General features: G+C 39.5%; 2 protein-coding genes and 1 long non-coding RNA gene across 5 annotated transcripts in view; 1 reads left to right on the top strand and 2 right to left on the bottom strand.

Moving 5' to 3' along the window:
* Positions 1–6,742, top strand: part of FAM114A1 (family with sequence similarity 114 member A1) — a 56,942-nt gene extending 50,200 nt beyond the window's left edge. For 2 of the 3 annotated variants that reach the window (XM_044912751.1, XM_021701609.2), the window contains 2 exons: positions 4,209–4,262; positions 6,018–6,350. In XM_044912751.1, coding sequence (XP_044768686.1) covers positions 4,209–4,262; positions 6,018–6,143 — 180 coding nt within the window. In that variant the 3' untranslated portion in view covers positions 6,144–6,350. Of the gene's footprint in view, positions 1–4,208; positions 4,263–6,017 lie in introns of all 3 variants that reach the window. The other variant, XM_021701608.1, reaches the window with a different exon arrangement.
* Positions 6,743–25,044: 18,302 nt separating this feature from the next.
* LOC110590848 lies at positions 25,045–41,001 on the bottom strand. Its single transcript, XR_002480979.1, has 3 exons — positions 40,866–41,001; positions 27,763–27,865; positions 25,045–25,083 (listed from the first exon to the last, which is right to left on the bottom strand). It is a non-coding gene; the product is annotated as an uncharacterized LOC110590848 (long non-coding RNA).
* Positions 41,002–41,476: 475 nt separating this feature from the next.
* Positions 41,477–70,818, bottom strand: TMEM156 (transmembrane protein 156). The gene is made up of 5 exons (XM_021701635.1): positions 70,626–70,818; positions 48,090–48,359; positions 46,353–46,613; positions 43,299–43,418; positions 41,477–41,643 (listed from the first exon to the last, which is right to left on the bottom strand). The coding sequence occupies exons 1-5, from the start codon at positions 70,711–70,713 to the stop codon at positions 41,477–41,479; spliced, it is 906 nt and encodes a 301-aa protein (XP_021557310.1). The 5' UTR covers positions 70,714–70,818.
* Positions 70,819–72,089: the final 1,271 nt, after the last annotated feature.

Genomic DNA, 72,089 nt, shown 5'->3' with positions numbered 1-72,089 from the left:
GATGGGTCTGTGAGGAAGTGTGAGGAGAAGTGCAGGTTGCAGTGCCTTCTCTGGTAGCTCGGTAAATGGAAGCTGTGCCATGATGTCTGCTGAAACCAGACCAGGAGCACCTTGTCAGGACAGGCAGCCTCGGGCTCTCACCCGACTGGGTTCTAGTCCTGACCCTGCCATCTCCGACTTACAACGTAATAGGTGGGTTTTGAAACATCTCTGGGCCTCATTTTCTTTATTTGTTTAAAAAGAAGTCAAAGACGCCTGGGTGGCTCAGTTGGTTGAGCATCTACCTTGGGCTCAGGTCATGATCCCGGGGTCCTGGGATCAAGTCTCGAGTCAGGCTCCCTGCTTAGCGGAAAGTCTGCTTCTCTGTCTCCCTCTGCCCCTCCCCGCCGCCCAGCTCTTGCTCTCTCTCTCTCTCTCTCTCTCTCTCTCAAATAAATAAATAGAAGTCAAATGGAAGTTCCTTTCATTAATTAATATCTGTGACCTATAATTCAAGAATCTCTATTAAAATAATTTTGAATGCTCGCATTCACTGTTGCCCTCAGAACCTGTCGTATATACACCACCCAAGGTGAGAGGTTTCTTTACTTTATGATTACACTTCAACTGTAACCAAAAGAAAAAAAATTGTACCGATTCGCATAAGTGTTTCTGTTCTCAAGGGAACAACTTTGAAAGGTTCGGCATCTGTTAGGAGGTGCGGCTTCTGGTTATTTTCTTCAGAGGCCAGTCACATTATGTAACCCCACCTTAGTGGCATCAGGAAGACAAGTGGAAACTATTCCTTTTTAACCTTTCTACTGTTTCTCTTAAGGCCCTGAACTCAAGGGCAGATCTTGCCGTGAGGAAGAGCACGTTCGATTTCCTGTGTCCGTCTGGGCCTGTTTCTCGGGTACCGCGAGCTGTGTCACGTCCGGGTTCTGGAGGTGGGCAGGCTGAAGGCAGGGTGTCGGAGGCACCCTCTCAAGGAGCCTCTGCCAACTGCCGTGGCTCCAGGCATGCTTTGCCTAACTGCAAGCTCTTTCTCTGTCTTCACATCATCCTCCCTCTGTGCCTGTGTCCAGATTTCTCTCTCTGATAAGGACACCATCTGTATGGGATTCGGGTATGACCGGTGTGACGTCATCTTGACTCAGGACATCTGCGATGACCCTGCCTCCCAGTAAGGGCACATTCCCATGTCCTGGAGGTTAGGACTGCACTATATCTTTTCTGCGAGGACTCAATTCAGCCTTTAACAGGAAGGACCAGAAACAAGCTCTACATAATCGACCCAGAGAAGGGACTTTATTAAAGGAGGTAGAGCAATGTGAGCAGCTGTGGGGACCCAGCACCAGGATACGAATACCCTCTCTCTCCAAAGTGTTGCCATTCATGTGACCGAGTTGTAGCACTTCCCAACCCCATGTCTTTCCATTCGGATTCGGGGTTCATGAGTGAGAAGCCTGCAAGGCTCATCAGTGCAGGTCACATGTCCACCTGGTATCACCTGTAGCAACTGGGGCAGGATCATATCATGCAGACCTGCCCGGCTGTTGGGGCGCACTTTCCCCACCCCCCTCCCCACCAAGGCCAAGGGCAGTTCTCAAAAGAAGTGGAAATGATTATAGACCAGTCAGCAGAGAAGTGACTCGACTAATTAGGGCTGAACTACCTACCACCTATTCATTCTGTTGTCAAGGCATCTGGTTTGCTTCTCCTATTTTGCAAAGCATGAGCTTTCACACTTGTATAATTTGGGGGCTTCCACAGTAAGAGCTTCACTGTATGTAGGAAGAGTGAAGGGAGAGAGAGAAGTTCATTGATACGATAGGCTTGATAAAACGCATTTGTGTGCTCATTGTTGTCTGAGTAACCGACACCTGTGGACTGTGGTGTAACTGCCAGGCTTACAGAGATGTGCGAGGTCTTAATCAGGATGAGATGGCCTCAGCCACCCAGCTTCCCAAGGCTCTCTGTACCCTCTTCTCACTCTTTCCCCGGTTCACTAGGTGGGAAATTGAGGCCCGAAGGGGTGACCAATGCCCCCAGGCCTCTCAATTGATCTCTCACCTCCAGGTGGCTGCCCGCCAGACAGATGGCCAACTGTTTGTTTCTCTGTGGCTATCTAGGGATGAGGATGTATATGTCTTCAGGTGTGTGTGTTATATGTTATCTATGGTTTATGTTGGACATCCATTTATTTACATTCGTGGGTAATATTCACGGTATTGCTTCCCATTTTTTTTGACCTATTGTCTTCCAGCACAGTGCTTCTCACACCTGAAGGTGAAGGCACATCACCTGAAGAACTTGTTAAAATGCAGGTTCTGAGCCCGTAGGCCGGGAGTGAGGACTGAGATTCTGCACATCTAATAAGTTCTCAGATAGTAACAGTGTTGCTGATCCACAGTGTACATTCTGAGTAGCAAGGCTCTAGCAACTGGGTGTGCACCTGCACTTACACCTGTGTGCACACCTAGGTATATCGTACATGCGTACCAATGTTTGTGTGCACAAAACCCAGAAGACACGGGTTACCACTTTGGAGAAGGAAAAAGCTAAAGCTAAACAGAATTTACTGAAATGCCGTCCCGTCACAACAATCCCCCTGATCTTGTGCTAAGATGAATCATTTACATCGAGTTTCTGTTCTCTGAAATAGCCATTATTCATAACTTGAAGTTAATGAGTGCATATCACTCTCCAGACTCCATTTAAGTTGCATGCATATCTCATTGATTCTGAAAACCAGTGTCATTTTATTGCCCTCATTTTGATTGTATTTTAGAGGTTTATTGATAATCAAATAAACATGAAAGCAAATACCATAATGGATTTTCTGGTTAGTTACTAAAATGACTGGGTTTTTAAAGAGTTTTTCCCCAAGACTCCATTGTGGTTTCCCCAGTAAGACATTACTTTGCCCTCAGTAGAGTAGTGTCAGTGAAAATGCGTTGCTCTGGAAAGATATGATTCCATCTATATACTTTTGTTTACCATAAAGTCGTCTGGGTACAATAAGGAACACCAGCCTATTAAACTTGCCCTCTCTCTTTCCAGGCCCTTTAACTATTTATTGTCTAAGAGTAAAGTGAACACTTAGAGAAGACTGTTGATTGATAGACTTATAGTGGAAATAATAATAATGATACTAACACTAGCTCTCACTTTTTGAACACCTACTTAATTCAGGCTCTGTATCTCTGTGCTTTACGTATATTCATGTTTTGCAAACTGGAATCTTCAGATCTGTCTGGAAGTGATATTAAATTTAATTTGGGGGTGCCTGGGTGGCCCATTCATTTAAGCGTCAGACTCTTGATTTCAGCTCAGGTCATGATCTCAGGGTCCTGGGATGGAGCCCCATGTTGGGCTCTGTGCTCAGCAGGGAGTCGGCTTTCAGATTTTCTGTCTTCTCCCTCTACCCCTCCCTGCTGCCAGCATGAAAGAGAGAGTGCGCTCTCTCCCTTTCCCCCTCTCTCTAAAATAAATAATCTTTTTATAAAAAAAAGAATTAAGACAAAGATCTTTTAAAAAAATGTGTTATTTTTGCTACTGATCTGGAAGACATGCCCTGGGACCAAGTACCCATGTTTGCATTTAAAACAAGAAAGAAAATAAGGCTACTGACTGGGGCTGGGACTAGGGTGGGCCAGTAAAGTACTTAACTCACCCGCAAAATTTAAGAGCTTACCCTGCCCCCAGCCCCCCCCCAAAAAAACAAAGAAACAACATCAGTCAGCTAGATAGATATTTTAATGTAAAATTTTAAAAATGAAAATGAATGCGAAAAGATCATGATGAACAAAATATCAACATTTTCAGTAGAGACAGGACCCAACCCTGTATTTGTACAACTCAGCCTCACTCACCCCTCCGTAATCCCAGACGTGCTACAAGCTTTCAATACTTAAAAACATCTGTGTTTAAATTTCTAGCTATGTGACCTTAAACAAGTTGCTCAACCTTCCTGATTCTAGTTTCTCATCTCTAAATTAAGGTTATCGTATCATGGTACTTCCCTACCTACTAGGATTTCGGTCAAAATTAAATGAGATTATATAGAAGAAGCACCAAATGTGAAGCCTGGTCTATAATGAGCATTCCATTTCTCCTCTCCTTCCTCTTTAAGAGATCCCTCAACAAAGCCAGCATATGACATTTGACGTGGCAAGCCTTGCAGTATGAGCACCTAATCTGTCAATTTCATCCTTTTGATTCCACAGAGTGACAAGAAGGCTGAGGTCCTTAACCCCATGATCAATAGTGTCTTGTTAGAGGTAAGTGGCCCCCAGAGAGAAAGTGCTTCTGAATCAAAGCAAATGTTAGAGCTACTTTTTTTTTTTTTTTTGGTCTTTTTCCCAGGCAGCAAGTGTTATAGCAATTCTAAATCTTAACCATCAACAGTCTTTTTTGAGTACATGTGTATAGCCCAACCAGCTGTTAAACCCTTGGGTGAAACAACAATCCCTAATTTTCAAGAATTCCTGATTATAAAGAGAAATGCTAAGCTTGCACGTTATTTCTGTTGCTGTTTCCTCCGGCAGAAGCACATTTCTGCTGCCAAGTTTGACACCAGATTTAACACTGTGATTAGCGGCTGCAACGAGGGCTTCTTGCTCAGTGGTGATTTTTGTAAAAATGGGCACTTTTCTCCATTCAAGAGAACCTTTGGTTTAGCTGGGTCTAAGCTTCAGACTAGCAGTGTCGACCAGTTGACTGTTTAGCCTCTGCCTGTTCATAGCCTCTGCCTGTTCAGTGACCAGAGGCTCTGTCCTCAGAGACCACTCAGTCCATGGCCTGCCGGCTTGCCTGGACTCGGTAACACTGCTTTGAAGCTGTCCCCAGACCACTGTGGTCTTGCCAGACGTAGTAACCTAAGAGAGAAGAAAATAGGCCTGGGAGGCCTCCTTCTTGCTGTGTTCCGCCTGTGACTAGTGGAGGAAGACCTTCCAGGAGGGGCCTCACTATAAGGAATTGGCACATCTATAGCCCCAGGGCGCCCAGCTGCAACCACAGGTGTTCACAGGTGAAGTTTGAACACGGGCAATGCATATCCAGCAGTTTTTGACATACACTGAAGTAGCTGTCAATTGCCAAGTTTGGACATTACCAAATGCAAGTCAGGGAAGGCTACTTATATACTTACAGTGATGTCTGTGCGAATTGTGCCTTACTGTTAAGGAAAACAACCAAGGTACAAAAGTAACAAAGCGGTGGCACCAGGTGTCACCATTTAGGACACCGCCACGCAGGGGGGTGAGGTCAACCATCAGGGACAAGGAGGCAAGCTCTGGAGGACCCAGCTAAGAGGAAAGCCAGGCAGTCAGAGGCAGACTGTGGAACAAGAAAGTGTCTCTCCCGGCCACCCAGAAGGCATCCACAGATTCACTTACTATGTTGATCGTGAAGAATATGTAGTCAGATGTTGATTCATTTCCCCAGTGGGAGTTTTCTTATGACTTGGTGACCTGAAACATTAAATGGCCCCTTTGTGCACTGCTGTACGTTAGGGTACCACAGAACACGAATGGCAACATCGAATACCCAAACCAAGGAGAAGGTACCAACATGCACAGGAGGAGGACAGCCCTCAAGGATTGGCTGTGAATAATTGCACAATAATATCTCCAGTTCCCTTTATGGATCCCATGCTTGTTTATTCACCTCTAGGTTAAGACACGCTAGAGCTCCCTGCACACTGTGCTTTTGTGTTAGTTCAGGACAGTGGGGTTGGTCTGGGAGAAGGATGGGTACGACCAGACATGTTGGGTCATGCATGCACACATATCGATGTACCCTCCAAGTCTATGGAAATGACTTGCCCCGTGGGGAGAGAAGTCTTCTCTCTGTTGAAGAGCTGAATGCATTCCACCCGAAGGAATGTGTTTACATTTGCTTTAAGCACCAACATTAAGGGGAACGTATTATAAAATACTGTGAGGTTTGAAGAGAGGGACCGTTATCAGATGGGAAGAATTGTCAGGCCTGAACCCTGAAGGCAGCCCTCCAAGCATGTGTCTCCCTCCTCCCAGGGCTGCAACAGCACCACGTACATCCAGGACGCCCTCCAGCTGCTGCTGCCTGTGCTGCAGGTTTCACGTATCCGGACGGGTTGTTCAGAAGCTCAGCCGGAACCTGGCCAGACTCCGTCTGGTTAAAGAGGAGGGCAGGCCACATTGCTTTGATAATACCATTTCCGGGGATGTTTTCTACACATCTGGCCCCAGACGCCCCTTGGAGGACTCTACAGGCAATTTTGCATGGACAGTCTGGAGAATGCAAGTTGAGAGAGAGTATCCTGTCTCTTAATGTATATGGTGGTTTTACAAATAGTTGTGTTTTCTTTATGTTAATTTAAATTTACATGGCTTTATACTGATAATTGCCTTTCATTTGAAGTTCATTCACCAATATTCATTTCCATTTTCCTGGCCAAGCATGCTATATTTAGAAATTCATGGGCAGATCCAAGACTTTTTTTTAATCCTTTAATTTCCCACCTTTAAGTCCCCATTCTTTATAGTATTACTTTAAGTCAATTCTTATACTGAACTTGGTTTTGTTATATAAATATCATAGGCAAAGATAACACTACTTATAGATAGTACCTATTATGGTAAAAGAGAAACGTAAGTATTTCTTTATAGTAACTCATTCTGAAAAGAAGCTTTCATCGAGCTTCTACTGTGTGCTCACAATAAAGGAACATGATCTCAACCCAGTAAAGACAGTCATTCTAAGTAATCTCTACACCCAACGGGGGGCTCAAACTCACAACCCTGCTATCAAGAGTTGTACGCTCTACCAACTGAGCCAGCCAGGTGCCCCTAGACAAATACTCCAGAAGATGGTTTAGAATAATTCTTAAAATGCTTAAAAATACTAATAAGTTTTCTAAACCTTAAAAAATTTGAAGAGCAAGGTAAACTAGTGGTTTTTTTTTTTTTTTAATGTTCTGCCCTTCAATGTATTATTGTATTTTTCAACACGCCCTGGACTTTTTGACCCCAAACTTTATATATGGGGTGAAAATATATATGAAAAAGGGGTACTGAAGAGAATCCAGTTTAAACTTGACTCATTATGACCATAAGTACATGATCGCATAATTACAAAGCTTGGAGACATTCAAATAGAAAATTAAAGGGATCTTAACACAGCAGACCCCCCGACTACATCTTTCAATCTGAGGCAAGATATTCTATAAATTCACAGATCACACTCACTAATGGTAAATACCATCATTAATTCTAAAGGGCAGAAAATACTGATGTGTGGGTTGACTGACTGGTATATTGATCCATGAGAGGCTGTCGAGGAGCCTCTGAAACCAAGAGAGGCACTGACAATGGGTGCTTCTCGTGAGCTCACTAAGTTCATTCGTTCATTCCGGGTGGGGGTTCATATCCAGCTCCTATTTCAGAGCCCCTTCTGCATCCCTACAAGCCTCATCACAAGATGTCTTGCCCCATGGCTCTCTCCAAGGCAAATGAAGCATGTACTTTAGTAAGGGTAAAAATCCTTCCTTGACATTTGCTTTTATTCCTCTGATGGAGTAGACTGTCGTTATCCGATCCAGGTAAAGTGGGACCATTTTAATATTGCCCTGTATCTTGTTAGCATTTTATTCATCTGCATCCTGTATTTCATTTGTGTAGCTCCTGAAACAACCAAATAGAAAACATAAGAACAATGATTTACAATCTGGAAAAGAACTCTCTGAGGAATCAGTTAAAGATGCTCTTTTTTCCTCTCCTTGATTGCCTGAAATATTCCTGATATTAAGTCTAGAGAACAATTAACTGATGAAAATGTTGCATTTACCTCTTTGTAAATTTTGGACGTATTATGTCTAGAGCAGAGGAAAGGACTTAGATTTACAATTTCTTCACATCAGATTTTTTAGCGTCAGATGGATTTATAGATATTAACTGGAAATGTAACAGGAATGAGTAGTTTCAAGAGCTGGATTCCCAGAAATAGACTTTAAGCCCAACTGCACCCATTTAGTTTATAGCAACATTTTTAATCATAAAATGAAATAGGAATTTTTAGAAGAATAAGAGATAATTATCCTTTAAAAATGTAGTTGACACTATTTACGTTGCATTTACATATGTTTTAATGATAGAATATCAAAGGTTGCCAAGTAGAAACAGGCTGAGAGATGATTACTGGGGCCGAGCCCAATGGTCTGTGAATTACATTATTTAAGAGAGAATAATCACTTAAAATATATCCACCCTCCAGGATCGCTCTCTTTCAATGCTGGTTTTCATGTTCACTTCTAAATAATTGCTTCTTTGCTTTCCTTTAAAACCAAGCAAAGCCCACGATCCCAATCTGGGCAAATGTCAATCACTTACTGAATGAATGATTTAGCAGGCTTACTATGGAAGTTTTGTATTCCTTCAATAATCCTTTACATAAATTGGTTTCATTTCACTCTATGCAATTACCCTGAACAAGTGTAGCAGCTTTTCTTCTTACATCAAGTGCAAAATAAGTTCTAGTCTAAATAATGAATGTAGTCCTGGGCCTGTGCCTTATTAAATAAAAAAACATCAAAAGCATATTTCCAATTCAAAGCAAAATGCATCCCAGAAAAAAATTGCCTTGGGGTATTGATACATACGGCTCTAAAGGGTAAAATTGAGTCCCAAATCTTAAAGCAGAGGCCTAAGCTTAAATATTCTATCCCACTGAGAACAGAATCCTGTCTTCTCTCTGGGTCTCACAATGGGCTGCACTGCAAGCTCATGATTAAATGAGTAGTGTGACCAGCTGAGCTGAGGCGGTGGCAGGAGCCTCAGCAACACCAGCTAAGGAACCAGGGACCTTAGCAGCAGAACTCGGAGGCGATGGAGAAGCATCGGCTTTGGGTGGGCTAAAGCAAAGTGCTAAATATAGGGTAGAAGTCTGAATGCAGAAAGGAGAGCTTTTCTGTGCTTTGTAGACGTCAGCTGACCCAGGAGCTCACCTATCGGGGTAAGTCATCTTCTACACAGGCTGGCCACGCTGCACTTAAGTTAGAAACAAAAACAGGTGGATTTCAATCAAAGGCATCCCAGAGGTCTTGGAATTACGTCTTAGGAAAGTAATTTAGCAAAAATGTAAAATAAACATATTTCTCTTCTTTCCTAAAAAATATATATGTAATATATATATATAGAGAGAGATGATAGATGATAGATGGATAGAGATGATAGATAGATATAGATAGATGATAGATAGATAGATAAAGTGTATGCTAAACAAGGGGAGGGGGGTTGGAGGATGGGTTAGCCTGGTGGTGGGTATTGAGGAGGGCACATTCTGCATGGAGCACTGGGTGTTATGCACAAACAATGAATCATGGAACACTTCATCTAAAACTAATGATGTAATGTATGGGGATTAACATAAGAATAAAAATAAATAAATAAATTTTTAAAAAAGTGTATGCTAAACAGATGGGGTGGATCATAATACATGATTTCAATCCATGTTTAATTTTACAAGAGCAATTATTCTTCAGCATTAAGCTAATTTTTGTAATGTGAAAATTGCCCTTTGATCTTCCTCTTAAGCATGGCCTACATTCTAATAACTCAGATCCAGACTTCAACTGGTTTCTTAAATGACTGTTTGTGAAGGCACATCAGAAGAGGACATACTGACAATCTGTTTTAGAACTGCAATTTTGCCTTGTTTTTATAGTTGATTAGAATTCAAAAAGCCATAGGAGTGGATCCAGACCAGCCACCCTTCATTCACATAAGAGAAAAAAAAAAAAACCATGTGGTCCACCATGTGTTTTGTTCTTCTAGATAGCTCATAACTTATTCAGGTTTGTGCTCATTTTCTGTATGTTCCCCCGTAATAGTCTGTGCTACGATACTCGCTATTAAACAAATCTGAGGAAACACATCACTCTGTTCTTTTTTTCTTTTTTTTTTGCTTAGATCTGAAAATAATGAGTTATCCTACCCTTTGAGAATCTTACCTTTAGCAATGACTAAATTATTACAACCCAACAGTAAGAAATGCAGAGATGGTGTTTCTGATATTTTTGGCATCTGGGGTCATCATCAACTGGGGATAGAAGAGAATTACGGTTAGAATTTTGTGTGGGGATTTAAGCCACATTTACCTTTGTCTGGATCAGAGAATATTTCCCTCTGCCTGAGCTGTCAGCCAAAAAGCAATGGGATTATGTCTGCCTGTGGTCACTGCTGACTCACTTGACAGGCCTGTCTCTTCTATTAGTCTCAGGGGAATTCTATACTGCAAAAGAATAATATGTACATTTTTTATATGCCTCCCCTGAGTGCAGAATTTGGGGTGATTCAGAGATGATCTATCTCCCTGCCCTGGGTTGCACCGCTGGGCTTCTGGAGCTATCATTTGGAGGAAAAAGCCAGCAGAGAAGCCAAGACCAGATGGATGGAACCCTGGCAAAAAGCAAAGCTAAGCCTCTCTCTGCCTTTGAGTCCCTGCCATGTTATCCTTTTTCTTTCTCAGGATTTTTTTTTTTTTTTTTTGACAGCTCATAAGTGCCTCTCTTCCTGGATCAGCCTTTACAGTCCTGCTTCTTTTTTCTACAGCTTTTCTTCCCTTCCCCTTTCTTTCTGATGATACTACCCTTTCCCCGTTGATCTCCTCAGAAAACAATCCATCCAAAAGATTTCAATAATAATAATTAATATGTATTTACTATGTGCCGGACACTGTGCTGAGTATTTTATGAGCATTGTCTCATTTCATCTCCATAATTACACTACTGGGTAGATATTATTACAATCTCCACGGCCCGAATGAGAACGCTGTGACCCAGAGAAATTCTAGAATTCATCCAACGTTACACAACTAGTGAAACAGAGCCAGGATTCAAACCCAGGGCAGTTGGACCTGACTAGCCAGCGTATTTTAAAGTACTACACACAGCCTCCAAACAAAAAAGAAACGTCATGTGTTATTTTTAGAGACATCCGAACACTTACATGTTTAGCTCTCTACGCGGTGAGGTGGATTTGTAGCTGAAAGATTTGGTTGTCAGCTTTGGTTGTTTCCATGCAACTGAGAACAAAGTGGGACTAAAGAGACACAGAATGAAGCCATGCAAGGTCACCCCTGGATGATTCTTACCCCAGGCTGGCCACATCACCTCTTCACAGACATTTACATCAAGCAGCTTCCTGGCCATCAACCCAGCCTCCTGTCTCACAGGTGCCTTTGATACGCCTAAAATGGCTCCATTTCCTCCTCCTCCCCCGCCCCCTTCCCTGGTGCCAGGGAAACCCATTTGTAAATCACCACCCTTCCTGAAAATCCTTAACCTTCTACCACCTGCCTGGAGCATAGGGATTTTTTTTTTTATGTTCTCCCTGTCTTGAAGATTACCGACTTATCTAGGCAGCCGTTTAGCTGAATCTTCAGTACCAGGTGCTGTGAGATACTAATAAATATCTTAAAGATGTACTAAATGCCTTCTTGCCTCTGACCTTGATGCTGTTCCCTATGAAACCCAAATAATGATGACGGTGATGGTAGTGGCATTCTTATTTACTGAGTACTTACTATGTTCCAGACACTCTACCTCTGTGATCTCATTTAATCCCCAGTGTCAATCTTATGAGATAGCTACTATTATTATACCCATTTTACAGGTGAAAAAATGAAGCTCAGAGAGGTTCAATAATCTCTATGTTTATCCACCGAATAATTGGAAGAGCTAGGATTTATGTCCAGGCAGTATATAAAATACTGGACAGAGCCCACGGACAAGCAGATACCTGGTCATAAAAAGGACATTTTCCCTTGGGTTGAGTCCTTCTCCAGCTAATACCTGGGCTCTCCTCTTCCTATCCTGTGGCTTCAGGCAGAGATAAATTGTTCCACAAATCTCCCTGTCAGAAGCCTAACCACATTTTTCCTGCTGATGCCTCTGATCCCAAGAGAAGGTGGCCACCTATACATCCCATTCTCCCTCATGTTATAAACCTCATGTTGAATGATCCGTTTCTCATTGAAAACGATTGCCTTTTTTGACACTTCTGCAGGAAAGCTCTAGCCTGCTATCTTTGCAAAAAAAAAAAAAAGTCCCACAGCTAAGAAATGTGATAAAGGACAAGAAACCAAATGATGGACTGCCGGATAGAAAGACTTTGGCCATTTCCGTCAGAAAGAATTATTTGGTCCTGGAGGGCATCTCCGTCACAGATGTGTGGGATACTTTTGTTTCCGGCAGACTCACAGCTCCCTCCCTCACTTCTTCCAGGTCTTTATTCAAAAGCCACCTTCTTGGTGAGGTCTCTCCAGTTCAAATTGCAACCTTCCCAATATTTCATATTCCCTTTCCCTGCAGTTTTTTTCTCCTCAGGATGTATCATAGCTAACATCCTTTGTATCTTACTTGTTTATTATCTATCTCTTGCACTAGAATGTAAATTCCACAAGACAGATTTTTTGGTCTGTTACCATATTGCCAGGACCCAATGCTGTTGCTTGGCACCTAGTAGGTGCTCAGTAATTATTTGCTGAATGAACAAATACATCAAAGTCTTAAGTGTATGATCTGTGAATACTGAATGAGAGGATGGAAACAGCCATATTATAGGGCAGTTAATGAGAAAATGTCTGGTTGAGTTATGTTACGAGATGTTAACTATAGAAATAATTGTGTCCATTTTAATGGTATTTGATGTTGTAGGACAAATGGATATGATTTGGAGGCTTAGAAAAATATAAACATTTTTTCCATTAAGGTGAATGGAATTGCATTTTTTACTTAGAAGAATTCACTCTATGAAAGATTTTTCAAGACTCTTCATCAAGCAGGGGTTGATTATGGTGAAAAATTAAAACCACCTAAATAAGTAACTATAGGTATACTGATACTGTGGAATAGTATGCAACAGCTAAAAAGAATAAAAAGAAAGTTTCTTAGTCATTTTGGGTTGCTGTAACAAATACACCACAGACTGGGTGGCTTGAAGAACAAACATTTATTTCTGCAGTTCTGGAGGCTGGTAAGTCCAAGGTCAAGGTGCTGGCAGATCCAGTGTCTGGTGAGAGCTGGTGTCCTGGTTTGCAGATGACTGTCTTCTCAGTATATCCTCACATGACAGAGAGCAGAGAGAGACAGGAAGCAAGCTCTCTTGTGTCTCTTCTTATAAGGGCAGTAATCCCATTCATGAGGGTTCTCCTCTTATGACCCAATTACCTCCCAAAGGCCCTATCTCCAAATATCATCACACTGGAGATTAGGCTGAATTCTGGGGGATGCAAATATTCAGTCCATAGCAGGATGGAATAGATCTCTGGACTAACAGATCTCCAAGATGTATTATTGAATGAAAAAAAGAAATTCACAGTATGGTGGTACTTGTAGAATATTTATCTAAAATGACACATGCACACACACTCAAAGATATACTACACACACACACACACACACACACACACACACACCCCTAGAAGAAGATCTAGAAAGATACACATATAACCACCAACAATGCTGTGACCAGGGGTGGAAAGTGTTGTGATAAGGTAGAGGATTTGGCATAGTAATCACAGGGAACTCCAGTGTTATTTGTAATAATTAAATATTTTTATAATGAAATTGTATTAATGGATGACTTATGAAACAAAATTTTTAAAAATCAAAACAAGAAGCGAGGTTCCTGGGTGGCTCAGTCAGTTAAACATCCTTCTCTTGATTTTGGCTCAGGTCATGATCTCAGGGTTGTGAGATCGAGCCCTGCATCGGGCTCTAAGCTGAGTGTGGAGCCTGCTTGAGATTCTCTCTCTCCCTCTCCCTCTGCCCCTCCCCACTTAAAAAAAATCAAAACAAGAAGCAAAAGAAAATTCCTTCTGATCAGGGAGCTAAGAGGATAGGGCCCTACCAGTGACTTAAAGCATAAAACACACAAATTATTTTTCAGTAGAAGAGTCAGAAGTATGAGTGAGGACCTCTTCATGATTTGGATTTCTTCATCATCAATATTCCTAGAAGGTTCTAAGACAAGTTGGATGACTATACAAATCTCTTTTTGCTTTCCTCAGAGAAGCCCAAGCCAAGTATTCCAAATGCATAGTTTGTAAAGACTGTGATTACGTAAACAGAAAAATTTGTCATTTCCATCTCATTGGAGATGGACTCCAACTTTCTTAGCCAGATAGTCTCTGTAATCTTCCTACTAAACCCAAACAGCTCTGAGATACATAATGGCAACAGAAGCAATTTCAGAAACTTCTGGAGGGAAACACCGCACAAATAAATGAGTCTGTGATTCAGAGTTATTAGCTTGATGCCCAAATGCATATCATATTTGCGAGAAGCAGTTTACAATCTGCTCTTCTTGACAAATGTAGCACAAGGGGATTTAAATCCCTGCATTTGCAATTTCTGTCTTTCCTCCAAATTTATGGCAAAACTGTAGACACAAATAATGTGTCAGGGTTGAATGAATTGAGGTCTCTGCTCTCCTCCTACAGCTCCATTTCACTCAAAGGAGAGTAATAAATGAAAAGCAAAGGAAAGTCTCAGTAGATAATGAATCTGAGTCCTAATAACCTTCCTGAACTACAAAATGGATTTGTAATTTATTTGGCATTGCCCAAACTATTTGGTGCCAGTAGTGAGGTGTGAAAACATTTTGGCCACTTTGGGCCACAACTGTACATTTTAAGCATTTCCTCAACAATTCATGAAGGGTCAGAACTACCCTTCCCTGGCAAGAATAAAAATTATCCCTCAGTGGTAATGAAAGACTTGTTTCCATCCTGCCCTAGACATTTGTTGCCTTCTTGGGGTTGTGATTGATTATTAAGGAGTCTTGATTGTCCTGCAGCCCCTGGGACCATAGTATGACCATTTATATAAGATATGGGTGTTACAAGCCAATGCCTTGTATCCCACATCTCTCTTTCTTTTAAAACCACTCGGTCTTTGGCAAGGAATGTGAAGACTCACATTTACTCAAGTGAAGTCCTGTGCAAAATAGCATGTTTGCTTGCTGAGCAGTACCTAGTCTGTTACTTAGTTGGTCATCTCCTTCTGGATTTGCTGCAAAGGCAGCAGTTGGTCAGTCACTGCTAGGTCATTGATACCTAATGAGAATAATATACATAAATGGGCTGAAATTAGTTAGCTTAAAAAATGAAAGGCTTGTTGATTTTTAAAGGCGGGAATAAAGTCCTCCATGTTTTGCATCCAAATGTTGCCCTTTTGCCTCTTTGAGGTAGACGTTTGTTTTATTTTTTTTCTTAACCAGAGCTAAAACTGAAACAAATCATGAGATAAAGAGAACATCTATTGGTTTTCATGAACCTATACCCGTCGTTCATTCAATCATCCATCCATTCATCTATCTATCCAGTAGGTCCACAACATTTATTATGTGGCCCAAGTAAAATAAAATCGGGTTCAATTTGAAATTCACTCTGCCCTTCTCCCATCCCAAATTAGGTAAATCAGTTTGAGCCAAAAAATCCAGTAGGTATATCCATGGTTTTTGCAAACACCCACCTGTATGCTAATGCCACCCAAATTTCTACCTGGAACCCTGACATCACTCCTAAATTCTAACCAGAGTTGCCTACCTGCCAGACATCTGTACAACAGTATTTGAATATCCCACTAAACATAATCTGAACACATCCAAATTGAATTCATCATCTCTCCTTCTCCTCCTACATTCTCTGTTGGATGCACAGTGTTACTTCTGCCAGAAGCCTAGCTGTCACCCTAGGCTGCTTCTTCTCTTCATCCTCAACATCTGGTCAGTTGCCAAGTGCTATTGCTTACTTCTTTGTGTATCTTCCTCTATCTCATTGCCTCAGTCTTGTTTCACTATCTTCTTATCCATTCTATGAACTAGTGTGATAGATATTGAAGGGTAGCAGAATATGACACCCCAGTATATGACTGTAGGAGCTCAGGATGTGCCACCCCAAAATATGCTGCTTTGGTATGTTGATTATTTTGAGCTGTTGGCACTTGAAAAACAGCAAATGCAGGGAAAGGCTTTCTCTGCACTCCCCTTATCTGCCTAAAGACAGAACCCCAAAAAGGAATTCACTTGTCATAAATCCCTTCCCCCGGAGTTTCATCAACCGGAGAAGATTGATTCTTATTACAGGAGAGGAGACTGGAAGTGACAGGCAGACTTCGTCACAACCTACCATACCTCCCATCTGTTCTCAGGGCCCACTCATCTTTCCTAAAAATCATTTACTTTCCCCAAAGAGGCCTATATCTCCTTCCCCTTTCCCTATTAAGTTGGTATATAAGCCTGAATTCTAAGCCACCTCTTTGAGTTACTCATTTTCCCCTGGTTATCTCTAATGTTACACGAGGTTACAATAAACTTCCTTTTGTTTTTCTCTTGTTATTCTGACTTTTATTACAAAAGTCTCAGCTAAGAACTCAGAAAAGTAGAGGGGAGGTTATTTCTCTTCCCCCATAACACCAACCTGATGTCAGCACAGGTCCCAGTCCCTCTCCATGAAGGTGGTATCAGCATGGACTCTCTGAGAGTGCAAATCTGGTTATTCCCCTGATTAAAACCTTCACTGGCTGGCCTCAGCATTCTGGAAAATACCCAAACAAAAACCTTTACAGTCTGATCCTACATTTTCCAGCACTTTCATCAATTCCTCACCAACTCAAGGGTCAAACTCACAGAGACTCTTGCAGGCTGCTCCTGGCACCATGCTCCCCTCACCTCTCTGTAGTGGCAATTGAATACATGCAACTGCCACCATGCATTGACTGGAGCCTATGAAGGACCTTCATGGATTAAAGTATTAAACAATACTTCATAGAACAATGCATTCCAAAATCAATATAGCATCATTAGACAAATGAAAGCGTGCTTTAATGGAATTGATTTTTGTCTGAACTTTTTAAATTTGGCTGTAGTATAACATCAAAAGTGGGATGAAATTCCATATATCCTCCAGTGTCTCAGTCTTCTCTTACCACAATGATTCAAAAACTGGTATTTAGGGATAACTGAGAAGGGAAAAAAAAAGATTTTCCTGAGAAGGGTGTTCAACCATTAATAAGCTCCCCCCACACACACACACCTTTTTTAAGCTATAGGGACTTCCCAAACCTTTTAGTTAGTTATTGTGTACTGGAACTCGCTAAAATGAGGATTTATGGTGCAACTTTTCTCCAAGTTGAACAGGGAAGCCTCGTTCCAGAGCACCGGTTAACAGCACCTTGCAGTGGTGCTCCTCTGATTGCAATCTGCCTTCCCTCTATTCCAATATCCTTTGCTGTAGTAAATCATTCTTTCAGTTGTGCGGTAGCATTTAAGGCCTGCATGCTTAATCTTTAATTGGTTAAGCAGTTACAAGCTCAAATTATATAGTGTGAAAAATATCACAATAGATCACAGTATTGTCAATTTCCCCTGCAGAACTCTGATATTCTCAAGTTTAACAAAGCCCATCTCTTTCACACATTAATTACTGCAATGTCCTTGAAATAGAGAATAGCATAGTTATTACTATTTGCAAAGAGAGCATACTTCTGTCTCCCTCATGTCAGCCCACGTGTGGGTGTATGCATATGTATGTGTGTTTGAAAGACACATAGATCTTGAAGTAGGGCCCCCTTTTCTGTACATCTTTGTCCAAGTGCCTTTATATGTGTTCCTTCTACCCTAGCCAACTTATCCTTTAAGACTCAGATTGCGTCCCCTCCTCCAGGATGTCTTCCCTCACTTTTGTCTTCCTCCTTCATTTAGGTGTCCCTTGTCTGGGTTCCCATAGCACTCTATTCATTAAGTCCACAAACACTTATTGGGTAATTTCTGGTAATTTCCAGGCATCTGGCTTGGTACTGGATTTTCAAAGATGGATGAAACCAGTTCCTTAAGGAGTTAAGCCCCAGCCCAGCCCTTTCCAGGCTCCATTATAATTGTCTCCATTACCTGTCTCAGCTATGGGACTGTGCCTGGAATAAGGTAGCTGTTATATTAACAAATGGATGAATAACTAAAAGACCTCCACGTCAGCAATATGTTAATAATCAAAAGGGAGCCCATCCAAAGCTTTAATGGGTAATGTACTCCAAGTAAATTCCATTGAAAAAACTAATAAAAATTAAGTCTGAGTGCTGAGATGGTGGGGGAAGTTCCACGCTGCTCAAATATTGTGGTGGTATTAATTAAACAGGAAGGAAAGATGGAGTCTCAAACACTGGTTTGTTTGGGACACCAGTAGGCCAACCTGGGTCCCAGAGCTCGTACAACTGGTTCCCAAGAGAGGCAGGATACTGTCCTCTCACCTCCTTGTCTGACCTCCCTATTGCTCCTCCACCACTACCCATCCCATTTAAATGAGCACATTGTCTAGAATATGGCCTATGTGATTTCTGTCTCTGATGGAATTTCTGGCACTAAAACATGCCATTGAAAAAGATTCTTATTGCTCACATTAATCTAATTGTTCTGTAAAAAAAGCAACAATTACTGAATAATGGAGAACTTTTCTTCTAGTATTAGTCTGTTATTTAAATAGCTAGAATAAAATAGAAAGTTTATAAAATAACTTTTTTTCCTACTGAATTTTTCCCTCTGAATAAAGAATAAAATAAGAAAAAAAATCTCACTATGATGTAATTATTAAGCACCGTTGGTTTGTTTTGACATAGTGGAACTTTGTTATGACACACTGTTTAAAAATAAAACTTATATTGTCCGTTTGCCAAAATAGGGAGGGGAATAGAGATGATGATTTCCTGTGTCTGTGTAGCAAATTTCAAGTCGAAAAATGTGCTTTGAATCCAGTAAGCAGAAAGGGACATTCCAGGAACTCGATTCACAGCTTTTCTTCATCAATATTTGGGTGTTTTTGCATTGTCATTACTATCTCTCACCATAGGTGATCGTGAAATGAGTGAAAAGATTTTAACTCTTTTTAAGTAATTGATGAGACAATTATTTGTTGAGCCTATTTTATGAGCATCTGGAGCCAAAAGCTTCTTTCTGTGCAGTTCCTCTCACAACCACCAAATAATACAGTTCTGTGGAGGTACTTTGATACATAGGTAGACACAAGAGAAGCATTTGCACCAGAGCAGTTCTTGTGGTGGAGTATTGTGTGTAGTGTACCCTGCAAGCATTGTCGAAACACAGAGATTCATGATACAGAACCCCTCTTAGAAGTGTTTATGAGGAGTGCCTGGGTGGCTCAGATGGTTAAGCGTCTGCCTTCGGCTCAGGTCATGATCCCAGGGTCCTGGGATCGAGCCCCTCATAGGACTCCCTGCTCAGTGGGAAGCCTGCTTTTCCCTCTCCCACTCCCCCTGCTTGTGTTCCCTCTCTCGCTGTGTCTCTCTCGTCAGATAAATAAATAAAATCTTAAAAAAAAAAAAGTGTTTATGAAAGGCATTGGTCTGTATTGGACAACTTTTTTTCCTAAGGAAAAGAAACTACTCTTCCCTACGTAAAGAGATGATTAAGATGCAACAGAGTAGAGGGTTAAGAGCATGGAGTTTGAAACCTAGACTACCTGGGTTCAAATCTCAACTCTGCCACTTTTTTTTAAAGATTTATTTATTTATTTATTTATTTGAGAGAGTGAGAGCACGAGTGGGAGGGAGAGGGAGAGAGACTCTCTAGCAGATTCCACGCTGAGTGTGAAGCCTGAGGCAAGGCTCAATCCCAAGACCCTGAGATCACGACCTGAGCCTAAAAGAGTCAGAGACTTAACCCACTGCAGGTCCCCTCAACTCTGCCACTTAATAGCTGCATGATCTTGAGTAAGTTACTTAACCTCTCTTTGCCTTAATTTTTTCACCTGTAAATTGGGGTGATGGATAATAGTCCTTACCTTTTGATTCAATACTGGTCTTTAGGGATAATTGGGAAGGAAAAAGGAAAAGATTTTCCTGAGAACTGTATTTAACCGTCAGTAAACCTTTTTCTTTACGTTTTTTTGAACTACAGGGACATGGAAAACGTTTTAGTCTGTTACTCTGCATTGGAACTCTCCAAAAGGGGGCTAGAATGTACAGCTGTGAGTTATGAGACAGCTAGTGATGAGACAAAACCCATCAACTAATCCCTGCTAGGTGCTTACAATAGCGGCGGGCACATAATTACTGCTACAGCCGTTCCCCCTTATCCAGGGTTTCACTTGCCTTGGGATCAGTTACCGGTGGTCTGGAGACAGATGATCCTCCCAATGAATCGGCCCAAGGCCAAAGGTAACCTAAGGCTCCATCACAAGGCCTAAGTCGTTCACATCACTTCATCTCATCAAGGAGGCATTTTATCATCTTACACCATTACAAGAAGAAAGGTGAGTACCATACGGTGAGTTTTTTCAAGAGAGACACCATGTTCTCAGAACTTTTGTTATAGTATATTGTTAATAATTGTTTTCAGTGATTAGTTATTGTTGTTAATCTCCTACTGTGCCTCGTTTAGAAATTAAACTTGAGGTATATATGTGTAGGAAAGAACATAATATACCTAGGGGTTGGTATTATCCACCGTTTCAGGCAGCCACTGAGGGTCTTGGAACATATCCCCACAGATAAGGGGAGACTACTGTATTATTATTAATCCCCTCCCCAACTCCTACCCCAACATTTGGCCCTTTCGGCAGTGATTGTATGAGCTATGACTGCCCTAAACAACTGAAAAAGATAGAGCGGATATATATCTTTTAATGTGCAGGTAGGAAGGCTCTCCCCAAATGCACACAGCTAGAAGTCAGACTTGTTAGTGGTAAGTAATCACTTTGAGAACCCCAGCCCATACACTTCCCCAGAGCAACCACCTCCTTTCCCAACATTATTTTCATGTAAGGGGAAAATAAACATTTAAAGATAGCTGGGAAGAATCAGGGCTCCGTATAAGGATATAAACTGATGCCTGTCGTTACCAGATGCCAAATCCCAGAAAGGACTATCTCTGAAACACGTTTTTAAACAGTACAAAGCAAATTGTCAGTTGGGGGAGGGGAGAATGAAGATTTTTAGGCCACTATTTTCTATTAAGCATTGCAGAGAGAGAGAGAGAAAAGACAGAGAAGGAGGCTGTGGTTTGTACTAAAAAGGAATTAAAATAAAAAGCAGACTCCAGGATCCTGGGCAAAGAAGACCTTGTCTTAATCTCAGTTCTGTCACGGACAGTCTGCGAAATGAACTTGGCTGAAACCCTCAACCTCCAGGGCTTTGGTTTCCTCACCTGGAAAATGAGGGCATGAACCAGATGATCTCTAAGATTTCTTACAGCTCAGACATCCTGACTTTACGAAATAAAGTAGATGTTAGATGTTATATTCAGCAGGCAACAGAAGCCAAGTCTGGAAAGTTAAGCAGGAAAAGGATCTTTGCAAAGATATTATTGGTAGCTCACAGAATCAAAGGGAAGGCTGGAGAACCAGTCTCAGAACCAAGGCAGTTTGGTGGGAGTTCGGGGTGTACTGGGGCGTCTAAAAGCTGGAATGACTCAACTCTGCTGCTGGAATGAATAAGCCCAAGTCGGTTTTTTTCCACCCATACGTCATTGTACCTGTAAATCAAAGTCCTGACATGGAGGGTCAAATTGGTTTAGCTCTGGCCACATGTCACCCCTTGGCTGATGGGCAAGAAACTTTGATTTACAGTCCCATCAAGACATCATTCCATGGGTGAGAGGTAATTTCCCTAAGAGGAAATTGACATAAGGTATGAAAGAAAGATCATGACTACTATGTGGCTCTTCACTACGGATGTTGTGCCTGCTCTTGTAATATCACACACTGATATCACTCTTCCGTGTGAAAACAGATGGGCTATTTTTACAGTCCATCTGAAAATAAATAAAACTTTGCAGGGAGATTATGACACCATGACAACTTTGCGTACACTCTTCGCGAAAGTTTGGGCAACAACACATGCTTGAAGAATAGCCTTAGCACGTTACAGGAGATTGTTCTGGGGGAGAAACCAAGCCTTGGTTTTATTTTCAGCCAGTTTCTCTCTGCACATTTCCTTGGAATTGAGGAGGCACGTGCCCAGAGGCACCTGCCAGTCTTCCTCCTCTTCCATATTTGCAGAGCCCTGTTTTGATTCTGATGGTCACTTCCTCTCCGCTCCTTAAGAACCAGGCAAATCTGGATACTTCTAAATTTGTCACGATGGTCCCATACCCCCCTGTCATTGGTTGGTTTAAGAGCATGTCCATGATCCAATTCTAGATGCTCTGACATGAGGAGAAATCTGGGAAGGCTTCTTATAAAGGTTTCTTTACTCTTAAAAAGGACATTGTGGGCTGAGCATGTGATGATTGCTGGCGCTCTGGCACCACCATTTCATCTCTTCTTGGAACCACAAGAGGGAACCCCTGAAGACAAAAGTCAGATGATGGCAGAGAGGAAAGTCAGGGGAAATCTGGGTGCATTTGGTAGGAGGTCTTGAATTCACCAATTCTGGAAGCATTCTCTTCAGAATTCCTGTTAGGTAAGACAATACATCTTATCATTTAAGGCATTTTGACTTGGGTCTGTTATTATTTACAGATGAAAGTATCTCAACTGATAGCCCACAAAATGATTTTCTTCCAGTAAGCAGCCATGTTAAATCCATATTTCCCTCTGGGAACAGCCTTAACTCTCAGGAAGGAAAATAACTTATCCGGAGAATTTTGTGAAGTATATTTTTACCAAAATGTCCTGATTTTCCCCTTCCCATGCATGTACACTTCATCTTGTCCTTCAAATCACAGAAACGTCTAGACTATTTTGTCTTTACTAAAGTACATGATTTCCAGTTCACAGAGGGGTTTCTAAACCCAGCCAAAGATTTGGTTGTCATACCTCTAGGTTAATTGATAACATACGTTATTTAGATTTTAAAAATATAAGACCTTCCTTCCACTCATTGTCCTAAGATCACCACCCATCAGAATAGCACCAATAGTTAGGGATGATTATGAAAGATGTAGACAGAAAAGAGAAGTAAAATCAAAAAGAAACAGGGAAGGAAGCAATCTAAGTCAAGTTATGAGAATAAATTGACAAAAAATTGAGCCCAAGTCTTTATTCTACCATGTTTTACATGAAGGGAAAGAAGTATAGTTGGGAGAGCAAAAGAGAGAAGCTATCTACTGAAAGAGGAAGAAAGGAAAATGCAATTCATATGATATTTGTCTTTTGTAAAATTTGGTTTTATTAAGTATAGAGTAGGTACAAAAGCATATTTGAGACACGTCAACCTAGGACTGAATCCACATATCACTCCTGAGACCATAGGCAAATTGGTGAGGTTCTTAGGGACAATGACACCTGTCTCCAGGAGTCATTATAAGGAAGAAGTGAAACTCTACAGGGCATGTGCCTGATGTACAGGCGGCTCAGTAAATGGTTTTGTTCCAACAAATATGTATTAAGAAGCTTCTGTGAACCAAGCATCATACCAGCTGCCAGGAATATTATGGTGAGCAGAATCAGTCTAGAAAGGGCAACAGAATTAATTAATAGCCATAAAAATAAGTATAAATAACAGATATGAAAAGGGCTATGGGGGCTGAGAAAGTATATACTTGGGAAGTTTGACCTCTTCTGAAAGATCAAGAAAAACCATCTTCAGCGCAGCTTACACCCACTTTCTTGAAAAGCTTACCCTGCTTACCCAGAACCAGATATGACTCACTGGCCTGTGAATTCTCAGAAAGAAGCGTGAAGCCTGTACGTGACATTTATCTTACCCTACTGTGTCTAGCATTATCACTAGTAGTATGCATGCCCTGTCTCCTCTACCAGATTATAGACTCTTTGGAGGCAGACAGCAGGCCATCTACAATGTTCGATTGCTTCACACTATCTATTAAAGTCTATTATTTCAATAAATAAGTGAAATTAGCTTCCAGAGAGCTGCCACAATTTAACAGAATTTGAAGCTTAATTTATGCCTTTTGTAAGCCAAGTTCCCACTGATTTTCAAGTCATTTGTCTGAACATAATAGGCAATGTGCAAGGAAACAATAATTTGGCCTCTCAGAAATTGTATAATATCCATCCCTCATGGAGTGTGATACCCCTAAACTCCTGCTGAATAATCCCAGACCTGAGCCTGACTCACCTATTAATCAAGTTCACAGAGACAATAAAAAGTGAGACTATTAGAATTCCATTTGCCAAATCTTCAATCCCTAAATGTTATGGTTAGAATCTCAGTTTGTGATCTAGCAAAAGAAAGAAAAGAAAAAGAGTACCAGGAAAAACCTCTTTGTGCTGAATCATTCATTCCGGTTAGGTTGCTTAATAGTAAATCTGACCCTGCAGTTAAACTCTAGAAATCTGCTCAGACAAGCAAGTGTAACCTTATAATGATGCCAGGAGATTAAATTCCACCTTAACTCTGGAAAGATATTTTTATATTTTTCAATGTTGAGAGATGCCCTCTTGTCTATATGTGCTTTTATTGTAATTAATAACTATAATTACTCTTGACATCAGTGATAGCTCTGAAAAATACAAACACCAAGAAGAATCAGAAGAAACATTTTGCTACTAGATTTAAATACTCGTTTCATTTAGTATTTCACTTAAATTCATTTTATTTTGGTATCTTTGAAATTTTTTAAAACATCCTCAGTGCCAAAAGGAGGGAACGTTTATAAATCCAAACAAATGTATAAAAGAACAACCCAGGCCCTCTTAAGTAATTTGCCAAATAGAAACAATCCATCTGTATAGGAAAACCCATCAAATTAGAATCTGCAATGTGGGCAAATGAGAGAAAAGATTTTCATCCTTGACCCTGGTTTTAGTTCCTTTCAAAATCAAAATCTTGGGGCCACTGTAAGCTGTATAATGACAGATAAGCAAAGACAGTGAGCATTCCCTTGTTGTTTCCATGGGTTTCATCAGCTTGTTTTCCATGACTCATGATGGCTTCCTGAAAAAACTCTCATTTCTTTGATCTCATGGGTCAAATGAATGCTCTTGAGCCAGTTTTCATCAACCAGTCAGCATTCCTACTGTTTCCTATTGTGAATCCTCAGCTGGACTCATATATTGACTAGTTAACTCATTCCCAAAATGAGGTTATGAGTATTCTTCAAAAGGGTTCAGTCCAAATGGTCCAGAGGAATTCAGAAGGATACCCTGAAGATTGAAGAAAAAAAAGACAAATATTATTACCACAAAAATGTTAAGTATTACCTGAAAAGAATTAGTGGAGAATAATTTTTTTAAATCATTTATTAAAACTGTGTGTTATAAGAATACCAAAAAACTTCCCAATATCACTTTTTTTAAGATTTTTTTTTTTGTGAGAGAGAGAGCATAAGAGAGTGAGCATGAGTGGGGGGAGGGGCAGAGGAAGAAGCTGACTCCCCACTCAGCAGGGAGCCTGATGCCGGGCTTCATCCCAGGAGCTGGGGATCTTGACCTGAGCTAAAGGCAGATGCTTAGCCAACTGAGCCACCCAGGTGCTCCCCAATATCACTGATTAAGAGCTCTTTCCAATCCTGTGTTAGGCAATAGAGCCTCCATTATAAACCTAGGAAGACTCTGTGGTTAGTGGTGACAAACTTCTCAGCCTAGGACCCAGGAAACATAGGGTCTCCTCGAGCTTCTGTCACTACAGTATGTTTGGGTTAATTTCCTTTTCTATAAAATGAAAGTGTAAGTGTTCATGCAAATTTCTTTTAAAGAGATGTAGAAGTTGGGATTTAATCATCCACTCAACATATACTTATTGAACACCTACTAAATGCTAGGCAGCGTTTCCTCTGAATGAGGGGGTCTCTCCGTTATGCTCCCTGAGTCCCCTGTGAATACCTCTATCATGTTATTGGCTCTCTATTGGAATTAAGATTCCTCAATCTGATTTCTCCACTGACTGCATGTTATTTTGCCAATGAGTAGCAGAATTCTGGACATACAATAAGTGCTCAAAAAACATTAGGTGAATGAGCAAAGGGGATCTCTTCATATGCAAGGTCAAGCATCCCAGAATGAGGAGGACCAGAATGAGAGGTATCAAGCACAATATTTCATTAAAACAACTCTATGATTACATTAGTCTACCTAGCAATTTCTGAGCCAATAGCAGACTCTGATTCCACTAAGACCCAAACACTAAGGCCTGCTTCTCTCTAGTCCTGAACACAAATATATCCTTAGCACTTAGTTTCCAGTTTGACATATTGAGCCACCTACGCTTGATCCCTTTGCCTTTCTAGATCTGCACTCCATTTTTTTCCCCACCCTGCCTGGTACCCTGGGAGGCCAATCTGTATGAACTGCCGCAATCCAGCTCCAGTGTCCTCGCTCTGCTTGACCAATGGTAAGTACTGGCACATTGGGGAAAGAGAACAGCCAAAGTGAAATATTCTCTCTCTTCAGGGCAATCACAGGCTGTTGTCACTTGACTAAAAGTCACAGTCCCTATCAGGTAGCTCTCCCAACATAGTCCATCAGTGTGTGTGTGTGTGTGTGTGTGTGTGTGTGTGTGTGTGCGCGCGTGCGCGCTCACATGCATGTGTGTGTGTGTCTGTCTGTCTGTCTGCCTGCCTGCCTTTGTCTCTGTCTCTCTGGGGTCCTTGCCCCTTTAGTCTTAGGGACAGTAGCAGAGCCCCACTGTTACTAGTTTGAGGGTGCTGCACTCTCCTTTTGGATTTTTCCACAACCTGACTTAATAGACCTTTTATTAAACTCACCTCAAATGATTCCATTTGAGTATACTATTAGTTTCCTGCTAGAATCTTGACTGATAACTACCTAGGTATCATGTATCATGAAGTGGTATACACACACTGGAATATTACTCAGCCATAAAAAAAAAGAGAATGAAATCTTGCCATTTGCATGGCACGGATGGAGTTAGAGAGTATTGTTAAGCGAAATAAGTCAAAGACATATTTTGTCTTTCAGAGAAAGACAAATACCATATGATTTCACTCATATGTGGAATTTAAGAAACAGAACAAACAAATATGGGGGGAGAAAAGAGAGGCAAACCAAGAAAGAGACTCTTAACTTTAGAGAATAAAGTTGGTGGCCAGAGGGGAGGTGGGTTGGGGGGATGGGGGAAATCGTGAAGGGGATTAAGGAGGGCACTTGTGATGAGCACCAGGTATTGTACGTAAGTTTTGAATCACTAAATTCTACACCTGAAACTGAAAAAAAAATAAAGACAAGTAAATGATCTAGCCTATCACCATGAAGCACAATAAAAGGATACTGATAAATGCTAGTGTCTCCCCTCTTCTCTAATTTTTATACCCCCTACAATAGCTATCTATAGTGCCTTAACATAATAGCTACTTAATAAATATGTGTTGAATGAATGAAAAATATTTCTAAGACACTTCTGACCACAGTTTGGGATTTAAGTACATGAAAATCAATGCACATTAATTAGATCGTCAGATGTTACATTGAGGGAAGTTCTTAATTTCAGTAATTGAGGGTCAGTTGTTGTTCTGCTTATAAATTCACATTCTCTCTCCTCTCATGTTCCGACTGAAACAACGATTGCTCTGCTGGGATTATGTATGACCCAACCCGAGGAAACAGCCAAGGGCTGAGCTGACATCTCAGGGGCACATGCTGTTTAACAGACTAAGAGATTAGTTTTTTGGTCCTTCTTAGACCTTGGAAGAAATAGTGATTTTATTTCATGTCATCTAATTCATATGAACTGCTTTTGCAAGTTCATCACTTTTTGTCTCCTACTCCCAGATAGAAATGAAGGTTGGGGTAAATTGTACCTCCTTGGATCTTTCACGTTTATAATGAACAAAGGTAAATCATCAGTAAAGCTGAATCATCACTCACCGTGTATACTGATCTTGCAGATGCACCGTGGAAGTAACTTCTAGTTCCGGTATTGGGGGAAGCACTTTCTTGACCTGAGTCAAGGGCACCCTCTGCTTGGTCTCTATTTTTTAAGAAGGAGAACTGTTCTAGTCTGTGTTTAGTCAATAGCAATGCAAAAACAGATAACAACATTTTCCAACGTGCGAAGAGAACAATGCCCTCCATCTAGCAAGGATATTGGCAGTTTCCAACACTCCCTAAATTTCCTGCCTACAACTGTGACACTGTTAACCCATTTCTCTTAATTCTGTTTCTTTCATTTCTCCTCTCCCCCCACTTCCTGAGCTCTAGACCTGATGCATAGTTACAGGAGCAAAGTAGAGAAAAACACTTTTTCATGCAATGCCAAGTAGAAAGAAAAGAACTTTAGTGTGGAAACTGACTGCAAATATTTTCTTCTTTGCATTTTGTTAAAATAGGTCCCTAAGAATTTTTATTAATACCATCTTTGATTTCAGGGAGAATTTTATCAAGAAGCCAAGTTCCACATCAGATGAATTCTAATCTGTCCTCCTTTTCTAGGACTATGTGACATCAAATCCTTCTAATATTATCTGCAGCTGACTTCAAGGTAGGAGATGAAATTTCAGGCCCATGGCATATGGTGTCTCTTTCATTCCACTGGGATCTGGGGCCTTACTTTTCTAGTTTTTATATTGAAACTTGAGTTTTACATAATACATGTGGTTTTTGCTTCACAGATGTCTCTACTTTTTATACAAAGCCTTGGACATGAATGGAAATGAGGTGACCTATAATTTAAAGAGAAGTTTGAGTAGCTGCTGCTTAAGAAGACAAATCAAAAAGGAAGATTTAAGATTATGATGCTTATCAAAATTTTTTTTAATTTTTAAAAATTTCTACATGCATTAAAAAAAAGAATATCATGCTTCTTATTCATGAAGATGATGAAACACTGGCGTAGATTACCAAAAGAGAAATACTGTCAAACCATCCCTCAGAGTTATATTCTTTTAATTAGAAAAAAATTTAATAAAAAAGACTTATTTTTTGGACTTAATTTTCTGAATAAAAGATACATTCACATGATTAAAATTTTATAAACTATGAAGGGATATTCAAAATGTCTCCCTCTTACCCCATTTCCTACAGACAACTGCTTTCTACCACATCACATAATTCTTTCCCTTCTCTCCTTCCTTTGCCACAAACAAGGTTTTCAGATTTTTGTGGATAGAAATATAGATGATAGATAGATAGATTTATACACTTATATGTACACATGTTATTTTTGTCTTTCTTTACACAATTGGCAGCATACTATACATATATATGTACGTATATTTAATGGTCTAAGATCTTTCCCCGTAAATGCTTCCTCATTCTTTTTTACAATTTCCTGGTATTCCATAGTATGGATGTATCATCCTGTCTTCAAACACCCTCCTATTAGATTGTGTCTAATCTCATATTGCAAACACACTAGCAATAAACATTGCACATACGTTATTTCTCTCCTATGTAAGTAATCCATAGGAGAAATTCCTAGAAATAGAATTGCTGGCTCAAAGGGCTTATGCATGTGTAACTGTGATAGTTATCACCAAATTTCATATCACAGAAGTTGTACCACTTTAGCCTCCCTGTTTACCTTAGCAAAGTATGAGAGTGCAAAGGGCCTATCACCCCTTGCTACAGAGTGTGATGGCAAACTTCAGGATTTTTACCAGTCTGGTAGATGAAAATGGCACTTCAGTGTAGCCTTAATTTGCATTTCCACCTGAACGTAAGCTCAGTGAGACCAGAGATCTCTGTTTGGCTCATTGCTGTGTCTCCTATACCCAGAAGGCCAATATTATTGGAACATAGTAGACATCAAAAGAAAAATTTCTTTTGGGAGAATTTATTGTGAATGAGACTGAACAAGCTTTCATATGTTTAAGAGCCATTTGTATTTCCATTTCTATAAACAGTCCATTTATATCCTTTACCCATTTGTCTACTGGGTTATGGTCTTCTCTCCATCAATTATTAGAACTTCCTTATTTACTAGGAAATGTTGCTTATCATATGTGATGAATTGCAAACAACTTTTCCCTAATGGTTTTTACTGTGTACATTCTTTTTCACGTAGTCAAATTTATCAGCCTTTTAACTGAAATTTGTGTCATGGATAGAAAGCCCTACTTTGTGGTTATAAATTAATTCTACCGTTGTTTCTTCTATTACTTTTATGCTTTCACGTTTACATTAAAATTATTGACTCATTTGAAATTTACCTTAGTATTAGTGTGAACTCTGGATTAAGGTAATCTTCTTTCCTAGATGATTATTCAGTTGTCCCAATACCATTCATTCAATAATCCTTCTCTTTCCTACTGATTAGATATGCCTCTCTCATCATTTACTCAAGTCCTAAACTTTCTAATTTTCACGACCTGAGCCAAAATCAAGAGTTAGACGCTTAACTGCCTGCACCACCCAGGTGCCCCTCATTAGATATTTTCATCTACTTAAGTACCAGTACCATGGTGGAACGGATACCTCTCCTCTTTCTTCTTCTATGTCAATTTTTTCCGGCTATTAGTGACAGCTTATTTTTCATCAGGATATTAAAATGACCTTGTTCATGATTTAGGAAGAACTGATAACTTTATATATTCATCTTTCTATTCAAGAACATGATATACCATTTCATTGTTGTTCAAGTCATTTTTATGACTCTCAGGAGAATTTTTCTGAAGTTTTCTTCAGAGAGATCTTGTGTAGTTCTTTATATTAATTTTATTCCTAGTTATTTTATCTTTTTATGGTTATTTTAAATGCAGCAGTATCTTCTAACTGGTTGTTATTTAAAGATATGAATGCTGGGGTTAAGAGACTCTTATCTCAGGAAACAAACTGAGGATTGCTGGAGTGGAGGGGGGTGGGAGGGATGGGGTGGCTGGGTGATGGAGATTGGGGAGAGTAAGTACTATGGTGAGCGCTGTGAATTGTGTAAGACTGATGAATCACAGACCTGTACCCCTGAAACAAATAATACAGTATATGTTAATAAAAAAAGATCACTATATTCTCTTTGCATTTAACTATTATAAGAAAAAGAATAAATATTAAGGAAAATCTTAAATATTGAAATTATTAAAACCCTCAAATAAAATATTTTTAAATTATTTAAAAAAAAAAAGATATGAATGCTGGGGCACCTGGGTGGCTCAGTCCATTAAGCATCTGCCTTTGGCTCGGGTCATGGTCCCAGGGTCCTGGGATGGAGCCCTGCATCCAGCTCCCGGCTCAGTGGGAAGCCTGCTTCTCCCTCTCCCACTCCCCCTGCTTGTGTTCCCTTTCTAGCAGTCTCTCTCTCTCTGTCAAATAAATAAATAAAATCTTAAAAAAATATATAAAGATATGAATGCTATTGATTTTTTGTCTTAATTTCATTCCTTGTCTCTTACTGAATTTTATTTTTAAAGAATTTTTTTAGAGAATTTTCTTAAATTTTCCAGGTACACAAAGTGATCATTTTCCCTTTCCAATTTATTTATTTATTTTTTTAAAGAGTGGGAGAGGGAGAAGCAGGCTTCCTGCCGAGCAGGGAGCCTGATGCTGGCCTCGATCCCAGGACCCTGGGATCATGACCTGAGCCAAAGGCAGACGCTTAACGACTGGGCCACCCAGGCGCCCCTCCCTTTCCAATTTGTCAACCAGATATCTTTGTCTCTTACCTAATTGTGTTGACCAGTACTTTCAGGACAATGGTAGGTAAAGTGGCAACAGTGAACATTCTTGAAAATTCCTGGCTTTACAGACATGCTTTTAGTGTCTCCCTAGTAAGTATGATTCTGGGGTTTTGTTTGAGACAGATATATGTTATCATGTTAAGGAAGTACCTATTTATCTTATTTTTATTAGGAGTTTTATGAAGGATGGGCATTATAGTTTGTCAAGTGCATTTTTAGGATGTATAGAGATAACCAAATTTTCCCTTTGATCTATTAATATGAGTGACATTAATAGATATCTCCTAATGGAGAACTGTTCCTATATTCTTGGAATAAGCTCCTCTTGGTCATAGTAGGAGTGTGTATATGTATGTATATATACATATATATTTTTATACTGTGATACTAGTGGATTCTTTTGCTAATATTTACTCAGAATTTTTGCGTAGATATACATGAGTAAGATTGCTCAATGATTTCATTTTAGACACAATCTTTCTTAGCTTTATATGTTATTAATGTTTATTTCACAATAGAATTAGGAAACATCCTTCTTTCCTTCTTTTCTATGGTCAATAACAGTTTAAATACAACTGGAAATATCAATGTTTTAGAGACTGGTAAAAATTCCCCTGTGAACTGTTCTTTCTGTTACTTTTTCAGGGATAACTGACAAATTTTCTATTTCTTCTATGATAATTGTTCTGTTTATATTTTCTATTTCTTCTGGTATCAGGTTTTGTCAATTTTTCCAGAAAATTATCGATCTTAATTAGAGATGTTAAAAAGTAGCAAGTGCTCTTTAAGGAGCAGGAATAGATGCCTTTTGGGGACCATTTCCACAGACATTGAAGACCCTTCCATTCCTATGGAAATGCTAAAAAACCACCAAAGCTAGAATTTCTTCTTACAGAGAATTTGGCCTTCTAAACGGTAAGTGACAAAGCTTTCCTGACTGGTTAGGACAAAGGTGAGAAAATGAGACCAGTTTTTACCTGGACACAAAGCTCTCATCTCCTTGCTCTCCTCCTCACAGACCCATTGCACTGGATCCCCTTAGCATCCTTTATTTTTACCTTATTGTCACTAAGTACAAACCGCATCTCCGGGGCTAGTTCCCTCATCCCTATTTGTCTCACACTGAAAGTTCCTAGGAAGCTGTGATTTTGTCTTTCTAAATCTATGCTTCTCAGAGGGTGGGTGTGGTAGGCAGAACTCTAAGACAGCCCCCCAGCTTCTCACCCCCTGGTGGAATGCCCCTTGTAATCCCCATCCCTTGAGCATGAGCAGGACCATGAATGGGATTTCCCTCCTGTGATTGGGTTACATTATATGGCAAAGATGAGATCTTTGCAGGTGTATTGAGTTATTGAAAAGAGAGACCACTCTGGGTGTGCCTGACCTAATGAGGTAAAAGCCTTTACAAAAAAGACTGGGCCCTCCCGGAAGTTAGTGAGGATCTCTTCTGGGACTTCAAGAAGCAAACTGCCAAGCTGTGAACTGTCTCTAGAAAGGCCAGGTAGCAGGAGTCTGCAGGTGGCCTCTAGGTCCTGAGGCAGTTTCTGGCAGACAGGCGGTGAGAACCCAGGGACCTTAGTATACAGCCTCAAAGAAATGAATTCTGCCAACAACCTGAATGAGCTTAGGAGTAGAGCCTCCATATAAGAACATAGGCCAGCTCGCATCTTGATTTTATCCTTGTGAGACCCTGAGATCCAGCAAAGCTATGCCCAGATTTCTGACCCACAGAAACTGAAATAACAAATGTGTGTTGTTTTAAGCCACTAAATTTGTGGTAATTTGTCACACAACAATAGAAAACAAAGTGATCAATGGACCCTTGGCCTGCAAACCATAAGAAGCTGAATTTAAAATGCAGGTTCTAGAACCCTGTCCCAAATCTACTGAATTATAATCTCCCTTCAAAATGGTCCAGGAGCCTGAAATTTTACAGACATCCAAGTTGATTCTGATGCACATTAAACCTTCAGAACGAACTTACCAGGCAGATAATTGCTTAGACAATCTTTGACAAAGTATCTTATCATGTCCAGAATTTGAGATTTGGAGACAGTTTTTTTAAAGTTAAAATACCAAAAGAACCTGTTCATGAAATTAAATAATTACCAAAGAAAATTAACAGAGCTTTTTTGCTTGGAAAGCTAAACTGCTCATCATTTGCTTATTCATTTGGTTTGCTGATGTTGTATAATACGGTATAACCATAATTTACTACAGAAAGCTATTATCTGTCAAAGTGATGGTTAGTCCAAAATAACTCTCTAGTGGTGCATTATATTCTGTTTCTCCTAGTTTCCAAGGACATGTAACTTATATACTAATAGGAAAACTTCTGAAAATTTGATAAAAAGGTAGGATATATGTCATTTTAATGCCTTCTTCAGAATAGCTAAGATGGGTGGGATATTTTTCTAGTTTTACACTGGGAAATAGAATTTCTTTCAAATAATATTAATTCACCAACACTAGTTAAGGCAGCAGAAGCAGCCAGGAATATTTTAAAACTTCACAGAAGTCTATTCATGAATTTGTCAAAGGTCTGAACCAAACATTTCTTTGACTTTTTTTCAAGAACCTCAGAAGAGCCTAAAAAATTAAAAAGAACCTCAGGATGAGTTTTGACCTGGCTGAATCTAGAGAACAAAATGAATTTCCAGCAGTAGAAACTTTGATTAAAAATAAAACTCCATGCTGTATGTTCTTGAATAAACCCCTGTCACAATGCCCATGACATCGTCCAGGTTGCCCTCTGATATTTCTTTTTCTTTTTCTTCTTCTTTTTTTTTTTTCTAGATCTCTATCATTTTTCAGAAGTGTTTTATATCTATGACATCTGGCATCTAACCTCAATTCATTCTTCCAAAGTAATTCTTGATTCCCACTGAGTCATGGAAACTTGCAAGGTGTTTTCTTCACTTTGTTCCTGATGATTTTCATGTCAAAGACAAGGTGCATCTCCCACAGCGAAGGTACATCTAAAACCTCCTCATCCTGGCCAGGATCTCTTGGCTGCTTAGAGAATTTGCCCCATCAATTTTTTATATTTGTATTTCCAAAACTACTTGCTCAGCTCTACTTGGTTATGAAATTGGAAAGTCAAAATAGCTAGAAACAAAAACAGAACAAGGAGTGGTAAACAGGGCTAGATACCCATACTATATATAATCCCAATAATGAGTTTACCCAATTTTGTTGTAATTGCTTATTTGTCTGTCTCCTTGTGTACAAAGACTGTGTTTTGTTTTTTTTTTAAGATTTTATTTATTTATTTGACAGAGAGAGACACAGCAAGAGAGGAAACACAAGCAGGAAGAGTGTGAGAGGGAGAAGCACGCTTCCCGAGGAGCAGGAAGCCCGATGCGGGGCTCAATCCCAGGACCCTGGGATCATGACCTGAGCCAAAGGCAGACACTTGACCGACTGAGCCACCCAGGCGCCCCACAAAGACTGTATTTATTTTATGCACTATATTCCCCAGAACCAACCTTGGAGCATGACACATGATAGGTAAAAATATGTGTTGAATGACTGAAAGAATGCCATCTAACTTCTTTGTGCCTCATTTTCCTTAATAAAAATGTGTGGGTACAAGCAGGGCAAGAAGTCAACTCTGGGGTGCCACGTAGGAAGTTGGGGATAAGAAAAATAAGATTGTCCTCTGAGAGTTGGTCTATAAAATCAACTCATAATCACAACAGAAACGTGCAAAGTTATCTTCAGAAATCATTCCCAGGCCAAAGCCTATTAAGTGTGAAAAGTGCTGTGTTAAATGAGCCAATCAGGCTGCCCCTAAAATGAGGAGGAAGGCCTTTCAAGCTGTGTTGGCAAAGGACTCTACCTTTAAGACCTCCCAAACAAGCCTTGGCGGTGATTCAACTTCCCACATGGTTTTGTCTAAGCAGAAAGGGCACACATGTTAGTTGTCAGAAGTGTTTTGGCCCATATTTTCTCTCAACTGTATTGCCTTCTGCTCTTATAAACCTGTTTTGTGAGCTGGATCACACGGTGGATCTTTTTTGGTGGGCCGCCATTGCAGGAGGCTGAGCCTGCAGGCCGGAAGGAAGGCTTCGGACCAGGTATATTCACCAGTGTGAGGCCCCTGTGTTGCCTTGCGGGTGGAGCAGCCAGGCAGCCCCCCTGGCAGGGCCCTGGCCTCGCCCCACGCCTTCTCTTTAAAGGTTCAGCAGTGTGTACTGATGCCTGAACTTCCTCATGACTTCAGCAAAGCCCGTGTGACTGCCTTGAAGCTAGAAGGAAGAAACTAAAGGTAAGGGTAAATGAGGTAATTAAGGTGTATTTTGATGTACTTTCCGCGCTACCAAGTGCAAAACAGAGTATTTTTCCAAGCGCCTTTTTAAGCCCACTTGAGGGGTCAGCTCGAAATTGGGTAGGACCCAAATATGCGCTCAGCAGGGGTGGGCTATGGATGGCTGACCTTGGAAATGGGGACCTCAGCGCTTCCTTCCCTTCCCTGTACTTTGGGAGATTCAGCCATGATTCTGCGGTGACGATAGCAATAATGTCTACACTGTTGCCCACAAAGTACTTGCTCTCCTTATAAGAGCCTCTCCAGAAATGAAGGAATTCGCGTTAATCTTCACAGATTACTGCAGTCAAGGTGGATGCGGATGTTTTCAAATGGTTTGGTGATTCTTACTCAGTTCTCTAATCTGCCTCCAAAAACCCTTCCAGTCCTATTTCTTCTCCCATCCAAGTACTAACCAGGCCCGACCCTGCTTAGCTTCCGAGACCAGACGAGACCGGTCATGTTCGGGGTGGGATGGCCGTAGACCCTATTTCTTCTTATTGTCCTAGGAATGCAGAACTTCAACATTGCTATGCATCATTCTGACCTTTGCGTCGCATAAAAACCTGGGCCCTTTTGTGCAAGCCCAAGATAGCTAGTGGCTTTTTAGGGCTAATAGAACCAATTATGGTAGCTTAAAATAGATTTCCATTATTCAAGGAGCCAACTTTCTACTACGTTCAGAGCTCCATCTGTTATCGTTAACAGTGATCCTAAAACCATTCAGCTGTTCCAAATCTGGCCAGTGTGAAAATCAGATGAGGGTGGGAAAGTACATGACTGCAAAATTACCTAGAATTAACAACTAAAGAGAACAGACAGCTGCCAGTATTCTGAGCCGTTGTCTCAGCTCCCAGCTCATTCACACTGCGGCTATCCTTAGCACTCCGAGGAATGAAGCTGATGAAGAGTTTAAAAGTTATAATCTAGGGGGGGGAACGGTTTTGAAGGGTCTTTGTAAGACAGCAGCAGGCATTCTTTCTGCATAGTCCATGTAGAGTTGTATTTACTTCACAAATATTTATTAGGTACGTACTCTGTGCCCTCGTCTACACTGCGCTATGAGCTGGGGACGCAGTGATGAATATTATCAGGCAGAGTCCCTGATCTCCAGGGGCTCAGTGGCTCATGGGAGCCACGTCAATCCAATAATAACACACATATATAATATATAACAGTAGTGACAATTGGCACAGAGAGAGCTGTGTGGTGTTATGAGGATGTGTGAGAAGGGGAATTGACCTAGTCTAGGAGGTCCAATATGACTTCCCTGAGGAAGGGTCAGTCAAGCTAAGATCAGAAGCAAGGCTTGGGGTGAACTAGACAAAGGCAGGGTGGGAGGAGGGCAGGTCTGCAGGGAGGGGTAAGGGAGGCAGGATGTTCCATGTGGGGAGAATCTGCCCAAAGATTGGAGAAGATGTTGATCTGTATATGTTTTATCATCAGGTCTTCCAGACCTAGCACAAAAGGCTATCACGTAAAGGCATTCAATGGATGAGTTAGAATAAATCATCCTATTCTGCCTATAGATTCTTCTTCACACTTAAGAAATTCTTCCTGCATCAAGAATCACCCTCTGCAGGGGCTCCCGGGTGTCTCAGTCATTAAGCCTCTGCCTTCGGCTCAGGTCATGATACCGGGGTCCTGGGATCGAGCCCCGCATCCAGCTCCCTGCTCAGCGGGAAGCCTACTTCTCCCTCTCCCTCTCCCTCTGCTTGTGTTCCCTCTCTCGCTGTCTCTTTCTCTCTGTCAAATAAATAAATTAAAAATCTTTAAAAAAAAAAAAAGTCACCCTCTGCATTCTGCTCTGTTCTGTAATCAAGCAGATGGCTCCAACCTTTACTGTTTTATGAACCCAAATCTGTACTCTCAGAGTCATAAATATTATAGTTAAGCAAGTAAAAATTAAATTTCCATGTTATTTTGCCTGGTTGTGGGACATCTGGCACGAGCAATTTATTTTCTCTCCTGCTGAAAATTGAAACCGGCTTAGTCTTTATTATGCTGGCCGTAAACATGTTGCAAATTATAATTTTACATTGCCATTAGTTATATTTTGGGGTAATACAAATTACTGGGTCATCCACTTCCTTTTGGCATTTAGTAATTCTCTTTCGCAATAAAAATCCATTTTTTTTGCTTCACGGTCCCTAAGAACCTACCCACATTAACTGCAAAAAAATATTTCACTAATGCTAAATGTCACTCTGAGGGTGACTCACACTGTCACACCCAAGCTTCTGCAGCAGACAGAAAAGGTTTCATCTCGGTTTCCAGTGTTAACTGTAAAAGAACAAGGTGAGTTTTGATCTGTGGCTTGAGCCAGCACGACGAAATTCCCCAGTTCACCAGAGCCCGTAAGCTCTGTGCCAGAAAAGCCCGCCGGACAGAACTGAGTTTGAACCCGACTCGGCCAGGAACGGGCTGTGGGTCAATTACTTAAACTCTCTTAGTTCCAGGTTTTCGCATCAGGAAAAAAGCGAGATTCTTGTGAAGTGAGATAAAATGTTGTCTATGAAAGTCGCTTAATGAATGTGTATAGTTTAATTAGGTTTCCCTTCTTCTAAGGCAATGGGGGTGGGGAGCGGGGTGAGAATCTCCTTAACTGGGACATCAGCTCCGTGAAAGCAGAGACCGCGCTGGTCCAGGCCACTGTCTTATCAATGCTTAGCATAATGCCTGATCCTGAGTCGGGGTTCAACAGATTTTGGTTGAGTAGTTGAAGGTAAAGAATTTCAAGTTTTCAAGATTTCACCATGTTCAGTGGACATAGAGGGGAGAGATGAAAGGATCCCCTTCACTGACCCATGCAGCAGGAGTCCATGGAAGCTCTAATCCTGGATACTTGGTGTCCTAGATATTTAGTTGGTGTCCTCCAACATGAGGCCATCTCTGGGGTGCTCTCAAAGATGCAGGAAGCCAGAGGGGTAGAAATACCCTCTCCCTGCTTCCTGGCACCCAGAGTACCAATCTGTGGCCTGCCCTCAGTCAGCCAGATACCCTTCCTTGGGGCTCGCCATCTTGGACAGTGATGCAAAGCTGGATGGTCAAAGGGTGTAGCTCTGGAAGCTCAGAGGAATGTCCAGTGGTGGTGACACCACCACCAGACCATTCCCAGGGTGACTTTGGCTGTACTCTTGGCTGCCTGGCCTCCTTTAACTCCTGTTCATTTTCCAACCTCTGAATGCTTAACATTCCTGGTGTTTCTACGGGTTACCTACTGGTTTTCCAATAGGTTTCCTTTCGGCCAAGCCAGCCAAGTTGATCGCTATTGTTTGTGTCCAGTGATTGGGGTCCTAGCCCACTGCTCCTGCCCCTGACTTTGGTCTCCCAACATGACCAACCCTTTAAACACTGTTTCCAGGGATACATTTCAAATTGACTTTTGCATAGTTCTCCAAATCTCTTCTTCAAGGTGGTCAGTGTATTCCATGATTCTTTGACGTCCTTGGCAACTCTATAGAGTTATATATTCTTTACCGAAGTCAAATTATGTTCCCTCCGATCACTCTCTGGCTCTTTGTTTTCATCTTTCCCAAACCCCAAGATAAATTCCTTCCTCATCTGCTCTTTTTGACTCTATCCTCATTTCCCCTTAGGCTTTGTGTGATTTAACAAGCTTTTATTGTGCACAAACTACGTGCCAAAAATTATGCTGGGGACAAGGATCCAAAGCTGAATAAGAGAATCATCACCTGTGTGAAGATAACAGTCAACTGAGTAAAATGTAAAGTAGATTCATGCCAAGACAGGCAACAGAAGCCAGCACGCTTCTCAAAGCAAGGAAGAAAATACAGGAGGCCTGTTAAAGCTTGGAATTTGATTCTTTGCGACACGGCTTTCTGCAGGGAGGAGATGCCTTACTCTGCCCATGTTCGCTGTGCTCTGGGACGTGGGGCCAGGGCCTGGGTCATCTCGCTTTATTTCTCTCTCGTCCTTTTGAGAGTGTGAGCCTGTCTATCTCCATGTGTACGTGTGTAACAACACTTCCTTTGTAATACATGAACAACCGGAGGGACATTCTGGAACATACAGCTTGAGACAATGGCAAGCTGCTTCGCTGAATGGGACCGTAGTCGCTGCTCCCTTTGAACCGTGTCTTCTACTCATGTTACTGCTCCGCCAGAGAACCATGCTGGTGCATTTTCTCCTTACATTCTCACTGCGGCCTATAACCCATCATGACAAAGAGATGCCTTAAAAACGGCACTCAAGGGAGACATTATTTCCTCCCCATTTCTCTCTCAGAAAGAGCAACTTATAATAGGAGGGGGGGAAATTGCATCTAGGTTAATGGCCGAGACCGTTTCCTCTGGTGAATGAAAATCAAAGGCTCATAAATACAACTTGTGAGGTTAGTCTTGTGGTTAGCTAGTACTTTAAATTTGTGATTCCCCCGATTATATGAGTTGACAGGGGGACTATCGACTTTTTCTCAAAGCTGCAGTGCTCAAAATTATGTCTTGAAAAGAGCAAGGACCAGGATTCCCGAGGCCACTGAAAAAGCTCAGCAGAACTAGGCTAAAACATTCCTGGTGCATGGATGTCAGGCCTGGGGCCCACCTAAGAGGGGAGAACAGGGGAAATGCCGTTTTCTCCCTATAAAGATGAATTTGGGCATTGGAAACAACCTTCTGATTTTAATGCCATTAATCAAACAAAACTGTCACTGACCACACAAAACTTCCATCAACGTTCCCCACATTTAGCAGGTATCAAATGATCACTCAGCTACTGCTTATTATTAGCCATCGGTGAATACGTGGAGAACAGAAAGTCTGAATTTTTTTAAAACTGAGTCCTTCAGGTGCACGCAATCCCATTTTTCCTCAAGTTAGGGGTCTGAGTCCCTGCTAATTTAAATAGATAAGAAAAGCCTCGGGAGCAGAGTTCCCAGTGAAACGGTGTGCAGATCTGCATGTGGCTACGATGCAGTTGTGGGGGGCGCCTTGGGCTTGGTTCACTGTCCTTGCATTTTTGAAAACCGTTTAGACACCAGACCTGAAGCCTCCTTATCTGACATCTCACAAAGTCTGAAGGAGCCTGCTAACCAGCTGGACGCAAGGAGCTGTAGAAACATCACTCCTCAGGCCGCGGTTTGCACGGAGTCGAGGAGATGACATCTTCCTGATGAAGAAGAGCACTTTGCCCGCGTCCCAATCTCCCTCTCTTCCTTTTTAATATGATTTGACAGCTTGAATTCAGAAGGAGGCTTTGCAATTAGGAGATCGAACCACAGCGTCTGTGCCAACAGCTCCCTTAGCTGCTCTAATTAGGGTTCCCTTCTTCCATTTCTGTTTCTCGGGAGAGGACAGGGGACTTTTTAATTGGGGCTATTAGAAGTTCTTGTTACACAATGACACCCTTTCCTAAGTGAAAGCTCCAGCAAAAAAGCCATGCCCACTCTGCAATTACTTCTTGCAATTCTGAGGAATAATGGTATCTTGTCTCATTTAAAAATAAATCTGAGGCTTCTTCCTTATTGCTTTCTCTCCTCTGCCTACTCACATGAATTTCTTCTTGCCAATTAGGCAAACTTTCCATTATTTAAGGAGCTACTTTTGATCATAACTGTCCCCTGATAATAAGACATATTAAACTAGATTTCATTTGCCCACAGCTCCTTTCTTCCAGATACAAGGCTAATTTAAATGAGCTCAGATCATTTGATCTTGGGTCTATAGTGAAACGGTGAGGGACTGGGATTCTCAAAGCCGTGCTCTGTTGGCACGTCACAAAACTCACCTGAAATAACCTGCACGTTCAATGTTCGCAGTTTCTCGGAATCCTGTCCTCTTAAGAGGTCAGAGGTAGGTTTGTAAGTATTTCCTATTCCAAGAAAAGAAATTAAATATTTAAATGATAAATAAGCACATTCTTAATATATATTCCCCATGTTGATTCAAAGGATTACCAAGGAAAATGGGCCATCTACAACAGGGCCAGGAGTAACAAGACATTAAGGGCTTTCCTCTAAGTTATTTTCCATGAACGAACACAGGATCTTTTTAAAACAAGTGGTTTGTTTCTCCACTACCCTAAATGTTATCATGCCGTCTCCTCTAATGAAAAGCACCAGCTCTTATGTATAGAATATTATATTGCTTACATGAATATACATAGACATATACAGAATATTTAATGCATATTTAATATTTAATAATATTTAATGTCCTAAATGGTGTGACATGTTTCATTACTTTACACGCTTGGATTTGTAAGGCAAGCCTTCAAAAGCCACTAAGCCTGTCATTTGGGTGGATGTTCATAAAATGTTCACTCTCCACTGTTGCTTTCTAGATGGTTTTTTCTAACTGGCTTCTGTCTCTCTTTCCTCATATGCAGTTATATGGAAAAGTGGATGAAGAAACTCAAAAATGTGCAATATTTGCAAATAACATTTTTATTTAAACTGATACAATTTTTAAAACTAGAAAGACCCTAGGTCTTGACTCTGACCTTTTGTTAGCTGTATAACTTTGGAAAAACCACTTAATCTCTCTACAGCTCAGGGGTTTTTTCCATCTATGAGTGAAAATAATAGTACACACCCTGTTTAAGTACTTGGAGAATCTAATTTAAAAAAAAAAACCTGTGAAAATGCTCTGAAAATGGCTATTCTACAAATGTATAATATTGATGATGTTATTATATATTAGCCTTATATACTAAGGTATCAATGGCAAGACTTAATATGAAACTGCTCTTAGAAATACCTGCAACAGGGGTGTTTGTGTGGCTTAGTCGGTTAAGCGTCCGACTCTTGATTTTGGCTCAGGTCATGATCTCAGGGTCATGAGATGGAGCCCCGTGTGGGGCTCTGTGTTGGGCATGGAGCCTGCTCAAGATTCTCTCTCTCCCTCGCCCTCTACCCCTCCCCCCTCAGGTTTGATATTCAGCCAGTATATGCGTGGGTTACACACCAGAAGGGTTGGTGTATGCGTGGGTACACACCACTAGGACCATAAGTCAATGTCCATCCTGATAGGTGGACGCCTGGGTCATACTAAATATTTTTAATATCACCCCCATTGCCTGATTTCCAATTATACATTATAGCTCTACCCTGCCAAAAATCTACTGACACCCTTACACCTATTAAAGATTGACCCCTACTCCCACTCATCACTTAGAGCCACTCTGTTCATGATCTCCCACTCTGAAATTCTGGATCACCACCCTATTCTTCTACCTCTCTTCTCCCTTCACTTGCACTAAACCTCTGCTCAACCTCCAGCCGCCTTCAGCTCCTTGCCCAGCCTCCCCTGCTACTTGCTTGACCAAGTAGACAAAAACACATGAACCTCCTTGAATGCTAACACTGTGTCTCACTTATATTTATATTCCCCAGGTTACCTAGAACTGCCACTTACACACAGTAGGGGCTCAATAAATGATAAATTGAACTTTAAAAAGAATGTACATCTATAGAGAAGATTCTAACTGGATTGTCCCAAGCAATGGATTTATTCCTCAATACTTACTCCGCCATTTCCACATTCTTCTGTGGCTTTCAAGTATTTTGTGGAGAGTGAGGGCGAGAAAAAATATAAAAATGACTAGAACTAAAACATACCAAGTGATCTTCATGGAACAAGTGAAATCTGCAAAGAAAAAAATACTATAAAAATACAATAAAATGATGCAACAGAGAGAGGCCATATGGTGATGTGGTTGTGTTCTACTACATATTTTGGCCTTAACTGAAAAGCTCCGTATATAATCATCCCTGTTATAGAGTCGTTTGCCCTCCTGATTTCTTCCCTGATATGTTAAGTGAGTGTATTAAATGAAGAAATTTGACCAGGGAGCTTCCAGGGATCCCTTTGATCCCAAGATTCTAGGATTAATTTCACTTACAGGTCATGTAGGTGTTAGTTTCCTTGTGGTTGCTACCACTTAGCTAAGATTACAACAAGCTGAGTCCCAAAATCAGGGCCATTTGTAAATAACAACGGTGGCCCTGGGCCACACAGTCAAAAATTATGCCCTCACATGGACAAAGAGATAGTGAGTGTAAGGAAGATGGAGAGGAAAGAAAAAAGACATACAAAGAGAAAAGGTTGGACTGAGGCATATAAAAGGCCAATGCAGATGAATAATCAGAACCCCTTTCTGCACAGACTTTCACTGCAAGGATCAGATCAGGTGCACACATTAATTAAACATACAGTAACCTTAGGTAAAAACTTGTTCATTCAAATAACAGTGAGGCACATGGGAAGGATAGTCCCCATCCAGCAACAGTTTAGCACCATCTCCTTTGCTCCCATAAAGATACAGTGGCCAGCAGACCTAGGAATCAGTGACATAATGGAAGGTGACCTCATCATGTCCAAGACATAACTGTCTACTGTCTTCCCAAGCCACCCTATGTACCCTCTTCCTTGTACACAAAACATAGCACTTTCTCAAAGTTAGCAGGATATATAACTTGCTTATACCCTTGGATTATTGCCCTTGTGAGGTTCATCATCTGGGTACCCCTTTCACAGGGACCCACCCCCATGTGCAGATGTACATTATATAGCCATCCAACATTTACTTAGAAAAGAGGCAGAATGCAGAAAAGGTAAAAGTTGACTGGGATGGCAGCACTCAGCCTTCCCAAAATCATCCCATGCTATTCAGCTGCAAACTTGCATTCCTCGCCTCAGCAAATTAAAAGTATGCAGTTCGTTAACTGGAATAGAAGACTTAGAGTGCCAGCAAGAGCCACAGTGGGCCCAATGACCAAGGTGTCATTGGGCACTGATGATCAAGCTATGAAAAGAGAACCATGCACTCACCAACTTTATATAGCAATAGCAGAATGTGCACAGCTGGGGTCAGGGCAGCCAGAACACCCACCCAAGCACCAGTGCAAATGCAGAAGAGTGTGTGTCCCCACAGCCCATGCTGCCCACCTACCCCCCATCCCGACAGTCATCTTGGAGAGGAGCAAGGGAGAACAGACAGGAATCTGAAAAAAAAAATCTGAAGAGACAATTTAAATTACTGTTCCAGAGTAAATTTACCAGATTGGACTAAATTTACTTTCATCCCCTGGTGGATAGGGCTTTTAAGGGAGATCAAATTAGTCTCTGCCCAGCAGAGTAAAATATAAAGAAATTTTAAAACTTCTATACATGGCAAATGGATATAATTTTTCTAGAATACAAGACTATATATTTGTGTGTCACTGTGATCTTTCTGAATTATGGGCCCAAGGAAGTTTTAACTACTATTTCACTTTGACTAGCATGTATGGATTTTTTTTCATGACACAAAAAATTCTCTGAAAATCATAGTTCTGGAAATGCTTCTTTTTCCTTTATGTTTTAGAAAACATAAAAAGCAATTAGATGGATGCATGGAAATAAATATGATCTTAATATTTATAATCCAACCCGCTTTATCTTCCAGACTTCATCACTGTCACCTTCTCTATGCCATCCTTCCAAAGTCTACCTTCCAGCTCACTCCTGAGCCCGAGGGAATTGACCTCTCTGTTCAGATCTCCTCAGATCCTCTCCCATACCTGACACATATACACACACCTTGAAATAACCCTTAATTGCAGAGACCGTGGGGCCTTGAAGACTGACTCACAAGAGAAATTCCTTTGAAGCCTTCTATTTTACTGTAAAAATGCATACATATTATTTGGTCGTATTTGCTTGAAATTATAATATTGTTTAAATAATTACCTCTAAAAAAAGTAAAGCTTAAAAAAAAAATTCTAAGGCAACAAGAAAGGTTTCCATATGTCTGGAAGATCACAAAGCCCAGCAACTGACTCTACCCTTGCACCTGTTACACCAGATGCACATGCTCAATTGTTTTACATTCATCTATTTTTGGGTCCCTAATGCTAGCACATTGGTTGGCATACAGTAGCACGTATTAAGTGGTTATATCATAAAATACTCTTCCAAAATAGACTTTCTAGGTAAAGTGGGGCACACCACTTAGTAGAAAGGATCAATTGTGGTAATTCCGAAGAGGGTGTCGCGGAAGCTAATAAGCTTTAGAAGTAAGATAGATGTGATTTTGATCCTTTGGATGCCTACCGTTCCCTCAGAGCTACCCTGTGACCCAAAGTGCCTCCTCTGCACCCTGCCTATCTCCATGGCTTTATATCAAAAATCCCATTGTATTCAGTCCTGGTTCTCGACTCTAGGAGAAGATATAAGTCAATTCAAAATATGATTTTAATAGCCCATCACAATGTACATGGATATTATATTTAAAAATAAATTTCACCCTTTAATACCCAGGTGTGGTAGCGTTGCTTCAAGCATGGCTAACAGGCATGTCCGAAGTTACTCTGAGGTCTTTCTAGTGTCCCTCAAATCACAACCCACAGATGCCTCCTCTGCTTCTGAGTCCAGCTAGGCCTCAGGAATGAACAGATAAAAGGACTAGCATTCTTTCCAGTCATATTATTGCAACAACAAAATTTTTCAAATATTTAACTTTTAATGAAGTTAATGTGTTAGCCTTTATTTAACTTTGTATCCAATTCTCTTTTTCCTCTAACTTCCTTAAATACTTACTTTTGACATCCATTTCTAGGTGCAAGGAGATATGTGTACAATTATTCAGGTATTCCATAGTCCTACAAGTATGGTTCATAGACTTTTCCTTGGGTGAATCTTCCTCCGTGATGGCTGGCCTTCTCATGCGGGTTTTTAGATTACAAGTAATGTTATGTTCTTCCAAGGGATCAGCTATAGGAGCTACAGTGAAGTTAAAATGTTGACAAGGTGAACGAAAATCATTTGCCTTCACTTCCATTGATGCTTTCATGATAAGAACTAGAAAGAGATTAAGAAAATGTTATTTGCAAAATAGTAATACATAGTAAGAAAACACACACCACTCAAAACTAAATACCATCCTTCCTCTACAAAAAAAAAGTCAAAATAAGAAGTTCACTGCACTAAAAATAATGATTAAAGTGCTTACATTTTTTTAAGATTGTGAAAACCAGATAATAGTAGGGTTGAAATAGAATCTCAAAGAAATATAGACATTTGTGCGACAGGTTATAATGCTCCAAGCCAGAAATGCCCCCATTATGCCCATTCTGAAGTCCTGGCCAACCAGAGAGGAAGAAGGAGAAGGAGGAGGAGGAAGAGGAGGAGCGGGGGGGGGGGGGGGGAAGAAAGAACACAAGGAAGGAAGAAAAAGAATAAAATGATTGCCATTGTTTTAAGCCATTGAGTTTCAAGGTAGTATGTTACACAGACATAACTTATCAAAGCACTGTCCTACATTTCCAGGAGGCAGAGAAATAGCATCTGGAGTTACCAAGCCTTAAAACACTTCCTCAGTCTCTATCACCATAAAGGTATTTCCCCAACTTGCTTTCTGGTGAATTTGACCCAGAACCCTGCAACAGCTACAGCACTACTTGAGTAAGAACCCAGAAAAAGATAGGTTTTATATTTCATCCAAAGTCAATGCCAAGAAATCTCATTCCCATTCTGAAAGAATGGGGAAAGACGCCAATATGGAGCGATACAGGAAGCAATCTCACCAAATAGGTATAAATAATAAATTTGATGCTTGGGCCTGAGGCCACTAGTATATTTTCTGACTACAACTGAGTTATTTAATTTCTCAATCATGCAAGTTTTTATTTTATTTTATTTTATTTTATTTTATTTTATTTTTTATTTAAATCATGCAAGTATTTATTTATTTTATTTTTTATTTTGAGATAAATAGATGCAGGATTCAGTTACACATTACACATAATACATAGTTATTCTTTCATTTGTTTATTCATTAAAGAAATATATATTGAGCACCTGATGTCAGGCATTATGCAAGGATCTAGAAATATGGTGAACAAAGACAAAGTCCCCAACATTGAGCAGACATTTAGACAAGTAAAAAGGCAATTCAAATACAGTGGATACATGTTAGGCAGGAGAAGGTACAAATGTGTCAAAGATTCAATGATTTCTTAGAAAATCCAAGTTTGATTTTACTCTTTTAATTTTTAAACATTCAATACCTTTGAAGAGAGCATGCTAAATACTCTTTTAACCATCAAATGTACATAAATTATGGTGGCATATGATGTATTTTAAAAGTAGATATTTTGTTTTTGATAAAGTAAACCAAGAATAAGTGGTATCCCAAAGCCCTACAAATCACTCATCAAAAGCCACACTTGCTGAGGGTTTTGATACCACTGGATTTTAAATTGGAATATATTATTACTTTTTTAACAGACTAAGGTAATTTATTCTTGATAAACTTTATTATCACTTTACATTTACCTTTTGATGTTTGTTCCTGAGAAATAAAATCCAGACTTTTTTTGGACTCGCAAGCTAAACATGAGGAGCACATTTTCAATTCACTTGTGATGCCTTGGCAAATCCTGGTGACGTTTTGAAAGTTGGAGTGATTTAGAAAGATGCCCATAATAGTCTGAGTTTCTCTTACTGGTTTCAGAAAAGTCACAAAAGAAAAATTTAAAGAGCGGAGTGAATAGTTGAAATTAGGTTGCAAACACACTTCCAGACATGATAGCTCCAATATATTTCCTATAAAGGAAAAAAAAATTATTTACTATTATATTCTGAGGTTTTGTCATTCCAATAAATACACAATAAGCTCTCAGTTTTTCTTAGGTGGATACAGTATATTTCAGCTTGTCAGTGACAAGATTGTTTTTATATGAATTAACAACATCTACTTCATTTAAATATTTCTTTTAAAGATTTATAAACATTCCCTATTAATTTTCAGAGAAGAGAACTAAAGATGTTCTTGGAAACCCTAACATTTTAACCATTCTCTCCTGAGAAAGCTCTAGAGGCCAAAGTTCAACACTAATTTAGCTGGTCTGAAATCTAGATGTTTGCATGACCACCATCCCTTGGAAGGCTCGAGAAGACTCTGTTCCTTGCCCCTCTTCCAACTTTTGCTGGCTGTTGGTATTCCTTGGCTTGTGGCCACATCACTCCAATCTGACTTTCTGGTTACATTGCCTTCTCCTCTCTGTCTTCTACTCTTCTGTCTGTGTCATCTCTCTCTGCCTCTCTCTTATAACCATCTTATAATGGACACATGTGATTGGATTTAGGTTCCACCTGGGTAATGCAGAAGTATTTCCCCATCTCAAGATACTGAAGTTAACCACACCTGTAGAGACCTTTTTTCCTTGTAAGGTAACATGTACAAGTTCCAGGCTTTAGCACAGGATATCTTTGGTAGCCATCATTCAATCTACCTTTCATCCAAAGATGAAATTCAACTGGATGACATCATAATTTTTACTTTTGTCTGAAGACAAACATCAGGTATAGAAATGATGATACAAAAGGAAGAACACTACATTCAAAATAAAAGATAAGAACACTACATTCAAAATAAAAGATAAGGAACTACAAAATAAAAAACTACATTCAAAATAAAAGATAAGAACGCTACATTCAAAATAAAAGATAAGGACTCTAGTGCTATATCTGTCATCAGGCAAGATACTTGGACAATTTACTTTATCTCTGTAAGTCTTGTTTTCTCATCAGCAAAATAGAGATAGTAACTCTAGATCCTGCTAACCTCATACGGTTATAGTAACATCAAGTGGTATAGTACATATGAGAACACTTTTGAAATGTGTACAAATGTATATTATTTAAAATTCAAACCTGTAGGGATGCCTGGGTGGCTCAGTCAGTTAAGCGACGGACTCGTGGTTTCTGCTCAGGTGGGGGGATCGAGCCCTGCGTTGGGTTCCACACTCAGTGCAGAGTCTGCTTGAAGATTCCCTCCTTCTGCCCCTCCCCCCACTCATGCTCATGCTCTCTCTCTGTCAAATAAATAAATAAATCTTTTTAAAAATATTTGAACCTACATTCCAAAGTGAAAATTAATAATTCAAATTCCATACCCTTCATTTAGGGTAGGATTATCTGTGGTTCAATTCATACAAGTAATTAAAGCTCACTCTATAAAAATCGAGAATCCCTATTTAGCAGTAATATCATTTAAGGAATAGGTAACCTTTCTCTCAGGTGTCCCTAGTCTGACAATCATTTGCTAGTATGAGAAAATAACTTACATGCTCAATTGTACCTTTATGTGGCTTTCTTTACCATTTCTTGTGTAATCATATAGGGCAAAATAAATTTTGTAATTTTTCTAAATAATGTGGAGCACAATGAAAGAATCACTTTAGTTCTTACGATTACTCTTAGTCATAGAACTTAGTTCAATCTTAAGAGAAAACCAGGCAATTGATTGATATTAAAGAATTTTTTATGTGTGGAATTTGTACTTTAATAGTAATTCCATAAGTGTCTCATTGCTGATGATTATATTTTTATTTAATAAAATTAGAGGCTTATTACCAGCCCTCTACATTTGAAGTTGTTTCTGTAATAATTCACATGTGATTTCCAGCGATAAACACATTTCATACTTGAGTTGCTATAAAGGTTTTTTTGGGGAGAAGATGGTATTTTACTCAAACCCACAATTTTATGTCTTAATATATTTATAGACGAAGTTGTGATCAAATTATAACTAATTTTTAAAACAACTGTCTTTGGTAATAAAGTCTCAGGAAGGACATAGAAATTTACCATCTGATGGAACTCTATAACCTATGGTTTTTTTATACTACCAAAACACACAAAAACATTTCTTGCCGTGTTTCCATTTTACTCACTGGCATTTTTGATCTTACAAAATTTTCCATTTCTTGAACCTGTAATCCTATGATACAACCAAGATCGGGAAATAGAGGGAAATTTTTACTGTCTCTTATCCAATAAGTGACCATCTAGACTTTCTAGAATTAATGATATATCCTTTATATTTGACTGTGAGGTCATTTTATGATGGTTTTTAAACCTTAGTTTTAAATAATTCAATTGGAAAGGAAATAAATAGAAGATATATCCTTCCCTGGTATAATTTAAGAAATAATGAATTCTATTCAATCATTTCTGTTATCAGGTGAGCTATATTCTCATCTCCATAAACAAGGATATATGAATTTAATTACTGCTATTAATATTGTTGAGAGTCAGACATCTAAATTCTTACTCCCACAGATAGAAATGCATTCCAGAATTATTCCCGTACTATAACTGCAATCTCTCAGCATAAGTATATAGAATACTAAATAGAATTAGGAAAATATATTACAGTATAGGACAAATGCTCAAGTCAATCTTTTTTTTTTTTTTAAGAAAACCAGAGAGTAAGACTAAAGAAACATCAACTATCTTTATTTTCTTTTTTAACTTCTGTTATAAAACTTTATCATCTATAAGCGTATGTAAAATGTTGGTGCCAGTTAAAGAATAATAAAGATAAACACCATGTATCTATTGTGCAAATTAATGATATCAATATTACCAATATTACCAATATCTGCAAGCACCTTATCCCTTCCCATCCCTACATACCCTTTCCCAGAGGTTAACCACCATCATGAATTTTGTGTTTATCACTCCTTTGCTTTATCTTAAAGTCTTTCCAAAATGTATATATTTCTAAATAACATTGTTTCATTTAGCATACTTTAGACATGTATATATATACAGGTAATATACTTTATGTGTTCATCTATGACTAGCCTTTTTTAATATGTTTTAGTCATGTTGCTGCATACAGCTATGGTTAATTTAATTGTCTGTGGTATTCTTTTGAATGAATAAACCACAATTTATTCATTCTTCTGACAGTAAACATTTGGGCTGTTTCTATTTTTGCTGTTATGAATAATGCTGCTATGAACCATAGCCCTCATACATTGCTGGTGGGAACGTAAAATAGTGCAACCACTTTGGGAAACAGATTTATATTTCTTATGTGTTAAATATACACTTAGTATATAACCCAATAATTCTTTTTTTTTTTAAGATTTTATTTATTTATTTGAGATAGAGAGAATGAGAGAGACAGAGAGCACATGAGAGGGGGGAGGGTCAGAGGGAGAAGCAGGCTCCTCGCCGAGCAGGGAGCCCGATGCGGGACTCGATCCAGGGACTCCAGGATCATGACCTGAGCCGAAGGCAGTCGCTTAACCAACTGAGCCACCCAGGCGCCCATAACCCAATAATTCTACTCCTAGGAACTTACACAAGAAAAATCGAAATACCTGTACATGTATTTTCATGGCAGCTTTTTTATTTGTAATAGCCAAGAACTGGAAACAATCCAAAAGCCCAAAACTAGTGAATATTAAAGCAATTCCTGACATATCTATATAACAGAATACTACTCAGCTACAAAAAGCAAGAAAATACTGATCCAAACAACATGTACAAAATGAACCTCAAGTGCATTATGTCAAGGGAAAGAAGCCAGATACAAATGATTACATAGTTCATTATTCCATTTATATGAAATCCTAGAAAATAGAAAAGTATATATATATTTTTAAAGATTTTATTTATTTGACAGAGAGAGACACAGCGAGAGGGGGAACACAAGCAGGGGGAGTGGGAGAGGGAGAAGCAGGCTTCCCACGGAGCAGGGAGCCCGATGTGGGGCTCGATCCCAGGACCCTGGGGTCATGACCTGAGCCAAAGGCAGACGCTTAACGACTGAGCCACCCAGGTGCCCCAGAAAAGTATATTGATAGTGGGAGAAGGGTCCTTATACAGAAGAGAAAGAGGGACCTTTGGGGGTGTTGGAAAATTTTATATCTTGATTGTGGTTATCTAGTTACATTTGTGTAAACATTTGTCAAACTTTGAACTATATACTTAAAATGAGAGTATTTTATTATATGTAAATTTTATCTCAATAAATTGTATTTTTGAATAATGCTACTATGAATATTCATAAACGTATCTGCTAGTACAAAAATACAGAAATTTCTCTAGTATACATACTGAGTAAAATTGCTGGGTGTTCAGGGGCGCCTGGGTGGCTCAGTTGGTTAAGCGACTGCCTTCGGCTCAGGTCATGATCCTGGAGTCCCAGGATTGAGTCCCGCATCGGGCTCCCTGCTCAGCAGGGAGTCTGCTTCTCCCTCTCCCGCTCCCCCCCACCTTGTGCTCTTTCTCTCTCTCACTCTCTCTCTCAAATAAATAAATAAAATCTTAAAAAAAAAATACAAAAAAAAATTGCTGGGTGTTCAGTATGTGCATCTTTGATTTTTTTTAAAGATTTTATTTATTTATTTGACAGAGAGAGCGAGAGCAGGAACACAACAAGCAGGGGGAGCGGGAGAGGGAGAAGCAGGCTTCCCGCGGAGCAGGGAGCCCGATGCAGGGCTCGATCCCAGGACCCTGGGATCATGACCTGAGCCGAAGGCAGATGTTTAATGACTGAGCCACCCAGGCGCCCCCATCTTTGATTTTTCAAGAAAATGTCAAATCATTATATGAAGTGATTGTACCAATTAATACTCTTACATGTGATGTATAAAAGTTCCCAATGACATACATCTTGGCCAAGGCTTTTCAAGTTTTGCCAATTCAGTGAGTGTTAAATAGAATCTTATCACAGTTTAAAAATGTATTTTCTTTTTTTTTTTCTACTTTTCCATTTTTTCTATTAGGTTGTCTTTTTCTTTCATTTTTTTTTTTTAAGATTTTATTTATTTGATAGTGAGAGAGGGAGAGGCAGCACAGAGGGAGACGGAGAAGCAGACTCCCCGCTGAGCAGAGATCAGATGCAGAGCTCGATCCCAGGGTCCTGAGATCATGACCTGCCGCTTAACCAACTGAGTCACGCAGGTGCCCCTGTTTGTCTTTTTCTTATTACTGTTTAGGAGTTCTTTAATTTTTCTGTTTAAAATTTTAAGAAGTTCTTTATTTTCTTAATTTTTTAAAAAACATTTTATTTATTTATTAGAGAGAGAGAGCACGCCTGTGTGTACAGGAATGGGGAGGGGCAGAGGGAAATGGAAAAGCAGAGAATCTCAACCAGACTCCAGGGCTGAGCACAGAAGGTGACACAGGGCTTGATCAAGCTCACAACACAGATCATGACCTGAGCCCAAACTGAGAGTCAGGCACTTAACCAACTGAGTCACCCAGGTGTCCCGAGAAATTCTTTAATTATTTTATTAAGATATCTTCTCATAGATTATACCTTATCAATTCATTTTCTTTATGATCTCTTAGTTAAAAGAAGCTCTTAATTTGAATGCAGCAAAGCTATCAATCATTTCTTTACAATTTGTGCTTTGTGCCTCATTTAAGAAATCTGTCTCCCTTAAAGTTAAAAAGAGTCTGCTTAAGGATTCTCTTTCCTTCTCCCTCTGTCCCCCCCTCCTCTCTAAAATAAATAAATAAATCTTTAGAAAAATTTTTTTAAATAGGGAAATTATCCTAGATTATCCAAGGGCCTAATATAATCACAAATGTGGAAGAGGGAGGCAAAAGAATCTGTGTCAGGTAACACAACGTGACAAAGACTCAACAGGCCATTGCTGGCTTTGAAGATGGAAGGAAGACAAATTGGGGCATGCAGGCAGCTTCCAGAAGCTGGAAAAGACAACAAAATGGATTCTCACCTACTGCTTCTGAAGGGAATGCTATTTTTGTACAGCATTTTAGCTCTATCTTGTTTTATCATTGACACGCAATTGAGTAGTTATTTTTGTTTTATGCAGTTAATCTTTTCAAGATTTATTTAGATAAATCCACATGCTTATAATTATTAAGGGTCTTTTCCCTGCCATTTCTTGCATCTCTGGCCTCCCTTCTAAGATCATCGTTTTTCTCCTGAAGTTAATTCTCTATAAATTCCTTCACTGAAAATCTGCTGATTGTAAACTCTCTGTTTTCACTCATGCGAAAATGTACAACTCATCAATTCCAGCTTGACATTAATTTTACCTCTGTACTCTGCAGACATTATTCCACTGGCCTCTGAATTTCATTGTTTCTTTCAAGAAATGAGCTGCCAGGCTAATTCTTGTTCCTTTGAAGACAATCAGTCTTTATCTATGGCTATTTTTAAGAGCTCTTTAGTTTTCGTGTTCTATGGAATTTTGTATTTATTCTCTTTGGGACTTGTTAGGTTTCCTGAATCTGAGGATTCAAACATTGCCTTTTCCCCATTCTATCTCTTCTCTCCTTTGGTAGCTTTAGTTAGAGATCTCTCCCGTTGTTCTCTATGTCTCTTAACCTCTGTTTCATATTTTCTCTTTCTCTGGCTCTCTGTGCTGTATTCTCTTTAATTTATTCAGATCTATATTCCCATTCATTAATTCACTATTCAATTGTGTCTGATTCGTTTATTCCATTCCTTGTGTTTCTACTTCATGTTATTATATTTTCATAATTAGAATTTTGAGTTGATTCTTTTTCAAATCTACCTGATTACATTTTTTTAAAGATTTTATTTATTTATTTGACAGAGAGAGGGGGAGAGAGCACAAGCGGGGGGTAGGGGGACAGCAGGCAGAGGGAAAGGGAGAAGTAGGCTCCCAGCTGAGCAGGGTGCCCAATGCAGGGCTCAACCCCAGGACCCTGGGATCATGACCTAAGCCAAAGGCAGACACTTAACCGACTGAGCCATCCAGGTGCCCCTATGTGATTATATTTTTTAAACTAAATTAAATTAAATTAAGTTTAATTTAATTTTAAATTCCAGTATAGTTAATATACAGTGTTATATTAGTTTCAGGTGTATAATATAGTGATCCATAAATCTGCCTGATTATTTTTAATAGTCTTGTTTCTTACTCATAGTTTTTGATACCATTTTTTTTTTTTTTTTTTAAAGATTTTATTTATTTATTTGAGACAGAGAGAATGAGAGAGAGAGAGCACATGAGAGGGGGGAGGGTCAGAGGGAGAAGCAGGCTCCCTGCCGAGCAGGGAGCCCGATGCGGGACTCGATCCAGGGACTCCAGGATCATGACCTGAGCCGAAGGCAGTCGCTTAACCAACTGAGCCACCCAGGCGCCCTGATACCATTTTTATTGAAACAAACTAAATACTTACTTTATATTATATATCTCATAACCCCAATCTGGATTCTTTAAAGATCTGATTCTGCTTTTTTGTCTCTGTTGACTCTTGTCTATTAAGTCTTCGTGTTTTATGATTTTTGATAGCAGCTCATGTTCCTTAGAATTTTGTTTGGGAAATTATTTGAGATCTAATTTGAAGATGTTTTCCTCCAGAGAGGATTGGTGTTTACCTCTGCTTGGTGTCTAATAGCACATTATCTCAAAACCACTTTAAATTAAATTTCTTGGTGTGGTTAAAAAAAAAAAGGAACCCTTATATACTGTTGGTATGTGAATTAGTCTATCCCCTGTGAAGGATCCTCAAAAATTAAAAATAGACCATATCATTCAACAATTCCACTTCTGGGTAGATATCCAAAGGAAATGAAAACAGGAGCTCACAGAGATATCTGCATTCCCATGTTTATCACAGTATTATTCACAATAGCCAAGATATGGAAACAACCCAAGTGCCCATCAATGGGTGAATGAATAAAGAAGATGTGTTACATATACAATGGAATATTATTTACTTATGAGAAAGGAGAATATCCTGCTATTTGTAACAACATGAATGCACTTGAGCACATTATACTAAGTGAGATAAGATAGACAGAGAAAGACAATTACTGTATGATATCATTTATATGTGAAATCTAAAAAAGTCCAATGGAAGAAAGGGAAGATGAGGGCAGAGTAGGAGGACTCTAGGCTTGTCTCATCCCATGAACACAACTAGATAACTATCAAATCATCCTATTACCCCAGAAATCAACCTGAAGACTGACAGAACAAACTCCACAACTAAAGGGAGAGAAGAGGCAGAGACATGGCTTAGGGGAGAAATGGATCACAGGTGCTGTGGAGGGGAAGAAGCCATGGTCATAGAGAAGGGCAAGAGAGAGAGAGAGAGAGGCACACAGGGGAATGTACAAGGAGAATGATTCCCCAAAGTGCTGGGCTTGGAAAATGAGAGGGGCTGAATTCCATGAGTTCTTGCAACCAGGAGGGCTTAAAGCCTGGAATTTGAAAGGTCAGTAGGCTTGGCTGAGACAGAACCTGGAGGACACTGCCCTGCTCCTGGAGAGAAGGCAGGCAAACAACCTGGGGGTGGGGGGAGCAGATGGCATGGAAATAGCAGTCTGAAGAGCACCTGAGGCACACAGTGGGAAGATTATTTGCTCTTCTCAGAGCATGTCCCTGAGAGGCAGTGCTCATGAAGACTCCTCTCAGGGAACAAAGGAGCTGGCTGGTGCAATTTCCCTCCCCCCCCCCTCAGGATAGACACAGAGCCACCAGCAGGAGGCAGCGCAGCACTGACACTAGCTGCCTAACTTGCTGACACCAAGCCCCCCACACCTGCTCTCCAGCTAGGCTGCCCTTCTCAGTCAAGCTTGCCTCAGTCCCAGCTCAGCAAGCCCCTCACTGAGAAGACCAGCACAAACTCCTACTCACACCACATCTCCTGACCTGAGAGTTCTGCAGGGTCTCAGTCCTGGTGGAAGTGATGTCAGGTCTCATTTCACAAGCAGATCAGAGCACACCTAGTTAAAATTTGCCACATTCAGGCCAAGGACCAAACATTTGACACAGCAGGCAAGGAGAGCCTCTGCAGATGACTAGCCTGCAGAATAGAGCAACTGAAACACAATAGCAGGGCACATGCAGTGCACATCAGAGACATTCCCTGAAGGATCAAGCCCTGGACACTACATGACCTCTTCTTCATATAGCCATTACTTCCAGGAGCAGGAAACATACTGGCTTTTAAAACACACAGAAGGCAGAAACTTAGACAAAATGCCAAGACAGAGGAATTTATCCCAAATGAAAACAAGATAAGGCCACAGCCAGAGAACTAAGTGAAACAGATATAAGTAACATTCCTGATGGAGAATTTATTTTTTTTTATTTTTTTTTATTTTTTTTAAAGATTTTATTTATTCATTTGCAAGAGAGACAGAGAGAGAACAAGCAGGGGGAGAGGCAGAGGGAGAGGGAGAAGCAGACTCCCTGCTGAGCAAGGAGCCCGATGCGGGACTCGATCCCAGGACCCTGGGATCATGACCTGAGCCGAAGGCAGACGCTTAACCATCTGAGCCACCCAGGCGCCCCATGATGGAGAATTTAAAGCAACAATCCTAAGTATATTCACTGGGCTTGAGAAAAAAAATAGAAGACATCAGTAAGACCCTTACCACAGAGATAAAAGAGTTAAGAAAGAATCAATCAGAGATGAAGAGTGCAATAAACAAGATTGGAAACAGGCTTGATGCAATGAACAGCAGGCTGGAGGAGGCAGAGGAATGAATTAGTGACCTAGAAGCAAAACGGTGGAAAGTAATGGAGCTAAACAAAAGAGAAAAAGAATTGTGCAACACAAGAATAGGCTTAGGGAACTCAGTGACTCCATCAAACATAATAACATTCATATTATAGGAGTCACAAAAGAAAAAGAGAGAGAAAAGGGGGCAGAAAATTTATTGGAGAAAATAATAGCTGAAAACTTTCCTAATCTGGGGAAGGAAACAGACATCCAGATCCAGGGGCACAGAGAACTCCCAACAAAATCAACAAAAGGGGGGTGCCTGGGTGACTTAGTTGATTAAGCAAGCATCTGCCTTTGGCTCAGGTCATGATCTCAGGGTCCTGGGATTGAGCCCTGTGAGTCTGCTTTCCCTCTCCCACTGACCCCTCCCCACCCCCACTTGTGCATGGTCTCTCTCTCTCTCTCTCAAACCAATAAATAAAATCTTTTTTAAAAAACAAAAAAGCAGGCCAACGCCAAGACATATTATAATTAAATTTGCAAAATATAGTGATAAAGAAACAATCTTTAAAGCAGCAAGACAGAAGGAGTCCTTAATTTACAAGAGAAGACCCATAAGGCTAGCTGGAGATTTCTCAACAGAAACTTGGCAAGCCAGAAGAGAGTGACATGATATACTCAAAGTGCTGAATGGGAAAAACCTGCAACCAAGAATACTCTATCCAGCAAAGCTATCATTCAGAATAAAAAGGAGAGATAGTTTCCCAGACAGAAAAAAACTAAAGGGGTTTGTGACCACTAAACCAGCCCTGCAAGAAATATTGAAGAGGACTCTTTGAGTACAAAGGAGAGCCCAAAAATGACAAGAAAGGATCAGAGAAAATCTCCAGAATCAACCACAAAACAAGTAATAAAATGGCAATAAATACATATCTATCAATAATTACTTTGAATGTAAATGGACTAAATGCTCCAATCAAAAGACATACGGTGTCAGAATGGATAAAAAAATGCAAGACCAGGGAGGGGGGTGAGGGGATGGGTTAGCCCGGTGCTGGGTATTAAGGAGGGCATGTGTTGCATGGAGCACTGGATGTTATACACAAACAATAAGTCATGGAACACTACATCAAAAAACTAAAAAAAAAAAAAAAAAAAGTATAAGGAATAGCTCTGTATTACTTCTTACAATTCTGTGTGAATCTAAAATTATCTCAAAATAACAATTTCAATTAAAAAAATATATATGATCAAGGGGGGTAAAAATTCTATGGGATGCTTTATTCAGGCAGTTTTTTTTAAAAGCCCAAAATAAGATGTATGGACACCATATGTGTCATTGATTAAACATTCTGGTAGAATTAAAAATTAAAAAAAAAAACAAGACCCATCTATATGCTGCCTACAAGAGACTCATTTTAGAACTAAAGACACCTGCAGATTAAAAGTGAGGGGAATGGATGCAAATGGATGTCAAAAGGAAGCTGGAGTAACAGTACTTATATTGGACAAACTGGACTTAAAAACAAAGACTTGTAACAAGAGTAAAGAACAGCACTATATTGTAATGAAGGGGACAATCCAAGAAAAAGATCTAACAATTGTAAATATGCATGCAACATGGGAGCATCCAAATATATAAAATAGTTAATAACAAACATAAAGGAATAGTCAATAATAATACAGTAATAGTAGGGGACTTTAACACCCCACTTACATCAATGGACAGATCATCTAAACAGAAAATCAACAAGGAAAAATTGACTTTAAATGACACACTGGATCAGATGGATTTAACAGATATATTCAGAACATTCCATCGTAAAACAGCAGAATACACATTATTTTCAAGTGCTCATGGAACATTCTCCAGAATAGATGACATATTAGGTCACAAAACAGGCCTCAACAAATACAAAAGGATTGAAATCATACCATGCATCTTTTCTGACCACAACACTTTGAAACTAGAAGTCAACCAAAAGAAAACATTTGGGAAGACCACAAATACATGGAGGTTAAACAACATGCGACTAAACAATGAATGGGTCAACCAGGAAATCAAAGAAGAAATTAATGATGAGCACTGGGTGTTGTATGTAAGCGATGACTCACTGAATTCTACTCCAGAAACTAATATTGCATTGCATGTTAATTAAGCAAAATTTAAATTAAAAAAAAGAAGAAATTTTAAAAATACATGAAAACAAATAAAAATGAAAATACAATGGTCCAAAACCTTTGAGATGCAGCACAAGCAGTCCTAAGAGGTAAGTATATAGCAATACAGGTCTACTTTAGGAAACAAGAAAAAATCTCAAATAAACAACTTAACCTTAGACCTAAAGGAGCTAGAAAAAGAACAACAAACAAAGCCTAAAACCAGAAGGAGGGAAATACTAAAGATTAGGGCAGAAATAAATGATATAGAAACTAAAAAACAATAGAACAGATTGTTGTTCTGTTCTTATCAAAGCCAGACTTGTCAAAAAGAAAGACTTATCAAAAAGAAAAGAGAAAGGACCCAAATAAAAAAATCACAAATGAGAGAGGAGAAATTACAACACCACAGAAATACAATTATAAGAAAATATTATGAGAAAAATATGCCAACAAATGGGACAACCTGGAAGAAATTGATAAATTCCCAGAAACATATAAATTACCAAAACTGAAACAAGAAGAAATAGAAAACTTGAACAGATTGATAACCAGCAAAGAAGTTGAATCAGTAATCAAAAAACTCCCAACGAACAAAAGTCCAGGGCCAGATGGCTTCACAGGTGAATTCTACCAAGCATTTTAAGAAGAGTTAATACCCATTCTTCTCAAACTATTCCAAAACATAGAAAAGGAAGGAAAACATTTAAATTCATTCTATGAGGCCAGCATTACCCTGATACCAAAACCAAATTAAGACTCCTCTAAAAAAAAGAACTACAAGGCAATATCCCTGATGAATGTGGATGCAAAAATTCTCAATAAAACACTAGCAAATCAAATCCAACAGTACATTTTAAAAAATCACCATGATCAAGTGGGATTGTTCCTGGGTTGCAAGGGTGGTTCAATGTTCTCAAATCAGTCAATGTGATACATCACATCGATAAGAGAAAGGATAAGAACCATATGATCATTTCAAGAGATGCAGAAAAGGCATCTGACAAAGTACAATATCCATTCATAAAAAAATCCTCAACAAAGTAGGTTTAGAGTGAACATACCTCAACATAATAAAGGCATATAAAAAAGAACCCACAGCTAACATCATCCTTTATGGAGAAAAACCGAGAGGCTTTCCCCTAAGTTCAGGAACAATTGAAGGATGTCCACTCTCACCACTTTTATTTAACATAGTACTGAAAGTCCTAGCCACAGCAATCAGACAAGAAAAAGAAATGAAATGCACCCAAATCAGTAAAGAAGAAATAAAAGTTCCACTATTTGCAGATGACACAATACTATATATAAAATCCTGAAAGACTCCAAAAAACTCCTAGAACAGATAAACAAATTCAGTAAAGTCACAGGATATAAAATCAACATACAGAAATCTATTGATTTCGATACACCAAGAATGAAGCAGCAGAAAGAGAATTTAAGGAATCAATTCCACTTACTATTGCACCAAAACCAGTAAGATACCTAGGAATAAACCTATCCCAAGAGGTGAAAGACCTGTACTCTGAAAACTATCAAACACTGATGAAAGAAATTGAAGATGACGCACAAGACATTTCATACTTACGGATTAGAAGAACAAATATTGTTAAAATGTCTATCCTACCCGAAGTAATCTACACATATAATGCAATGCCTATCTAAATACCAACAGCATTTTTCACAGAACTAGAACAAACAATCCTAAAATTTGTATGGAACCACGAAAGACCCCAAATAGCCAAAACAACCTTGAAAAAGAAAAATAGAGTGGGAGGCATCACAATTCCGGACTTCAAGGTATATTACAAAGCTGTAGTGATCAAGACGGTATGGTACTGGCACAAAAATAGACACATAGATCAGTAGAACAGAATAGAAAACCCAGAAATGAACCCACACCTATATGGTCAATTTCTCTTTGACAAAGCAGGCTAGAATATCCAATGAGAAAAAGACAGGCTCTTCAACAAATTGTGTTGGGAAAACTGGACAGAAACATGCAAAAGAATGAAACTGGACCACTTTCTTATACCATACACAAAATGGATTAAAGACCTAAATGTGAGACATGAGACCATAAAAGTCCTAGAGGCAGTAACCTCTAGGACATCAGCTATAGCAATTTCTTTCTAGATATGTCTCCTGAGGCAAGGGAAACAAAAAGTAAAAAACAAAAAAAAAAATTATTGGGACTTCATCAAAATAAAAAGCTTCTGCAGAGTAAAGGAAACATTTAACAAAATTGAAACTCAACACCCAAAAAATGAATAATCCAATTAAAAAGTGGGCAGAAGACAGGAATAGACATTTTTCCAAAGAAGACATACAGAGGGCCAACAGACACATGAAAAGATGTTCAATATCACAGATCATCAGGGAAATGCAAATCAAAACTACAATGAGATATTATCTCACACCTGTCAGAATGACTAAAATCAACACAAGAAACAACAGGTGTTGGCAAGGATGTAGAGAAAGGGGAACACTCTTGTACTGTTGGTGGGAATGCAAACTGGTCTAGCCACTCTGGAAAACAGTATGGAGTTTCCTCAAAAAGTTAATAATAGAACTACCCTATGATCCAGCAATTGCACCACTGGGTATTACCCCAAATAATACAAAAGCACCAATTCAAAGGGATACATGCATTCTGATGTTTATAGCAGCATTATCTACAATACCCAAATTATGGAAACATTCCAAGTGTCCATCAATGGATGAATGGATAAAGAAGAGGTGGGATATATACACAATGAACTATTACTCAGCCATAAAAAAGAATGAAATCTTGCCATTTGCAATGATATGGATGGAGCTATAGAATATTATGCTAAGTGAATTAAGTCAGTTAGAGAAAGACAAATACCGTATGATTTCACTCATATGTGGAATTTAAGAAAGAAAACAAATGGGGGCACTTGGGTGGCTCAGTCAGTGAAGGGCCCAAATCTTGATTTCGGCTCGGGTCAGGATTTCAGAGTCCTGAGATGGAGCCTGGCATGGGGCTCCGAGCTCTGCAGGAGGGCTCCTTGAGATTCTCTCTTTCCCTCTGCCCCTCTCCACCAAGCATGCTCTCTCTCTCTCTAAAATAAATAAATAAATAAATCTTAAAAAAAAAAAAAAAAAGAACAAATGAACATAATGGGGGAAAAAGGAGAGAAAGGCAAACCAAGAAACAGACTCTTAACTATGGAGAACAAACTGATGGTTACTGGAGGGGAGGTGGTGGGGGAGTGTATTAAATAGGTGATGGGGTTGAAAGAGGGCACTTGTGATGAGCACAGGTGTTGTATGGAAGTGCTGAATCACTATATTGTACAACTGAAACTAATATTACACTGTACGTTAACTGGAATTTAAATAAAAACTTAAAAATTAAAAAAATTAAAAATCAAATGCACAAATAAAGAGTAAAACAGTTGTTATCAGGGGATGAGATGGGGGGACAAGATTGATGGTGTTTAAAGGTACAAATCTGTAATTAATTAAGTACTAAACAAGCCATGCGGAGAAAGGGGAACCCTCCTCCACTGTTGGTGGGAATGCAAGCTGGTGCAGCCACTCTGGAAAACAGTATGGAGGTTCCTCAAAAAGTTGAAAATAGAGCTACCCTATGACCCAGCAATTGCACTACTGGGTATTTACCCCAAAGATACAAATGTAGTGATCCAAAGGGGCACATGCACCCTGATGTTTATAGCAGCAATGTCCACAATAGCCAAACTGTGGAAAGAGCCAACACGTCCATCAACAGATGAATGGATAAAAAAGATGTGGTATATATATATATACAATGGAATATTATGTAGCCATCAAAAAAAAAATGAAATCTTGTCATTTGCAATGACGTGGATGAAACTAGAGGGTATGATGCTAAGCGAAATAAGTCAATCAGAGAAAGACAATTATCATATGACCTCACTGATATGAGGAATTTGAGAAACAAGACAGAGGATCAGAGGGCAAGGGAGAGAAAAATGAAACAAGACGAAACCAGGGAGGGAGACAAACCATAAGAGACTCTTAATCTCAGGAAACAAACTGAGGGTTGCTGGAGTGGAGGGGGGTGGGAGGGATGGGGTGGCTGGGTGATGGACATTGGGGAGGATATGTACTATGGTGAGCACTGTGAATTGTGTAAGACTGATGAATCACAGACCTGTACCCCTGAAACAAATAATACCTTATATGTTAATTAAAAAAAATAAACATACGGTTAGATCTTTAAGAAAATATATATTAGGGCGCCTGGGTGGCTCAGATGGTTGAGCGTCTGCCTTCGGCTCAGGTCATGATCTCAGGGTCCTGGGATCGAGTCCCGCATCGGGCTCCCTGCTCCTTGGGAGCCTGTTTCTCCCTCTGCCTTTCTCTCTCACTCTGTCTCTCATGAATAAAAAAAAAAAAAAATATATATATATATATATATTAGCTACCAGGAGAGAAAAAAGCTTATGGTTTGGCTACCTAATTTACAGAGATATTCGTTAACTTACATTGTTTTCCTTTGGTCACAGGTCTGCCTCTTTAACAACTGGCATAGACTCACAGAGCATCAATTTCAATAGCAAAAATTCAAATAATTTTATTTATATTTTGGGTTCAATAATTGAAGCTTCTCTAGTAATATTGAGTGGGAAAGGGTAAAAATATGTCATGTTGCAAATGAATGATATATCCATGGTGTTAACCAGAAAAGGAACAGGGGAGTCTGGACAGGATATGGATTTATTCATAGTACATTTGGGAGAGACAACTTTGTTTTTTTTTAAGATTTTATTTATTTATTTGATAGGGGGAGAGAGAGAAAGCGAGAGAAAGAGCACGAGGGGGGAGGGGCAGAGAGATAAGCAAACGACCCACTGAGCAAGGAGCTAGAGGAAGGGCTCAATCCCAGAACCCTAAAAATTCTAGGTGTGCAGTAAAATTTTGTTTCAGAAATGTAAGATGCCTGGTCAGCCTAAATCAGAAGATGGTTTTGAAGATCAGCTAAGAAGTGCTTCCTTTAAGAATGTTTCCCTTTTATTTCTTTACAATATGACTCAAAATTCACTCAGTCAACAAATACTCAGTGAGTGCCTCCTAATGTGACAAGTTCTGTCCTAAGTGCTTAAAATATGACCCAAATAAACAAGAACCTCCTTTTCATTGAGCTTACATTCTATTTGGAGAAATCAGACAACAAAAAGTATACACAAAAAATAAGTTATATAGGGTATAAGTGCTATGGAGAAAAGAAACAGAGCAGTATAGGGGTAATATATATTACCACCTTACTGTTTTAAAGAAAATTGTTTTTTCTATAAAAACAAAAAAGATATACAGAGAGAGCATTTATCTACCAATGCAATGAGACAAGCTGATAGAAAGCATCCCAAGCAAGGGTTGGTGGTATCGAACCTAATAGAGGAGAGAATAAAACCAGTTCTGCCAAAGCAGCCGTATCTTTTTTTTGCCAACACCTATGATATGAAATATACATGTAAACATATTGTGCCGATAAGTAGTCATTCTCATCTACAAAGATTCAGAAAATTCCATAAGAAATAAAATGTTACAACAAAGTAAATGTACCCATCTAGTTTTATTCCTTCTCTCCGAATATTTTTGGAAAAGTCTCTCTTGAGAATGATGTTTCCCCATGAAGGAGTTGAAATATTGAATGCATCAAAATGAGTTATATGTAAAAGTAGTTGGTATAGTACCTGGTACATGTGTAAGTATTTATTACGTTTTAAAGAAATTTTAGGGGCACCTGGGTGGCTCAGGCGGTTAAGCACCCAACTCTTGATTTTGGCTCAGGTCATGATCTCAGGGTCATGAAATCGAGCCCCACGGCGGGCTCCACACTAGGCAGGGAGTCTGCTTAAAATTCTCTCTCTCTGTTCCTCCCTCCACTCGTACTTGCTCTCTCGCCTCTCTCAAATAAATAAATAAATAAATCTTTAAAAAAAACTTTAATACCCATTAGTCTCTTTCCCAGACCTTATTGGGGATTACTGATCAACTTTCTTTTTTTTCTTTTTTCTTTTTTCCATTGAATTGTTTTTAATATTTAAATACAAAAAAGTGAGCGCTTACTTTTTTCCTTTTTTAGACAGACACACAGGTCTCTCACAGCCAAAAATGCGCAGAGGAAATGAGCTCCTGCTCTGTCCTTGGCAGTCCCCATCCTATGGATGAAAGTGCTGCCCGGCCCTCCCTCCTTTCCAACACAGCAATTCACAGCGTCTGCTTAACACTACGGCTGTAATGCAGTACGGATTTCATATTGTGTGCAACATCTCCATGCTTAAAAACAAAAATGGTCAGTGGTGCATCCTTCCCAGTGGCATCAGTTCCTGTGCCACAATGGGATTGTGAGATCTGCTGGTCATTAGCGATTTAGGGAAAGGGGTGGGATGGCCAGGGCTGGCCTAACCGTCCGCATTGCGGCACTCTGGTATCAGAGCAAGGACAGAAGAAATGGGACAGCGCGGAGGGCACAGTTGCAAGTTGGGAGTCTCTGTGAGACATTGGGGAGAATTCTCCGCCAAAATTAAAAAAAAAAAAAGAATCCCAATAATCAGCAGTTCAAACACTACTGAATTTTCAAACTTGTCCCACCAAGACCAGTCATAGAGCAGTGGCGTTCTAGATCTTTCCAGGAAGCGAAGGTAGCGCGCTTCCTGAGCGCCCTGGGTGAGGCCCTAGAAGCTTCTGCCGCTGCGGCTCCAGGGGCAGCTTCTCAGTCTCCAAGAGAACAGGAAGAACCAGGGTCATGAAGGAAGTGGTCCCAATCCGTACAAGGCTGCCCTGGAAAACCTGTACATTTTTGGAGCCACAAAGAGGGAGAGATCAAAAGTGGCTCCAGCTGCGGAGCGGACCCTCTGTGGGAACATCTCTGGCAGCGCCCACAGTCTCTCCCGGCAGGGTCTCCTCTAGCTCCTTGTCTCCTCTTCCTCCTCCAGCTCCTCCGAATCGCTTTTCGGAAGCAATTGGTCCGGGGACAGGGGCGTCCCAGGGCCGCCCCGGAGGAGGTAGACATCGCTGATTAACTTTCTATCAACGAGCCAGTCAATAAGAGGGAAATAAGGTGCCCATTTTTAAGAACAAAGATAACACTCTCAGGCAAATCAGTTGCAGTGACCCTTGCTAACACCGTTCTTTATCATACAGACAGAAGTAAGGTGTACATAGGCTCATACACTTCAGGGTTTATCCTCTAGTTCGTAAGTCAAGTCGCTTTATCCATTGTTTTCTTAAAGTTCACTGCCCGTTATACTACCATTTCCAACAGAAAGTGTGAAATGCAAGGGGGAAATGAAAGCTGGTAAACACGGTTTATGTCAGTTTGGTTCTTCAATGTAAGTGAGGAAGTGGAACAGCTAGATAAAATTAGGTTTCAGGTGTTTTCACGTCTGCTATTCCTGTCTCGCATTACCACGAATGATCAGTAAGACACTTGTATAACTCAGTACGGTTTCTGGTTTCAAGAATTTCTGAGGTATTTAGATGAGTACATTTTATCTGAAAATCAATAATAATTGCTTCTCTTAGAAGGTGCTTCTGCAGGTAGGTAAGGAGAAATATTAGCTGATCATTAGAACTCTGACAGACAGCGATTTCTCTTTGCAACAAAAATGGAAGGAACATCCTCCCCAGACAGGCCTGGAAGCAACTTTTAGGTTCCATCACACCTTTTTACATTGCTATTTTAGTAATTACAGTACTATCTTTAATTATTTGCCAGTCAGGCATCCCCCTGACTGAAGACTCCTGGAAGGAAGAATTGCCTTTCGTTTTTGTAGCCCCAGGTTCCTGGTGCAGGTAGATCCTATTCATTCCAATTTCAGTACACATGCCAAAGTGAGAACAGGGAGGCGCTATTCATAAGTATAAATAGGTAAATAAAAGATCACTGAGATTTATTTGAGTTAACCAGCTCTCTCTTAAACACTGCCAAGTCCAAGAAAAGGTTGGTGAAGTCTCTTGTTTGGGGGCAACCCAGGCTCCCTTAATTGCAAGCAGCTCTGAATCAAAATATATCCGTTCCCTTTCCTATCTCCATTATCTATGTGCAACAGAAGTCTATCACATCATTATATTAACTATTGGATCTCAGGATAAACTGCCTTTCAAATACACTGAAAGTATTAAAATAGTTGCTCTTGCCAGAGCATATGCTCAGTGCAAACTCCTTAAAAGTCCAAAACACCATTGAAGAAGTTCCTCTTCTTCAGTGAAGTTAGACTAGATAGCTTATACTGTGTAATTATGATAATTGAATATTCTGAGTAATGATTATTCAGAGACTCAGATACATTCTTGATGAAAAAGGATCAAACACAGTTCTCTATTTTTAACTTAGGCCTTCAGAGGGTTTATTATTTTGAAATCAAATCTATTAAACTTCGTGAATACATTATTCCTCATTAAGATTCCTTCTGAATTCATGTGATGTCTAACAACATGGTATCAGTGAGTAATTTATAAGTAAAAATCATTTTATAATATTTATCTTAGAAATAAAAGTGAATAGAATATAAGAAAAAATGAAAAACCACGAGTAACTGATAAGGAGAGTAAGATATACAGGAAAGTCTCAAGGTTAATTTTAGCACTTCTTGAACACTCTTAGCTCATCATCTAAATAATTTACCAGGTATTTTATTTTATGAAATGCTCTAGTTGACAAGTCAACACATTTCATGAGGCAACTATTATTGTGATTTAAAAAATTACTGAAAAAAGTGAAACAATTATGTGCCCTTAGTTGAATCTATATTAGACTATATAAAGTGAGGCTATATGAACTTGTTCCTGGTGATCCATAAGCCATTATAAAATATAAAGCATTATTATTGCACTATTGCATGTGTAAAATATTTTGCCCAATAATCAACCTTTCATTAATGGTGGCTCTGTGCAAAATTCCTTCTACCGCAAAATGACATCAGGATTAAGATGATGGTTTTCAAACATCTTTGTTTGTTGGCCCCAAGGAGGGTTTCTTTGAAACAAAATTCTCAAATAAATCCATCCCCCCCAAAGAGTCCAAGGAAATATCTATGCTGTTCTTGGACCAGGAAAAGACAAATGGCTATTTTCAGTTTGGGGAGGCAATATAGGGAGTATTGAGGGCTGATGTAATCAGTTATGAAAGTAAGAAAATGGAAATCATTGATGGTTGATTACTGTCAAGGCATCTGCTCAAAAAAGAAAAACTTTTAACATGCTCTGGCAATTACTAGTTCTCATAAAACACTAACCAGTAGTTAGCAAACAGTTTATGAAATCTTTTTTAGGCTGATTACCTGGTTTTCATTAGACGAACCTAATTTTTTGGAGGTGCAAGGTCCATCGTTATGGCCTACCTTAGATAACTATTAAATGAGCTTACTATCCACCACAAAAAGCTTAAAAATCAAAATATGTTATCTCCATTTCAATTCTTACTATTCTCTTTATATTTTTCACAATGTGGAATCAAGAATTAAAAAATATATGTTATGGTTTTTAACCTAAGCAACATAATGCTAGAAAACCAAGAAAAATTTGAAAAATTCAGTCATTCACAAAATTGCACATAGTGTTTATTTAGCAAAATATTTTTATCTGGCCACTTAGCATCATGTATATGCAACAATAATCATTGCAGCAAGTCATCAAATATAAGCTTTTTGCTGATTTTAAGCAAATTCATATAACTTTAATGACAGAATACAGCATTTTCTTTTTACCCTTTCTTCTTATTAAATGCTGGGGAGCACATTTATCATCTGAACAGTCACATTAATATATTTTCAAATCTTTTACTGACATGTAAAAACAGTTTAAATTTACATTTATTTATTTTCTTATCCTAGGTTTCAACAATCATATCACAAGTCCCTGAATTATCCACAGAGTTCATTTTGTTCCATTTTACTCTAGTTACAAATCTACATACACACACACACACCTGCTGGAATTTGCACCCATCTTATTTTAATTATATTTTGAATACTCTTATTTTTCAAAAGGCAACAGTGAGTTATCTGTGTGAAATGGCTAGGATGGAGGAAAATCAAGATTTTTAACATAATAAATATTACTTGCTTTATAAAATGCTTCCAGAATCTAAAAGCATACTTAAAACTGTTTTTGAAGGAAACGACTTCAGAGAGCAAAATCATGTGATAAGATTAATGCAAACTTCGATGTTTAAAATCTAGACTACAGATTTTAAATATGTCTCTTCATTTTTCATCTCATGATTGTGTGCCACAATAATGAAGTACTGGGAATAAGGTTACTGTGCTCTGTAAAAGTCAATTAAAATTACAATCTTATTTTCTTAACTTTTTAGACACAGACCTCTTTCAGCCCATGCAGCATGTATCCAAAAAGACCTTTCCTGTAACTGTTAGCTATCATGATTTTTAAAAATTAGAAAAAAGAAAAGATAAATGATAATGATATACTCACCTTTTGGTGTCTTAAAATATTCAGGCAAAAGTAAAATGAATGTGATCAGTATTGCCAACAGTAATTTAAAGAGGGCTGTTTTTGTCATGTCTCTTCACATGACACAGTATGTTCCCGACCAGGACATCGGTGGCATGTTTCTTCCTGCTTCGGTCTTCATCTCTGCAGTACTTTAAGTTTATGCAATTTACTTCATACTCACTTCCTTTTGGGTAAGACTTAAAAAAAAAAAAAAAAAAGAGGCCTTGAACAGAGACGTCTTCATTTTGATTCACTTTACATTATGAAAACTACCGTCTAAGAAGTAAGACACTTCCAAACTATCTTCTAAACAAGAAAGTTTAAAAAAAAAATGATCTCAAGAAGCAAAGGGGTCTTGTCCTCATCTCAGTTTGAAGCTATTTTCCCACGTTTACCAATCTGTAGGAGTAAATATAAACCCACAGTATATACACCAAAAACAACAAGATGAAGGTCAGTGGTGTCCAGTTACTCATTTACTTGTTAAATGATTGTTGGCCCCTTTTAAATGCCAGGCTGAACTGGATTCTGGTGTTCAGAAAAGAGTGTGTCTATAAGACAGTAAACGGTACAAATGTAAGGATAAACCAAAATTTCAATTCTACTTTACTGCCTTGTATAAAGCAGTGGAATGGGACTCATTATCCTTATGCCTATAAACAGTGTGATAATTGTTACCGAATCCACACTGTCCGTTCCCATTTCAAAAAAAAAGATCTTTCATTATGATAATTCCAGTGAAGTAAAAGACTTTGTCTTAGAATATAAATGAAGAGTAGGGGAAGTTCACGGTGAAGAAAGAATATGTGCAAGCAAATACTTTTATTCCATTTTTCTTGTTTTCTGGTTTTAAAAAAGAAATGGTAGGGAATGTCTCCAATCATTTTCTGCCTGCTCATTCCCTATGGTACCTCCATCACCGCATCTGTTTCCATTCATCCCACCCAACCCTGCTCTGTATGGAACAAGGGGTGAGTGGGGAGTAGGAGGCAGGGGACAAAGGTCGTGCTGTGAATATGTTGTGAGTGCAAATTAACTGTCTCGTCTTCTGATTAGGTGTGGGGATTTGATGGACGGATGGGAATTGTGGGTTAAGAGACCTTAGAAACTGAATCTGAGAAGAGTCATAATGGGACTAGAACTTCGAACATTAGACTTATTTTATGAACAACATCAAGGATCATTCTAAGGAAGGGAGGAATTGATGAGAGTCACTGCCTGCACAGCGTATTTGACTGAGACATGTTAGGTTATATGTCCAGCAGCGTCTTCAGTAAAGATTCTGGTGGAAGGGGTAAGAGACCCTGTCCTTTAATTCTTTCCCCTCTTACAGGTGTCACTAAGTGACAGTGGACTTTCTACTCCCCATGTGACCCTGTTTTGACTCCCTAATTTTTATGTATGAATACAAATATTCCAACCACAATTTTACTAATGGGGAAT

The sequence above is a fragment of the Neomonachus schauinslandi genome, chromosome 2 (assembly GCF_002201575.2).
Source record: "Neomonachus schauinslandi chromosome 2, ASM220157v2, whole genome shotgun sequence".
Taxonomy (NCBI): domain Eukaryota; kingdom Metazoa; phylum Chordata; class Mammalia; order Carnivora; family Phocidae; genus Neomonachus; species Neomonachus schauinslandi.
This window is presented reverse-complemented; position numbering and strand designations above follow the sequence as displayed.

Excerpts from the sequence above, each read along its gene's own strand:
- TMEM156 (XM_021701635.1), bottom strand. The coding sequence starts at position 70,713 with ATGACAAAAACAGCCCTCTTTAAATTACTGTTGGCAATACTGATCACA. Across the intron at positions 46,614-48,089 it reads TCAGGAACAAACATCAAAAG|TTCTTATCATGAAAGCATCA; the intron begins GTAAATGTAAAG and ends ATCTCTTTCTAG. Across the intron at positions 43,419-46,352 it reads CCTAGAAATGGATGTCAAAA|ATTTCACTTGTTCCATGAAG; the intron begins GTAAGTATTTAA and ends TTTTCTTTGCAG.